Source organism: Vicugna pacos, chromosome 21 (assembly GCF_048564905.1).
Source record: "Vicugna pacos chromosome 21, VicPac4, whole genome shotgun sequence".
Lineage (NCBI taxonomy): Eukaryota > Metazoa > Chordata > Mammalia > Artiodactyla > Camelidae > Vicugna > Vicugna pacos.
In genome coordinates this window covers 24,473,702-24,530,238 of record NC_133007.1, presented here as the reverse complement: position 1 = coordinate 24,530,238, position 56,537 = coordinate 24,473,702, and the positions used below count along the sequence as shown (strand labels likewise).

The following is a 56,537-nucleotide window of genomic DNA, read 5'->3' as shown; positions in this document are numbered from 1 at the left end:
AGCACAGGGAATCATATCTAGTATCTTGTAATAATCTATAATGGAATATAATTTGTAAAAATACTGAGTCACTGTACTATACATGTGAAACTAACACAATCTTATAAATCGACTATACTTCAGTTAAAGTCTAAGGAGTGGATGAAGTGTTCAAAGAAGATTATGTGAAGTAAGAAAAGAGCAAAGGGCAAAGTTTTGGGGGAACACTAGCATTTAAGAGGTGGACAGAGGGCAAGCAAAAGAGATGGAGGAGTTGTCAGCACAGGAGAAAGACAGCCAGGACACAGTGGGTTGTGGAAGCCAAGCGAGGAGAGAGTTGCAAGGATATGTCAGATACAGCAAGGAAAAATGAGACCAAGATGATTGCTTGATCATTGAGAGATCACTGGAATCTTATTGAGAGCAGTTTCAGTCCCTGACCCCTCCCCAGGTCATTCTGTCCCCTTAAGAGGGGCTGCTGAGTGAACAACAGACTGAGCTGCAAATTTGGCTCTGGCCAGGCTGTGGTAGCATCTTCAGGCAGTTAGGAAAGCCCCCCTCAGGGATGGGCTCCATCTCTGGCACACAGCACCATGCCTTCAACACAGCAGGCATTCAGCAAAAGCTGCCCAGCAAATGCAGGTGAGCCCAGCTACTTCCTTATAATTTTGATTCTGACCATGGCCTCTCTACTTAAAAAGAGGCCTTTCCCCTGGGAAAATGAGGACATTTGCTTTCTGATGCAGGCCACCCTTGGTGAGTTAGGGCAGTAAGTGCCCATTGTCCTGGGGCCTGCTGTCTTCTCATTAAGCAGATCTTGAAGGCTGCAGTGGAGCTGGGAAAAGGAGTCCGGGGGCAGAGAGGCTCTTCTGATCTCCAGGCCTTTCCTGCCCATCAACCTTTCACCCTGTTCTCAAATATGAAACTACTACACAGTGTGTAAGAATGTGTCTCTGTTCATATAGGTATATGTGAAAGAGTTCACCTTCTGGGACAGCCCAAGCCTTGTTAAAGCTTGCAATCACAGTTAGTGGAAGGGACCAGAGTCAGAAAACCTGAGCTCTAACCCCAGCTACATGCCTGCTCTGTGACCTCAGGCAAGTCACACCTGTTCTCTGAGGTCCTTTCCTCTGTGAAATGAGGGAATGGGATAGATGATCTTTGAAGTTGTAACTAGTAATAAGCCCTTGATGGAGCATGACTGCAGGGGTGGGGAGGGGTGGGGCAGGAAAGACAATGGAATCCAGGTATCTGTGCCCAAGCAGCAGCCGAATTCAGCACTAAGATAGGGCAGCTGAGCTGTCAGTCAAAGAATTCCCTAGGAGTGGAGGGCAGTACCTGGTTGTCTGGTAACCCCAGGGGCTCAAGAGCTAAGAGCTAGCCAGAGGGACCATTCCAGAAAGCCAGCTACAGGGAACATCAAAGGAGGTAAGGCATCCTGCAGCTGGGGCACCAAGACCTGGTGCGGGTAGCCAGGAATGCCCCAGGTACAAGGGTCTTAAAGAGACAGGAGTCCTGGGTGTTTTAGGAGCAGGGGTGGGGGGTTCTTTAAAAAGAGAATGTATCACCTCTACCTACTTCCAAAAAAGGAAAAAAAAAAAAGAAGAAAAAAAAAAAGGGAAGAAAATTGGAGGGGCTGGGAATTTGGTTAATTCATTTCCTCCATCTTTTCCACCCCTTTTCCTGTCTCCTGGGAGGAGAGTTCAATGAAAAGGCTTTGCCTTTCTAGGGGGGAGATACTAATGGGAAACACATGCTCATGAGAGAAACGTATTTGGGTTTAAGATTCTCTGGAGACCAGAGCAGGATGTTGGGAAACTGGAACTAGCCAGCAGACAGAAAGCCAAGAAGGTAGGGGAAAAGGTTTCCCTTGAGATAAGGAGCAGGCAGTAAATGGAGAGACAGAAGCCTCGCTCCTAGAAGTTGGCTCCTTGCCAATTCAATGGCCTATTCAGCTTTGTGCCCCCCCCCATGCTTTGTATGGCTCCTAGCACATAGAAGGAGCTCACTGAATATACTGAACTGACCTGAATTATATCTTGAAACGAGACAGCAGGAGAACCTAGATTATGAGTGGATGGGTGTACATGGAGGCACATGGTGGAGGCGATGGTGGAGAGGCCCTGTATGTGCTCCATTCATTCATCCTTTCATTTATTCATTTAGTAAATATTATTGAGAATCTATGTTGCAGACCCTTAAATTGCTCCAAATCTAGTAGGAAGAAAGCTGTTACTCGCACTGAGTCTTAGAGGACTAAAAATTAATTGGGACGTTAGAGTGTGAGTTGATACGTTGTCCAGAGTGATCAGTGAAGCAAAGTGAAGGCAGAGAGAAATCCTTGCAACACCAAGGGTCAGAGGTGGAGGTAGAGCTGATCTGCACTAGATGAACAGCACTTTGGAGAAAGACAAGGGTGACATACTGACCCCTCTGCTTCCCCTTGTCAGCACTATGGCTTCCCTCAACACTGAGGATACCCTCCAAGAGCCCTCACCCTCAAGTTCTGAGAAGAAAAAGAAAAGAAAGTGGCCACAGCAAGAGGCCAGCATCCAAGACCTGACCTTGGCTGGCCACAGGGCCCTCCTGGCTGGCCAGAACCATGAGGCCTTGACTAGCTTCCAGAAAGCCTTCCTCCTGGCTTCTAAAGCACCACAAACCAGGGACAACCCCATTCTCTGGGCCTGTGCCTTCAATCTGGGGGCTGCTTATGTGGAGACTGGGGACCCAGCCAGAGGCCTTGAGCTGCTCCTACAGGCCCAACCTCAAAAGAAGGCCCAGGGCAGGTGTCATGGTGACCAGTGTTTCAATGTGGCTTTGGCCTACCAAGCCCTAGGCAACCTGCCTCAAGCTTTGGCCTGGTACCACAAGGCCCTGGGCCACTACCAGCCACTAGGCGACCAGGGGCAAGCCCATGCAAAAATGGGAGCCTGTTACCAGGCCCTGGGACAGCCTGAGCTAGCAGCCCACTGCCTGCAGGAAGCCAGCCAGGCCTATGCCCAAGCAGAGCAGCCCCGGGCTGCAGCCCTTGCACTGGGGGCTGCAGCGGGCTGTATGCTGAAGAGTGGGCAGCATGGGGTGGGTGAAGTGGTGCAGGTGCTGGAAGAGAGCCGGAGGCTTGCTGAGAGGAGCACTGAGCCGGGACTGCTAGGTGAGGAGGCCTTTGGGCACAAAGGTGTGGGATCTGGGGAGATTCAGACCCGGTGATACTCTGAGGAGCAGCGTGGAAGCATTTCTGAGGGCTGGGGGAACCCTGGGAGAGCAGGGAAGAGGCTGCACTAGTACAGCTTCAGCTGCCTCTGACCTGGCTACCAGTGACCTTGGCCACGCCCTCTAGGGCGACTCTATAATGACCTAGGCCTGGGCTACTCCCAGCTCCAGCTGTTCCCGCTAGCAGCAGAGGCCTTCCTGCAGGCCCTGCCCCTGTGCCGGGGGCCAGGAGAGGAGGCCACGGTGCTAAGAAACCTTGGGATGGCCCACAATGCCCTTGGCAACTATCAGAAAGCCCAGGAGTTTCACCAGAAGGCTGCTGACCTGCATGGTGGGTACCAGGGTCTGGGGAACGGGATTGGGACCAAAGGACTAAAAGGGGGTTCCAGCTGGGGCCCCAAGGCTGAAGAGTAGATGGATATTTAAGACTGATTATGGGGCTGAGAATTTCAGAATCAGAAAGGTGAGGACTAGGGGAACAGGAGATGAGATAACCAGACAGGACAGAGGGATGGGCCCAGAGGCTGAGGCCTGGGAAGGCAGCAATGGGCAGAAGGAAAAGCCCTGGCTGGGAGAGGAAGCTTGAATCAAGAGCAGCCCAGTGTGGAGTGACTGATGTTCAGCTTTTGCTTTCGAGCTTGTTTCCACACGTATGAAAAAACAGAGCTATTAATACCTGCCTTGCCTGCGTTTTTGCCTGCCTCAAACTAGCCAAGGGGGAGGCATTCAGGCCAAAACCTAGGGCAAAGAGGCTGTTTTGAGAGCTCAGGCCTCTGTGGGTGCATCTGGAGGTGTGCTAGGGTTGAGCACCTGGACTCCTGGCAACTCTCCCTTAATTGTTGGGGGTAGGGTCCTGATGCCCCAGCAGCTGAGGTCCTCTCAGGAGGGTGTGTACTCTTGTCACCAGGTGCTGTGGGGCAGCGGTGGGAGCAGGGCCGGAGCTTTGGCAGCCTGGCATTTGCACTGAGCCAGCTGGGGGACCACAAGGCCGCCAGGGACAACTACCTGCATGCTCTGCAGGCTGCACGGGACACTGGTGAGGGTGAGGCGGCTGGCAGGTGGCTTAGGGTGGGGAAAGGCTGAGGGTCCCCTTGGGGCTGGTGGGGAGGCAGATGAAAGGACTTGGGGGTGGGGAGGACCTCTGAAGGGGAGGGTCAGTGTAGGGAGCCAAGGGAGGACCTCTCAGGCTCTCTTCCCCAGGGGATATGAAGGGGCAGTGGCAGGCCTGTGAAGGTCTGGGAGCTGCTGCAGCCAGACTGGGGCAGCATGACCAGGCCTTGAAGTACTATGAGGAAGCACTGGCCTGGTGTCAGGTGAGACCCTCCATCCCAGAATCTAAAACTTCCCTGCTATCCCCTCCAGCTGCTATCCCTTCTCTGGCTGACATGCCTGCCTTTCCCCCACCATTTATTCACTCATCAAACAAGCATCAGGCACAGTGGGTGCTAGGTCCTGGGACTATTGAGACAGTCTATCTCTGTCTACAGTTCCGGGCAGGCAGCAGCAGGACCCTGGCAAAGGCACCCTGATGGGGTAGAAAAGAAGGGAGACAAAATCCCCCCTTCCCTCCCCCTTTCCTGTTTCTTTCTTCCCCAGTCCCCAGAGGATTGCAAAGCCCAGGCCTTCCCCATTACCCACCCTCTTCCCAGAAGGAGCCAGATTCTGTACGAGAGCGGCTGGTGGCCAAGCTGGCAGACGCCATGAGGACCCATTTGGCCCAGGGTGGACTGGTCCCAACTCACACTCTGGTGAGATGACACCTCAGACAAGGAGCTGGAGGGTGGGGAGAGGTTACCCAGAGCAAGGGGTGGTGTGATGAGCAGAGCTGATGTCCTCAGGGATGTTGCACTTGGCTGCTCATCTGTGGTCATCTGCCCCGGGGCCTGCATGTGGGAGATACATCACTTTCTGGAGGCCACCTGGGGGTGAGGATGTGGGCGAGATTGTGTAACGTCTCCTATATTAGGGCCGTGTAAAAGCCTTGGCCAAGTGGTAACTAGCACAGTGGGTGAAGGCCAAGGGGTGCCATCAAAGATACTGAACCATACTTGGGAGGAGTGGAAAATTTCAAGTCCTTGACTGCAGTTCCCAAAAGGGCCACAAGATGGGAGCAGTGCCCCAAGGAAGTTCCTCTCTCCCTCTCTATGGGGCATTCCTCTGGGTCCACACTGTGCCCCTCTTTTTCTGGCTCCCCCTCCCACCCAGGTTCTCTAAACTGGTCCATGTCTTTCCAAAACTGAAATTATACTTCAATATTTATTACGTTTGTTAACTAGGTTTTATGTCCTCTTATTTGAAAGGCTAGGACACCATATTTACAATTTGCAGGCAAAATGAATTTTCTGACTTTGCCCCTGGAGGCCTAGGGAATGATGACGTGGTAGACAAGTTGCTAGCAGAGACTGCAACAAAACAAAGGGCCTCACCCTGTAATTTCACCCTCAGACACGTGACATACCCAGGTTTGCCTCTAGTACTTCTGTCTTTCTGGGGCCACAGACTGACTTCCTTTTCCCCTTCATTCCCAGACCTCAGCTCGAAGCGGGTCCCAGGCTCCAGGTAGGGCCCGCCCAGTAGCAGGTACCCCAGCCAGGGTGGGAAGGGGCACAGAAATGCAGCACAGGTGAGTAGGGCAGGAGCCGAGCTTATAGCATGGATGGGGCCTCTGGAGGGTATGGGGAGGTGTTGCAGCCTGGCAGTGGGAGGGACCTGGGGAGGAGGGGACCTGGCCAGGGAACCACTCTGTCCCCTGTTCCCTGGCCCTACAGATCTTCAGGTGGATGGGAAGAAGAGTCAGAGGGCCATGAGGAGAAAGAGGAAGAGGAGATGGTTAATGTTCCCACATTATGGGCATCAAGACGAGAGTGTGAGTCTAAGTGGGCTGTTTCCAGCTGTGCATCTCCTTCACAAAGAACCCCAGGACCAGCCCCTCTCCCCTTTCTGCTTGTTTCTCAAGGCCCTGGCCAATTTCCCCTAAACCCTTCCCTAAATTGCCTCTTCCTCTCCACATCCGAGTCTCTCCTAACTTGTAGTACAGTGACCAACACATCCCGACACCCACCCTTCCTTGTTCTTCTGAAGATGTCTCTCTTCCACCATGATTCTTGGTACAGAGACTAGTGATGAACGTGTCCCTCTCCATTCCAGGTCCAGGTCCCAGGGCCCATCTCCCACTTGGAGAACAAGGTCCCCTCAGAATGGAGAACCCTGGCATTCTAGTACCCAATGGCCCCCAAGCCAATAGGTAGGTCTCTGGGGGAAGGGAGGAAGCCTAGAAAATGGATGACAGAAGTAGATGTGGCTTTGGATGATTTTAATGTACCATGATCAGTGTTAAAGTTGGTGGGACACATGGTCTGAAGCCTGGGGATACACTGCTTTGAGAGCCTCTGTCTTCACCCTTCAGCAGTGTGAACAACCTTCACCCAGCTCTGGAGGCCCATGGTGTCCCCTGTCTCCTGCACAGCCTGAGTGTCAGCCTCAGAGAAAGGGGGAGTCCTGCTAAATGGGGGAACAACATGAGGCTTAAGCCTCCTCCCTCCTGCCTTGGAGCCCACCAGCAGAGGTAAGGGCCAGAGAGGGTAACAGGAGCTGGAACTAGAGTAAGTTTCCTTCTGTTCTCTCCCCAGTCACTCCCACTGGGAAAGCCCCTCTCTGCCTCCTTCAGGTCCCCCAAACAGCCCAGGGAAACCCCCAGCAGAAACCATCAGAGGAGACACACCAAGTCGGGCTTCTGTATGATCATGTGACCTCACCCAACTGACCACAGCACGGCCTCTACAGTACCTCCCCAACATGCACACTCCAGGGGTTTCTGCGACTGGGCCCTGCCCACACATCCGCGGGGAGAACTGTATGGACAAGAACACATCAGCAAGTGGGCACCCACACAGTCTGGACAAGGGCTTCACAGACTCAGCACTGAGGCATCCTGTGCACTCATTGAGATTTTTCGACTCAATACACAAAAAACAGATGGTGAATCTCCCACCTTTTCTTTCTGGATTCAACCTCATGATTGCTAAAGAATCTCACCGGTTCTTAAAACTGCCATCTTGGGTCAAGAGGTTTCTGAGTCACTGACTTCATTTTCCCCTATGGAAAATAATGGGGATATAAAGTTAAAGAAGACACATCACTGACCGACGGACCCATTCTTCTACGCCCGTGAAACACGGAGATGCTGGACACAGGCCTCTTAGCTGTAGGAACACTGCTTCACCTAGCACATACTAGTTTACTGTTCTAAGTGCCTCATGAGTGCTTTCGTTAATCCTCAGAGCAGATGAATCCCCCTGTACAGATGAGAAGGTAGAAAGGTTAAGTGGTTTGCCTCCCAGGTCACACAACTAGTAAGTGAAGCTGTGATTCAAACATAGGGAGCAAGTGCCTTCCAGCATGCTATGCAGTTCTGCTCCCCCAGTTAAGCCACTGCTTACCAAGAGTTGGTTGTGTTTGATACCAAACGTGATTATTCCGGTTGTATTTGCTACCGTAATCTGTAATTTAAACAAAGTGAAGTGTGAAAACAGTTTCTATGAAAACTAAGTTGAATCCTTAAGGATGACATGATTCAGGTGAGTCACTTTAAAAACTGCTGATGAAAATGTGAACAGGGAGCCTATTACAAATTAGTGGGAAATCATTGGCACAACATTGTAAAATGACTATAACTCAATAAAAAATGTTTTTAAAAAGCCTGCAACAAAAATACCAAATTGGTAGGAAATCAAAAATCTAGATGAATTTTGCACTCAGATGGCTTCAAAATACCATTTTTTTGTTTCATCTTAAGGAAACAAACTGCAGGTGGTATCTGGTGACGTTTGATAGGAGAAAAATGGAGAACTGTAACTCCTCAAAGACACCCCCGCGCCCCCAGCCGAGAACACGGGGAGGGGCACCCCAGGGCGCTCAGACAGTAGTCGCCCTTGGAGGACCCCGGATCCACAAGTGAGTTCAAACAATGCACCAGCTCCCTCACCTCATGAGAATTTTGCTAGCACCGTTCATCAAAGGACCGCGGAGAGCTGAACAAATGTTATGGGCAGGGAAGTGCCACCAGCACGTCCTCAGAACACAGGTCTACAGACACAGGAAAACCAAGTTTAGAAGTTAGGGGGTTAGAACCAAGGTGCCCACTATCCTCTGAGAAGCGAGCCCAGTATCCCACCACCGCCCAGAGGTTCCCACCTACCCGGAGGCACCCAGCGAACATGGCCCAACCACCTTCAGAAAGCCCCCTCCCCACCTTCCGCTGGGATTGTGGCGCGGTGTCCTGGGGTTGGGGTTCGGGGTCGGGCCTCCCTGCCCAGCCAAGACGGTTCACACCTCCAGACGACCGTCCGGCCGCTGGACGCAGGCACTCTCTCCTCTCCATGCAGAGGCCGGGCCTCGGGCCTGGGTCGGTCTCCTCGTGGAGGCTGCTCGAACCATCCTCGCGGGCCCTCACACGGGCCCTGGAACCCAAAGCCCATCTTTCCCCGCTTTCCTGCGAGTCGAAGTTCCACTGAGAGCACGATGTGCGCTTGCCCCGCAAGACCCGGAAGATCTCGCCTGCGCCACCGGCCTCCCGGAACTCTACCTCGGACATCGCGACCGAATCCCTTCCCTTGCAAAGCGCTCCGGAGGGAAGACGATATAAAAGTGACTGCCAGGTGGCGCCCGACGACTGGCGCGAATGTCATCGGGACAGGTCCGGATCCCAGGAACACGACTTGGGCAGCCCAGAGCCACATGAGCGAGTTCCGGAGCTCCAGGGTGGACTTATTTTGCAGTCGCCACTGTAAAACTGAAACCATACAAGTACCCACAGAACAAGAGATGAGTGTTTTAATTCTATCATTTAGAGCAGAGGTCTTTCTCAAGCATAAAAACAAAGCCCCAAAGTCATAAAGGAAATAATTTATAACCTCAACCACATAAAAGTTTAAACAAAATCCGTCTCTGCTTAGAACACAACAAAGTTCAAAGACAAAAAAATGGGCGTGGGGGACATTGGTGCCAATGCACATGGAATGATAAGAATATTCATTTCAGCGTTACTTACCTATAATAAAAAATTGGGGGTGATTAATAGTCATTCACTAAATAAACTTCCAGTGCATCTGTAAAATACAACAGTATGAGAGAGTGTGTGTGTAATTGTGCCTGAAATGAGGTAAATGTTGATGGTGAACTCTTACATGAAATTTTTTTAAAAGGTGCAAAACTTAACTTTGATATATACATATACGAAAGTACATATATTTGTCCTTAAAAAGATACGTGGACAGGCAAAGGAATTAGAATTGCTACTACAATTTCAACAACCAAAAGAAATGTTGCCCCTAATCTAATGCTTATTTATAGAGCTGATAGAGACTGTGTGATGTTAGACACGTTGTTCAATGAAACACAGCAGAGATTCAAACAAATTTGCCCAAGCCCAACTGATTTTTGGCAAAAGTGCAAAAGCAATTCACTAGAGGAAAGACGGTTTCTCTATGAAATGGGAGTAGGGCAAACTGACATCCACAGCAAAACATGAAAATAAGAAAACAAACAAACAACATTTAGCCTAAACACCTAAACCTCATACCTCATATAAACATGAATTTGAAATGGATCACATACTTCAATGTAAAATGTAGCATTAGAACATATTCTAGGGGGAAAAATTCTCAGAGAAAAATTGGTGATCTAGGGTCAGGCACAGAGATTTTAAAACTTGACACCAGAAGTGTGATCCATAAGAAGAAATGGAGACACTGAAAGTCATCAAAATAAAAAACCTAGGCTGTCAGAATGGCCATCATTAAAAAGTCCACAAAAGATAAATGCTAGAGAGGGTGTGGAGAAAAGGGAACCCTCCTAACACTGCTGGTGGGAATGTAGTCTGGTGCAGCCATTATGGAAAACAGTATGGAGATTTCTCAAAAGACTAAGAATAGACTTACCATATGATCCAGCAACCCCACTCCTGGGCATGTATCTGGAGAAAACTCCAGTTCAAAAAGATACATACACCCCAATGCTCACAGCAGCACTATTTACAATAGCCAAGATATGGAAGGAACCTAAATGTCCACTGACAGATGACTGGATAAAGAAGTTATGGTGCATACATATACAGTGGAATACTACTCAGTGGTTAAAAAAAAGAACAAAAGAACAAAAGAATGCCATTTGCAGCAACATGAATGGACCTGGAGATTGTCATTCTAAGTGATGTAAACCAGAAAGAGAAAGAAAAATATCATATGATTTCACTCATATATGGAATCTTAAAAAAAAAAAAAGAAAAAGTTAAGAAAAAAGAGGACACTAATGAACTCATCTATAAAACAGAAAGAGACTTGCAGATACAGTATGGTTATGGTTATCAGCAAAAGGATGGGAAAGGATAAATTTGGGTGTTTGAGATTTGCAAATGTTAACCACTATGTATAAAAACAGATTTAAAAATCAAATTTCTACTGTATAGCACAGGGAACTATATTCAATATCTTATAATAACTTTTAACAAAAAGAATGTGAAAGAAATACATGTGTACATAAAACAAACAAACAAAAAAAGACGGGACCCTGGTCACACTTTGACAGATAGCAAATGAATGTATTTTTTGTTTTAAGTTGAAATAAAATAGTTCACTCCTGATCATGTCAGATAAGAGAACTTCTACTGTACTGTGAATTACTTCACAATGACATTTTGAGGATTCATTAAAATATTTGTAGAGGACCTACTGTGCTCCAGGCACAGAACTAGGTGCAGATGACGCAGCTGTTAATCTTCCTTATCTAAGTGGAGCTTCTTATCTTGTTGGGCCTTCAAGATGTCTTGATTAGGGTGCAGGTTCACCAACTGTAACAAAAGCCAATTTAACAGTGCCTTTAAACAGAGATTAAAGAAAGGGGAATGGATTTTGAGGGACAAGTAGCAGTGTCTGCCACACAAGAGTATTGCTACTGGGTCAGGCCAACCCAGTATCAATCGTCACTGGCTTTCCCATTTAATAGCTATATTATCTTAAGAAAACTACTTGACTTCCTCTCTGCTACTCAATTTCTCATCTATAACATGAGGATAAAAATGCATCATAGGAGCGACAGGACTAAAATAGATAATACATGTAAAGCATCTGGAACTCAGTAGGTGCTTAATCCACAAGCCCTTCTTAAACTGGTTTTCAAGGCATTTCCCAAATAAAACTCCAAAAGTCTGAAAGGCAGTAAAGTGGACTAGGTCTTGGGCACTGCCTTCCCAAGGACAGCCCTTATAAATTCCGGGTGTGTGTGGTGGGATATGTCTTGTGTTGTTATTTTATACTTACATCTCATCAGAATGAAGCCAGCAGTTGACAACCTTTTAATTACACAGTTCTGCATTTGGAGAGGCATTTCAGCATAGGATAAGGCTTAAGACTGCAGACTCTAGGTCAAGGTGCTCTGATCCCAGCTCCACTGACAGCTATCACTGTATCATTAGACATGTCATTCAACATCTTTCAGCCTCAGTTTTCTCATCTGTAAAGTGGGGATAATAAGTTTTTTGTGAGAATAAAATGATATGATTCATATCAGCATCTGGCACATATAAATAGTCCAAATGTGATCTAAGTTGAAGGAACATGCTTCACATTGTGTTTTAGAAATGAATCTTCAGAAGCACCAAATTTATTTTCTCAAATAAGTCTGAGGAGAGAGAGTCTTAACAAATACACAAAAGTGAAACTACTTATATGCCAGTTAAGTTATAAAATAAAGCTAATAAGGTCTTGGATAAGATTATCCAATTGTAATGTCAACTCTACATTTCAGTTTAGGTGAGTAAACTCAATTTCCAACCATAAACACGGTCTAACAAAAACAATTTTCCACCACAATCACAGTCTGATAAATTCAATTTCCCACAAGAAACATGTAAAACAAAGCTGAAGGCCAAGGGTACATCCCATAGGTGACAATAAACCTCTTATTAAAAAGGAGATTATCAGAGGAGTAGTAAAAAGCAGGAGGGGTTCTTGCCTTTCTTAGTGAACCAGCTAGGAATACAATTCATGATACAGAAAAAGAATAAAGTAGCATAAAAACAAGACCTTCATTCTACCTGAATGGTTATCTTTATCTTAGTGCCTTAATGGTAACTGGCTTGTTATTTCCCAAACTTCTCCCTTAACCATGTAGGAATGTGCTTGCATTCTTAACAACTCATGGCTGGGGGGAGGGTATAGCTCAAGTGGTAGAAAGCATGCTTAGCATGTATGAGGTCCTGGGTTTAATTCCCAGTACCCCCTCTAATAAATAAATCTAATTACCTCCCTCCATCAAAAACAAAACAAAACAAAACAACCTGATAGTAAAAACTCATGGCTAAAAAGTTGTCATCTTATCCATGCTTTTCTTGAAATATTATCTAGACCTGGAGTCTACGATTTCAACTATATTTTTAACCACAGCGTTATCTTGATAAAGAGGTATAATCTTTATATATGAGTAGGGAAGCACAGCGTGCTATCCTTGTAAACAGACAGAGGAAGCTCCTGTAGTGGGGAGGGGGGTTACTCAATTATACAAAATGTTTAGCAGTTTAAGTAATAACATTAACTTACTTTGTAGAGCCCTATGTACCAGGAGCTGTCGACGGCTTTCCATGGATTACCATCCCATGAAATATGTACTCGTATCCTCATTTTATAGACAGGAGACTGAAACCAGGAGTGTCCAAGTTCACTCAGCTAAGAAAGTGGTACGGCAGGAAACTGGGCTAACTGCTGTGCTATACAGCTTCACGAAAGCGCTACAAAAACATGTATTGTTATCAAAGGGCGGTTGGGAGCAAAGCATTTCGGGACATCTTGAAATGCGAGGGAATACGTAAACGTTCCCGCGAAGGGCGGGATCCACACTGTAAGGGAAGTCGCCGGACCGAGAAGGGGCCGGGGTAGGAGAGCGCGGAAGCCGCGGAGCAGCGCGCGCCGCGGACCGGGAGCCGCTTCCTGCAGGGGGTGCGCGCGGCCTGACCTCTCGGGGGCGGGGCGAGGTGCCGCGCATGCGCCGGGCAGGCAGGGGCGGGTCGGGGGGCGCGCGCCCAGCGAGCTGGATGTCCGGACTGCGGGCGCTGCTGGGGCTCGGGCTGCTGGTTGCGGGCTCGCGTCTGCCGCGCGCCAGAGTCCAGGCCGGCGCCTGTCGCGCGGGACCCACCTGGTGGGGGCCGCAGCGGCTGATCTCGGGTGACCGCAGGGACCCAGACGTCATGGCGAGTTCAGCGGTGAAGTACCTGAGGTAGGCGAGGTTCCGTGCGGGCACGCGGGGCGCGGGCCTTGGTGAAAGGCCCTCCCTTCCGGGGGCGGGGCCGAGCACCTGAGGGGCGGGGACTCAGGCTGTGCGTTTCCTCAGCCAGGAGGAGGCCCAGGCGGTGGACCAGGAGCTGTTTAATGAGTACCAGTTCAGCGTGGACCAACTTATGGAGCTGGCTGGGCTGAGCTGTGCCACAGCCATTGCCAAGGTCAGTGGCGCAACTCTCGACCTTTAGGTCGAGTCGGTGTGCAAGCTCCCTGGGCACAATGAAGTGGGAGGACGGCTGGGCCAAGCTTGGGCTGTCACTTGACCAAAGCCCCTCTGAATCCCCTTTGACTCTGCCTTCAGGCATATCCACCCACGTCCTTGTCCAGGAGCCCGCCTACTGTCCTCGTCATCTGTGGCCCCGGGAATAACGGAGGAGATGGACTGGTCTGTGCTCGACACCTCAAACTCTTTGTAAGTATGTAGGGGAGGGCTGTGGGGGAGAGCATAAGGTTTCTAGGATCTCGGCTTCAGTTACCCCTCTCCTTTCTTCGCAGGGCTACCAGCCAACCATCTATTACCCTAAAAGACCTAATAAGCCACTCTTCACTGCACTGGTGACCCAGTGCCAAAAAATGGACATCCCTTTCCTTGGTGAAATGCCTCCAGAGGTAGGTGGCTCCAGCTCAGTGCCCTCCTCCTCAGTAACTGCTGCCTGTGCTCTGCTCTTTACTCACTCTTCCAGCCTGAGCTCATCTACTTACCTTCCTCTCTCGAGGATTAACTCAGAGGGCAGGGGTAGTGCCTGACACAGAAGGTGCCAATAGTATGCTATTTGAATTGAAGTGGTGTAAGAACCTTCTCCATACGGTGTGCTCCATGCATTCCCAACACCACCTTCTCTAAAGCTTCATTTCCCCTTTCTCTCCCCTGGTCACTCCTTTCACTCTGTAGCCAGTCCCTCTTCCTCTAGCCTGCAGTAAACACATTATCTGTCCCTATTAGGAGCTGAAGTGACTGCCTAATCCTAAACCCTGTCTTCAATTTATGGATTTAGGAGTGGGAAACTTGAGAACTTTAAAAAATTTCTTAGCACATTTTACAGATGAAGAGACTGAGATGCAGAGAAGGGCTTTGTCCAGAGTCACAAAACCAGATCATGGCAGAGCCAAGAGCAGAACCAAGAGCAGTCTCAGGCTGTCTTACACTGTAGCCTCCTCAATGGTTGCAGGCACTCAGAATAGAAAATGTGACTGGACTCAGCTTGGCCTCAGTGACCAACTTGCACTTAACTCTAGGCAGCAGCATGCCATCTGAATGAGATAAATTTTGTGTCTATGGGAATGGTCTGTGGGTACAGAGGACAGCCATCTCCTGTTAAGGGTTCTTTGTGCACCTGCTGGCTCTGACATCCTTTCCTTTTCCTGCTCTACCACAGCCCATGCTGATTGATGAACTATATGAGCTGGTGGTGGATGCCATCTTTGGCTTCAGCTTCAAAGGTGATGTTCGCGAGCCATTCCACAGCATCCTGAGTGTCCTGCATGGACTCACTGTGCCCATTGCCAGCATCGACATTCCCTCAGGTGCTGGGTCCAAGGAGGCTGGGGGGATTGGGGCCCTGCCCTGTCTGGAGGTAGGTACTGAGGAGTCCTGGTTCTTGGCCCAAGGTTCAGACTGAGTCTAAAATAAGTTGAGTCTAGAGGTGCAGAGCACATCTTTATGGATCCCACAAGAGGGCTGGGGAGCAAAGAATTCAGGAGTGCCCTTTACATGTTAACTGCACGAGCCCAGAGCCCAGGAGTACACAGAGCTCCAAGGATGCAAATTCCTCAGGTGGGGACCCAGGGGTCTTCCCACACCTTTAGGACTAGGGTAGAGCACGGTGTGGAAGGGGACTGGACATTTGGTCTCTTCTGCTCTTCCTGAATACTACCTTCTTTTCAGGATGGGATGTGGAGAAGGGAAACTCTGGAGGCATCCAGCCAGACTTGCTCATCTCCTTGACAGCACCCAAAAAGTCTGCAACCCAGTTTACCGGTCGCTACCACTACCTGGGGGGTCGTTTTGTGCCACCTGCTCTAGAAAAGAAGTACCAGCTGAATCTGCCACCCTACCCTGACACTGAGTGTGTCTACCGTCTGCAGTGAGGGAAGGTGGGTGCGCATTCTTCCCAATAATGACTTAGTGCTTCTCTCCCAGAGAGCTCTTCTGGCAATAAAGGTTAAGAGATGACAGGAGTCAGAGAGCAACATTGGACATATATATGGTGCCACCTCTCTGGCGGAACGGACTGTGCAAGGGGGGTTGCTGTGACATTTGGGGGCAATGACAATTGACTTTCAGAAGCTGAAGAAGGCTCCCAAGTGAGGTGTGCTGTCTTTTACACACAATTCTTATTTGGGACATGGACACTGACAGGGAGTTGGGTGAGGTTCTCCTTCCACTTAGCAGCACAGCAAGACTACAGGAAATGAACAGAAGGAATTTCTTCAGAGGGCTCCAAGGAAACTAATTTGTATTCAAGACCTTCTCAGGCTGGGAATGGAGATGACAGTCAGGACCTATATATAGGCTGGAAGCCCAAACTGATGTTTATTCAGTCACTTGGTATATTTAGGAACTGGCAACCTATTGGCTGAATTTGCATGGGGTTTTTTTTAGCCTTCACAATATTTAAAAATCAGTACATTTCCCATAGGTCTTCATTTCCAACTTCTTTTAGGCAAGATGTCCCTTCAGAGGGTGTCTGCATTCCTGTTCCCACAGCCTTCAGCATCCTTGTCCCTTGGCTGCCTGGTTCCTGCAGGCGCTTGAGTTCACAATCTCTGGGTTAGAAGCCGGAAGGGGGACCAGGCCTGCTCCCTCAGGCACAGTACTATCCCTCTGCTCTCAGCAGACTGCTATTCCAGAGCAGTTTCCTCCTTCGGAGGGACTCCTTACTGAGGGGGTGCACAAGCCCTGCATCAACTCAGGTCTCTGAAACTTCAACAACTCCTCAAGAGGAATCAACCAAGCCCCACCTTGACCTAGCCTTCAGTCTCTCTTCTGTTTATTCTTTGTTGCTCTCCCGTCAGTGCTGACTCCAGGTCTTTCCTCCTCTGGCTGCTTCTGCCTCCTCTTCTTACCTCTGCCACTCGAGCCAGTGCGTGCTCTGCTCTCCGCTGCCCTAGTGCTGCCACCTTCCTCATCTCCTTCGTCCCTTACATCCAAGACATCCCCCTCCTCCTCTTGATGCCTCTGTCTTTTCTTCTTGCTTCTCCTGCTTTTCCCATCACTGCAGGATGTGCTTTCTGCTCCTCTGGTCCCACCATCTACAACAGCCTCCTCAGCTTCTTCATTCTCTATGTTCAGGTCTTCTTCCTCATGCTGCCGCCTCTTCCTGCTTCTGCTGCATGGGTCAGTGTATGCCCTACTCTCTACCTCCTCTGTACCATCGGTAGCCTCCTTACCTCCTTTATTATCTGAGACCCTCACCTCCTCTTCATGGTGCTGCCTCTTCTTCTTCTTCCTTTTCCTGAAGGACTGATCACTGTGTTCCCCAGGCCCACTTGTTCCTGTGGTCTCTTCTCCCTCGTTCTCTACAGCTGATCTCTCTCTCTCATCTGTGACCTCTTCCTCTTGATGCCGTTTTTTCTTCTTGCTTTTCCTGATGCTTTGGTCAGTGTGCTGTCGGTACTCTTCTGCATTCCCTTCAGTTGCTATAGCCTCTTCCTCCTCTTTCTGCTTCCTTTTCTTTTTCTTTTTTTTGGCGGGCTTGCTCTCAGATGGCAGCTGAGGTGTCCCAGGGTCTTGGCCTTTGAGGTGAGCCAGGAAGGCCTGCTCCTGGGCCTCTAACCGAGCAAGCTTAGCCTTCATTGTGATCCCAAGACGGGCAGCCCTGAAATAGATGGGGCCCAAGTCAGAGGGAGGGTATCAGGGAAAACAGGCCTAATCTTTGAGACTGCAGTGGAAAGTTGGTAAGGGAGGAGCTGCCTATCTTTGGGCAGCTTCAGAGATGGGCAGAGAGTAGGAATCATTTTCTCTGGGGTGAAGAAAGCCAAGAATTGGCACAGGCCATCCTCAAGGGTGGACTTGTGATGGGAAGAATAGAAGGGAGCCGAAGCTAACCACTACTTACTTGTGTGCTGTTCGCCCCTCACAGGCTTGGAGTAGCATCTCATCAGTCAGACTGTTGTGGGGAGGGGGGAAGAATCAGGAATTACAAACAGATCTGGTGGAAAGGCTGGACCTCTTCTTCCCTCCAAAACATTCCTTCAACACTGAGTTCCTATTCAGGACCTGGCAGTTTTCTATGTGGTGGATACAAAGAATAGTACAACACAGTTCCACCCTGAAGAAGTCCACAGTCAAGCACTACACTTGGTCCTTTCTTTTGAGATTTGAAGGCATCTCCTCCCACATGCCCCTAGCACTAAAAAGAAGTCTCACATCTTTGGAGGCTTGGGCACCTGGCTGTCGTCATCACTGCAGCTTTCCAAGTCCTTGTCTGGCTTCTCCCCACTTGAAGTCAGTGTGGCCGTCTAAAAGGAGGGATCATGGGGTGAACAAGGGCCACTGCCATCCCTTTTCCTTCCTGGGAAAGCTCCCCCCTGCCCCCCAGGAATAGCCATAGGCACAAATTTGTCAGCCCCCAACATCACTCCTAGCAGACCCACAGAGAGGTGCACCCAACTGCACACTTCAACTTGGGCAGGAGGTGGGCTGCAGTTGGGGGTGGGTGGGGTGGGTCAGTCCGAGCCTCCCTGACTCACAGCCAGCTAGTGGGCAGAACAAGAAGGGAAGAAGAAGTGCTTTGGGTCTTCAGGTCTCCACAGTGGGACAAGTGCCCCCTATCCCATGGTCATCCCATGGTCCTGGAACTGACAATAAAGATGGTACTTTTCATGCCCCCCTGCCCGCATACCTATGCACAGTACTTTATTTGAACAGATTAAGAACCTACTATAAACTAAGAGGTTGGGGATATAGAGTGGAATAAGAATGAGATAGGTCTAGCCCAGATGAAATCTGCATGGTTGAGGGGGAAAGGAATATGGTGGAACACAGGCAAATATGATGAAAGGTGTTGTCTGTGGTAGAGGAGGGGCACCCTATCAGGCTTCAGGGTTGGAGGAATCGTTTCTACAAGTAGCTGAGCTCTGGAAGACAAAAAGTCAGCAGGTAAAGGGGCAAAGGGATCAGAATGTCCCAGGCAGAGGGAATAGCATGTGCAAAAACCTGAAGGTGAAAGAACATGGTACCTTCAAAAGATTCAGATTCCATCTGGCTGAAGTGTAGAGATCCTAAGAGAAGTGGCGAGAGAGAGGCAAGGGAAGAAGGCAGGGAAAAGGCATGAAGGGCCATGTGAGCCAGTCTGACACATCTGGACTAGGTCAAGGAGAAGCCAGTGACTCATTGTAATTTGTGTTTGAGAGAGAAAGCTCTGGACGCTTTGTGGAGGATGAACTGATTGGGGTAGGGAGTGAGACTAGAGTTAGTCTAGTTATGAGGCTGTGAAAGAAATTAGGTAGGAGATGATGATGGTCTGAACCGGGATAGAAGATAGCCACAGAGACAAGGAGAAAGGGGAAGATTTGCTGGATAACACGTAGAGCCCCCTAGCATATAACAGATGATCATTAAATGTTAGCTCCTTCTATTGGCATGCTGGAAAAGGGGAGTCTGAAGACCTGGGTTCTAGTCCTGTCTGCCACTCCTAGCCACTCTTCAGTGAGCCACTTTACCCCCTTTTGGCCACATCTGCAAAACAAGGACAATGGGTCAGATAATCTCTCAGGTCTCCTCTGGCTTCTAAGTCCTTTGAATTAAACAACCCCTCCCTGCCCTGCTCTGGTAGCTCCTGACTGTGCCCTGCCTCCCAGTCCTTGTTGCTGCCCCCTCAACAGATGGTAGGGATCCATGCAACCTGAAGATTTCTTGCTGAGGGTCTGGGCAGTCTAGGTAAGCAACAGCAAGGTTGGTCACAGGATGCCGATATATTAGGACAGTCCTGAGGACAGGTAGGGCACACAAGGCAACCGTTCAGGCCCCAGGGGAGACCAGGGAGGGAAAAAAGGATGGGCCCTCCCACCCCCAGCCTCTAATACCTTCACAAACTTCTGATACAGCATGTTGGGCTTGGGATGATTACGATGAGTGGTCTCCTTAGAAAGGCGCCTGATCTGTACTCCATCCTGCGGGGAAGTATCCATGAGTGGGCGACATGCTGTGTCTCCCTCACCCACATGTGTCCCAGGCCCTCATGTTTCACGTGACCATCTATTAGAGCTCATACCTGCCTAGTTTCCACTACTAAGCTGGCTGCAGTCTTGTTGAAGAGCTCATTCCACCAGTGGTTTGTGAACTCCTTGGCAGGGTCGTGTCCCACCTGCCAGAGGAAGAAGTATGAACTCAGGACCTGTAATTCCCCGCCCTCCCCCCATCCTCAAGGCCGCCCCTGTCCATCCACAATGCCCAGTCTTACCCCGTAAGTGTCCTGCTTCAGCGTTACCCTGAGGGCCTGGGTGATGCCGTTCTCCTTCCGGCCCAGGCCTTTGCCTGCAGAAGACAGTGAATGATTCGGCTTATCCCAATGCCTGCCCCAAGCCCTTATGAGGCGCCCCCAGCACACGGCACTCCTTGCCATTCTGCACACCTGGCATCGGGCACACCCCGTCCGTCTCAGAAGTTCTCCTAGTTCCACCCTTTCCAGCACCTCTCCATGTGGTCCTCCTGTCTGAGCCTGAACTATCTTTTCCTTCATAATTCTTTCAGGACAGAGGTCATGTCTCTCTGCCTCTTCCAGTCCTCCCAACACTTCCTACTCACTATCCGTCATATTCCTTCCATTCTTCCCTTTTCTGGAAAGTCTGATTTTCCTCCTCCAATTGAACAGACTACTTAGGGGTAATCCAGGATGATGCCTCTCCCTGGGCAGAGGGCAGCGAGGGAGCTGGGGGATGTGGAAGGGGCCCTGTGGGGATCACCTTGAGTCCATCCATGCTTTAGCAGCTGCTCCTCAGCAAACTTCATCCCACGACTCTTGACCTCTGGAGTGACACTCATGGTGAGAAAAGAGTCACTGTCCTCAGGCTTTCACCAGAGAAGAGATCACTGTCATTCCTTTAAGAGGAAAAGAGAAAGTGCCCAAATCATCCATCAAACCCACCCTGACTGCTCTTGTAAGAATTCTTTCCTTAAGTTGGAACAGAGACAGAGGAAGGAGGCCTGGTCCTTGGGGGAGCTCCCTGACTGACCACAAAGAGATCAACATCAACACGTTGAGAGTCAAGGAAGACTCAGATTGATAATAACATCTGTTTATGGAGATGCCACATGTCATGTTATCACAGGCCAGGCTGTGCTAAAGCTTTCCATGGATCATTTCCTGTAATCTTCCCAGCTAAGGAAGATTTCCTGAACTTTACATTCAGGAAAGTATTATTATCCCTATTTTACAAATGAGGAAACTAAAGACTCAAGAGTTTAGGTAACTTGCTCAGGGTCACACAGCTGATGCATGTGGAACTCAAACCCAGGCGGCTTGTCTGCAGAGGTCCCACTCTTAAATTCTCACCACCTAATAACATCTCCCAATTTATTACCATGAAAAACAATGCAGTGAGGTGCTTATTAACCTGAGTTATAATAGTACTTAGCAGAGCCATACCCTATACCTGTGGCCAGCATTTTCACTGTCCTCTTGGTGTGAGGCTACACACCTCTTCCTTTCAGTCTTGTTGGAGCACCCCTTTTTTGGACTGTCCAGTTTAGGAAGGGTGCTCTTCTTGAATATTTGATGCATAATGGGGGATTACACATATTGTTTTATCATCTCATTTAATCCTGACAGTCCTGCAAACTAGGCATTATCCTTATTTTACAAAAGAGGAAAACAAAGTCAGGTTTCTTGCTTGGGGTTACACAGCTAGTAAGAGATGAAGCTGGAATATGAGCCCAGATTGCCTGACTCCAAAGTGTCCCTCTTTCTATCATATTACCAAGTACAATAATCCCTCAGTATCTGCAGGGTTTTGGTTCCAGGACCTGCCATGGAAACCAAAATCCATGGATGCTCAAGTCCCACAGTCAGCCTTCCACATCACTGGATTCAACCAACCACAGGTGTAGTACTGTAGTATTTATTGAAAAAAAAAACAAACCTGCATGTAAGTGGACTTGTGCAGTTCAAACTTGTGTTGTTCAAGGGTCGACTGTACTTCCATTTCTTTACAGTCACTCAAGTGTTCCTCTTTTTGGACTCCACAATGGCATTATCCAACTTATATACCAACTTTGCCTCTGAACTGGTTAAGATGGCTTATTACACAAGACATTCAAAACTATCACTGCTGACTTGAGTCACGAAAATTAACTTGTATTAAGATCATTTATCACAGGCATTGCAGACCATTTTCAAAGCTGATTAATGGCACTATTGGAGTAATCCTCTAGCCTTCCAAAGTAACAACTCTGAAGGGTAAAGCTTTTATTTGTGTTTAAGAAGGTCTAGTAAGTATGCTGGTTTAAAAAAAAAATCAGACACATCATTACATCACCCCTCCTAAACATTACATATTAGGGTTAAGAACAATGACCAGTCTGTTTAGGTATAGAGTAGCAAATTCAGAGAAAAAAAAAGTAGCAAATTCGGGATGACTCACATTTCTGTTCACATTTCTACTGTGAAGGATGATTACCTGAAAATCTAATTGAGACCTTGAGAGTCCCAACAAAAAAGCACTGAATGAAGAAATGGCCCCATCTTGCCTGATACTGCAAGATTAGTAAAATTCAAACACTGAGGCCTTTAAAGCCACCTCAAATCTGCCTCTTCTGAAGTTATCTCTCGTCTATCAGCCCACAGATTTCAATAATATTAACAACAACAACAACACTTATGCATTTACTCAGTGCCAGCCTGTTGCTACTTGCTTCACACACAATGTCTCATTTAATCCTCCCAACAACCCCATTAAAGATTTTTACTGTAACTTACAAATGAAGAAATGGCACTGAGAGGTTTAGTTACTTGTCCAAATTAAATAGCTGGCAGTGGATCCAGGACCTCAGGCATTCCAGAACTGATGTTCTTAACCACTATGCTCCTCAGTCTTTTATAGCTACTTGTGCTTTATGCTGTAAGACTTACGGTGGCCTGTCCCTTGTTTCAGTAATTCGTAACTATACGCCCTGGAAGTCACAAACGGGCTTTATTTCCCAACCCCAGTACACTTAATGCAGCTCCAAGACTCGAGAGTGCGTTATTCGGTGAACTGAATGATATACGTGGGTGGGGATTGCTTTAACGGACTTACAATGAATAACTGTGGACAGAAGCAACTAGGTCCCAGGCTGCGAGTACACTTTCGGGAACTGTCTTCTCTCCAGTCGACCTGAGTTTTCTGGAAGCTTTCTGGAGAAGGGATCCAGGGCCATAATTCTTACAGCGGTCCCAAAGAGCCGGGTTCCCTTTCCCTAGATCTCCTTCCTGAGGTCTAAACTCCAACCCTCCTGCCAGTTTCACTTGGGTAAAACTACTCTCCTGCTCTCACATTTGCTCCTGAGCCCAGGCTCCGACAGCCACCATTTGGAGAACTGCAACCCCTTACCTTCATTGCAAGGTCCTCAACATGTGGCAGATGTGACTTGTGCGCCGCCATTTCCCCGGAAGTGCCATCTCGGTCCTTCTAGGCTGTCGAAACCATAGAGACGCACTCCGGACTCAGAGCGTCAGTCCTCCCAGGAGGAACTGTTTTGGATAGGCTCACTTGCCTGTTTGTTTGCCATAGAAACTCGGGTTCAGAGCGTGCCCATTTCAGAAGCTTTTGGAAGTATTCTACTAACTGCCTGCAGGCCCTGAGCGGCCGCGGGACTTCAGCCCTAACCCACACTCTCTGGATGCCGAGAACAGCTTTGGGTCCGACACAGACTAGTCTTGGGTACATATACGAGGAAGGGAAACTTTAGGGGAAAGCATCGAGAGAGGCCTGAGAGATTCATGGAGGCAGAGATGGAGACAGCATTTCTGAAGTGACGTGGGGATGAATACTCAGCCTGCAGAGACAGTTATTTATAAAACTCGAGAGGTTTCAGTAGGTTCATCAAACACCTTTTGACTCACTACAGTGTGCCAGGACCTGCCCCTTTGGTACTGGTGATAACAAAGGTTTGTAAGACATGAGACCTGACTTCAGGGAGCAGGTGGTTTAGCCAGGGAAGGTTGGGACTGGAGAGAGGGTCGGGATCCCGGAACGCAAGACAGGCTGAAGAGTTTGGACTTGCCTTGTTAAGTATGAGGATCTATTGAGCAGGGGAGGGGAAGAAGATACTGCAAGGAAATCAGCAAGAGAGGTTGCATACGCTTCCATCCCCACAAAAGGTTCTTAGGGTTCACTGAGCCACCCGAGAACTAACCTGAAAAAGGTATCCTTCTGCTTCCCTTTATGAATATCTACCGTAACTTAGCGCCCCCAGGAATTTCAAAGAGAAAAACTGCCATTTCACAGTAAAGCTTTGTCACAACTGCTTGATAAGTCATACTCCCTCATCTCCATAAGATTTTGATGCGATAGCACCAAAAGGAATAAAACACTTAGGAATTTAACAAAACATAACAAAAGAAGTGCAAGAGTTGTACACTGAAAATTACAAAATGTCATTGAAACTAAAGAAGACCCACATAAATGGAAAGGTACCTATGTTTATGGATGGGAAGCCTTAATATTGTTAAGATCACAATATTCTCCAAATTGATCTACAGATTCAATGCAATCTCTGTCAAACTCCTAGCTGGCTTTTTTGCATAAGTTGACAAGCTGATTTGGAAATTCAAATTGGAAATGCAAAGGGTTCTTTTTCTTGAAAAAGAACAAAGTTGAAGGACAAACACTTCCCAATTTCTAAACTTACTACAAAGCTACAGTAATCAAGATTGTGGTTCTGGATCAACAGAATAGAAATAAGAGTCCAGAAACAAACCCACACATTTACGGGTAATTAATTTTCAACAAAAATGCCAAGACAATTCAATAAGGAGAGTGTATTGTTTTCAATAAATGGTGTTAAGACAACTGGATAGCCACATGGCAAAAGAATAAAGTGGGACCCCTACCTCGTCTCATATGCAAAAAATTAACTCAAAATGAATCCAAAACCTATAAGAGTGAAACTTCTAAAACTCAAAAGAAATTATAGATGGAAATTTTCATAACCTTGGATTAAACAATAGTGAGACAGGCTAGGACTTGAAGCCTGGGACCCTGGGCTGTAATAATTACACTGGGACACAACAACAGAATGCAAAGAAACTATAAAGAACTAAAAATAACTGTGCGCCTGGAGTTATGAACAATAAGCTACAAAAAGACCAAAAACCCAACTGCCACTTCTGAGGTGTCTGGGAGCAAAAGCAGGATACTGGGAGCAGAAGCAAGATACTGCGCATGATCCCTGCACACAGCACCACCAAGGGGGTGGGCCAACCACCTAAGCCACCCCTCCAGCTCAACCCCTAGACCTGCCCCTACCCTCACTCCATTTAAGGGACCAGCTCACCCTCCCCTCCTCAGGCAGTGAGCATAGGAACCCATTACTTGTTTCTGCTCCATCATGCTGCAGCAATAAAGCCTTTCCTGAATTTCTCGTCTGGTCTGTTATCAATTTCTATTGATTAAGGAGGCCAAGAACCCTGGTTGGTAACAAAAGTTTCTTAGATATGAGTCCAAATGTGCAAGCAACCAAAGAAAAAAACAGTTAAGTTGGACTTCATCAAAATTAAAACTTTTGTACTCCAAAGCACACTATCAAGAAAGTAAAAAGTCAATCTACAGAATGGAAGAAAATACTTGCAAATCATATGTCTGATAAGGTTCCAATATCCAAAAATAAAGAATACTTACAACTCAACAATAAAAAGACAACACAATTTAAAAATGGGTAAAAGATTTAGATAGATATTTCTCCAAAGAAGATATACAAGTGACTAATAAGCACATGAAAAGTTGCCCAACATCATTAGTCATCAGGAAAATGCAGATGAAAACCAGAGTGTGATATCATTTCACACCTCCTAGGATAACTATAATTTTTAAAATGAGCAATAACAAGTGTTGGTGAGGATGTAGAGAAATTGGAACCCTCATACATTGCTGGCAGGAAGGTAAAATAATGCAGCTGTCTTGGAAAACAGTTTGAAAGTTCCTCAAAAAGTTAAAAATAGAGTTATTGTTAAAAATAGTATTATAGCAATCCCACTCCTACATATATACCCTAAAGAACTGGAAACATGTCTATACAAAAACTTGTACACAGATGTTCATAGAAGCATTATTTGTAGTAATAGCTAAAAAGTGGAAACAATCCACATGTCCATCAATTGATAAATGAATAAACGAAACATGGCAGATCCACAATGAAATGTTATTCAGTCATCAAAAGGAATGAGGGATTGATACAAGCAGCAACTTGAATTTACATGCAATGTGCAGAGCAGGCAAATCCACTGACATAGGTCAACTGGGAAGAAGGAAATGGAGAGTGACTACTGATGAGTACAGGGTTTCTTTTTGGGTTGATGACACGTTCTGGAATCAGTGGTGATGGATAAACTCATGAACATACTAAAAACCACTGAACTGTACACTTTGAAAGAGTGAATTTTATGATATGTGAATTATATCTCAAAAAAAAATCCACAGTCACACTAAAAATACAAGGGAAAAACAGTAACCTGTTATAGGCAGTCATTCCAAGGTGACGGGATTACAAAAAGGTGCTTCTCCTTCTTTATATCTTTTCTCTGAATTTCCGGTTTTCTACAATTAACATATTTTATTAAAAAAAAACTAAAAAAAAAAAGGCAGGGGAGGGAATAGCTCAATGTTAGAGCACATGCTTAGCATGCATAAGGTCCTGGGCTCAATCCCCAGTACCTCCTCTAAAAATAAATGAATAAATAAGCCTAATTACCTCCACCCCCAAGAAAAAAAACTAAAAAACAAAACTTTTTTTCATTAGGAAAAATAACTTTAAACCAGCAAATGGATACTAATCAAAGTTCCTCAATGCTGAGGGACTTGGTGCGGAAATGAGGAGAAATATGACTGACAACAGGGAGGCCTTCAGGAGGAAGTGAGTGTGGCCCTGAAAGTACCAACTCTTGAATTCCTTCCTAAATTTAATTAATTCTGAAAAATTAAGGTCTTGGGTTATGTTGCTATACTCACATATTTCTATAGCACAATGTTATAAAAATCATACTATGCTCACAAATCCCTGTGGTGCGTACACTTGTATGACACTTCCCCTCCACCTCTTCTCAGTTTTGTGGGGGTTTTTTTCTGCTACTGAAATCCGAGCCTGGGGGAAGAGAAAATAGCTTGTGGTTGCAACTACATTGTGGGATTTAAAAACGCTGATATCACAAATACTGCCAATGTTTACCTAATGTTATTTACTTTTCTTTCTGTTGAGAGAAAAAAAAGGTGCACCTACAGCTCTTAGGGTTATCTTTAGACTGATATTATTTCCTAGTCCTCAGACCTAGGCAGTTTCTAATTTTCCTGCTTCAGTAACAATTGAGTTCATAACAGCAAAATATTACAATCCCTTGTATAAAGTTCCTTACTATTTAAAAATAGTGGTTTTCATTTAAAACAATGGTTTACAGTTTAAAATGTCATTTTCACAAACAGCATCATATTTAATTCTCACCCTAGTCCCATGATGCATGTAATCATCCCAATTTGTAAGTGAGTAACGTGAGGGCCAGCTGGCACAGAAAAAGGAAATGGAATGAAAAGACTGTGGTCTCAGCCACAGACAGCTGTTTACTGATGCAATCTAGTGTAGGGTCTGCTTTACATTTATTTCCCTTTGAAGCACCATTGCCATCTGCCCGTGGGTACCATGCTTCTGGGTCAAGACCTGTCTCTGAGCCCTGCGTCACTGTCACTCTAGTTCTTGTCTCTGTCTTTCCCTGACCTCAGTATCTCCTTATGTGAACGGGCTTGAACACCTCAGGGTGTGAACATGCTGGTTGTGGTGGTGGCATGGGGAGAGTGGATCGGGGGGACGGCGTGTAATGGGCCCTCTTTCCTCTGTAGGGCTTGCTGCCACTTCTGAGTTGTGCCAGAGGAGTGAAGTTTTCAAGGTAGCCCACACATCCATTTGGGTTGCTTTTTATATTTTTAAACATGAAATATTTTCAGAAAAATCAGCAAAAATGCTATGGAAAAGTGCTCAATGGGACAGAATAAAAGACACCAACATGAGTGGAAGTAGAAGTGGGAAAAAGGACCATGCTGGAAATAAAAACAGCAAGGAATCCCACCCCCTTCTTTCTCTTGGCACTGCTGACACAAATATGAAGAAAATTGCTTTGAGAAATTGGGACACTCTCCCTCTGAACTGGAGCTTAGTTAAGCCTTGTCAGAGCCAGAAGTCTGAGGGCGCTCTGAGCCTGAAGACGACCCCAGATTTCTGCTGTAGCCTTTCCATGCCTGAGCATGCTCCGCCTCAGACAAGTGGTGACCACCCAACAGTGCACAGGACTGTGTCCGGAGCCCTGCTCTCTGCTCTGCCCCGCAGTGCAGGTAATGCAGCCTTCTCGCGCCACCTGCTGGCTATCTTTTTTATTGCACATTTAATCACGACAAAATTCATACACATAGTACAAAATGCCTTGAAAGTTTGATGGGACAGACAACAAAACGTTGAAATTTATTTTCTCCATGTGGTAGGATTTAGGGGGGCTTTCCGTTTTTAAATGTTTTTACGTTTGTTAAATTGTCTAAAATGAAGTGCATCGTTGTGTGATCAGTTTTTAAGAAAGCAATAAAATTTGCCTTCCAATTTGCAAAAATTATTATTCTACAACTCATTCTGGCTTCATTTTTACACTTAAGTCTTTGAGCTTCTTGGAATTTATTTCGTTTAAGGAATGCGTTATGGATCAGATTTTTTTTCCCAAGATGGGTAACTGGTTGTCCCAACCTCTAGCAATGATAGGCATCTTATCAAATAAATTATGCTACAGTCACCCACTGGAATATTATGCACACACATAAAAGAATGAAGAAGCTTTATGTCATGTGCTAATAACAGATGTTCATAACACATTATTAGATTAAAAAAAGCAAAGTAGGGAACAGTTTGTATAATATGAACTCAAGTAGTTTAAAAAAAGAATATATGCATAATGTGTGTCTCTACTTATCTGCATTCTTGTAGATTCTTAAAAACTTTCTGGACATAAACAAAAGAGGCTTACCAATGGTTTAATTGTTCCAGAAAGAAGTGAGAAGAAGGAAGGCAGGAAAGGGGGCTGGCAGGATTTTACTTTTCCTTTATCCCTTTGTTAGTGGTTTAATTTTTTCATTATGTCCCTGTATTAATTTTGTTATGTTTTATAATAAATGAAAATAAATGGGACATTGACTTGTATGTGTGTGTGGTTTTTATGTCCTTAAAAATCAGATGATCCCTTAGAATCAATCAGTCAGTATCTGTGTTTTGATTGCTTCTGCTCCCTTTGACACTTCGGCTCACCAATAGTAAGGGGCTAAGATGTACTGAGTGCATTTTATGAGTCAGGCACTGTTCTAATTATTGATGTTGTTATCCTCATTTTCAGACAAAAACACTGAAAGAGAAGGTAAGTTGCCTAATTTCATCTAGTGAATAGGTTGTCTGAAGTTTATCTCCAGACACTCAAATTCCAGAGCCTGTGGAACTTAACCATTATGCCCTGTCTTTTGGTTAAGCTTACAGAAACTGGGGGGAAAAAAACCCTCAGTTTTTTTTAACATTTTTTATTGATTTATAATCATTTTACAATGTTGTGTCAAATTCCAGTGTTCAGCACAATTTTTCAGTCATTCATGGACATATACACACTCATTGTCACATTTTTTTCTCTGTGATTTATCATAACATTTTGTGTATATTTCCCTGTGCTATATATACAGTGTAATCTTGTTTATCTATTCTACAATTTTGAAATCCCAGTCTATCCCTTCCCACCCTCTACCCCCTGGTAACCACAAGTCTGTATTCTCTGTCCATGAGTCTTTAGATTCCACATATGAGCGAGCTCATATGGTATTTTTCTTTCTCTTTCTGGCTTACTTCACTTAGAATGACATTCTCTAGGAGCATCCATGTTGCTGCAAATGGCGTTATGTTGTCAGTTTTTATGGCTGAGTAGTATTCCATTGTATAAATATACCACATCTTCTTTATCCAGTCACCTATTGATGGATATTTAGGCTGTTTCCATGTTTTGGCTATTGTAAATAGTGCTGCTATGAACATTGGAGTGCAGGTGCCATCCTGAAGTAGATTTCCTTCTGGATACAAGCCCAGGAGTGAGATTCCTGGAAAAAACCCTCAGTTTTATTTGTTCATTCAGTAAATATTTTCTGAATGGCCTAGTATATGCCAGGTGAGAAAACTGTTCAGCTGTTTCTTGGGAGGCTTCCTGGAGGAAGCACAAGGGACACACTATAGTCTGTGATGTTGCTAATGGAACTGAGTTGCTCTAACAGTGGTGGCCCACCGGAGCAGCAGCCAGCCTAGCCGTAACTACTAGACGGCACTGTGGACTCTTGCTGAGAATGGCCACTTCCTCCAGTGCCCTTGCTGGTCCTCTGCAGGCTGGAGATTCCAGGTGTCCTCCCCTCAAGCGAGTTCAGTCTCGCAGGGAACTCACGTGCTAGTTCTACCAGTGGATCTGCTATTTGATGGAAACAGAAAGCACTAGTGTGTTGACTTCAATATAGGGAAGTTGAGGAGTGAAAAGACACAATTGTCAAAGTTATTTGTTACTCATGTCAAAGATTTCTTTAACTCATTAATGAGGGAACTAGGAAGAAGACAACAGAACTGCTTTGAAGAGCATTTGAGAAACAGGGATTTATACAGTCAATAAAAAAAGGACTGCCGAAATAAGATTGCTAATTTAGATGTAGATTGGTCAACTTTCTAGGACAATAAAACCAGAACACCTTTGTGGTTGACTTCGCTGTTGGGCAATAAACCCTATCATTTTATCAACCTCTGCAAGTTAACCACTAACCATACAGGACTATAAATGTTCCACCTGTGTCATTGTTGATTATTTATCAGACATTCTGGAGCAATAGAGTTAAATTCTCCAGGAGAGTCAACTGAGTGTCACGCAAGCTTGCAGACAATGCTCTACAGTGATACCAACAACAAGAACAAAACCCAAGCCATCTTCATTTTGCCTTTTCTAAGTTTGGAGGAATTGTTCTTTCACAGAAGGGTGGAATTCATCTACCTTTGGAGATGAGCCACCTGGGTTACTTACTAGCAATTTACTAACTTTCTCTAGACATTGGTTTCCTTGCCCATAAGATGGGAATGATAATACTGTGAGAGTATTCACGTCTCCCATGTGAAAGAATGTAGAACTATAAGTTGGGGCTCAGTTTTTCCAGTTACTCACATTCTGGTCTGAGAATGGTTGATTACTACTTGCAAATCTTCTTACTTCTGGGCTTAAGTCTGACCAGTGTGAGACTAGGAGTGAGAGTCTGTGTGAAGTAAAGTCAGATGCAACACAAATTGGCTAGAAGGAGAACAGAAGCAGGGATTTGAGAGAGCAGATCTTGAGACCTGGGAGAATGAGAAGGGCTGATAAAATGAGAACTCAGGATTTTAAGGTATTTGCAGAAGCGGCTGAACAAAAATACAATTTAAATGGTCTCCTTGAAAATAGTCATGAACTGACGTGACAAACAGAATTGATAGGTAACACGATCAGGTAATATGTCAAATATAATTGTTAAATCTTAGTAACCATGAAAATAGCTTCTAGACGGTTGTTGTTTTCTGTTCTCTGCGCTTTCTACCATTTTACTTCGCCCCCATCTACCTTGGACATAGAACAGGTGTTATCCCTCAGGACAGAGACGGTTGACAAACCTGAATATCTGCCAGGTTAAGATGAGGACAAGACACCCCCCTCCCACTCCTTCAGGACCTTTCAGAGCCAGAAAGAAGCTGCCCATGGAGCCAGCCAGCTCCTCCCTCTGGACAACTTCTCCTCTAGTTTCTAGGTTCTGATCAGTAAGGCCCACCTCTCAAAAGCCCCACATCAAGGGGCTGGTGTGACCCCCAGGGAACTGAGTTCTGTCCAGGACTTCCGAGCTAGGCAGGGCAGCCCGAGATCCGGCACAGTCAGGGCTCCACATGGCATCTGAGGCGTGGTGGTGGCATCCTCCCATTCTTCACAGAGATGGAAATAGAGCGATTGAGATGAAAATATAGAGAGGGACACCCTCACTGTTTAGAGAGAAACCCCAGCCCCATGAGGGGCCCCGTCTTTTCTTAGAGAATGTGGCTAGTGTGAGGAGGAATGGGTCTAATGAGGCTCAGCTCTTTCCCACCTTGTTCTCTCCTTCTTTAACCTTTTTCCCAGTTGAACGAACCATTATAACAATGAACCTCATTCACAGCGTGCTTTTCACTTGGTAGAGGTCTGCTCCATCACCCTCACACCAGCCCATCCCATTGGGTAGGTGTGGTTCCCATTTGATAATTAGAAAGTCTGAAGTTCCAGGAGGTTGGTATAGAGCCTCATATGAAGTCAATATCTGATAAGTGGTCCCGTGTTCCTCCCTGTAGCCTCCGTGTCCTCATGCCCCCTCCACCCAAGGGCATGACCCCATCTTCTTCTTTCCCACTCTTGACTCTACCCAGTACAAAAGCTGTTTGGGTGTCCTGAGTGGAAAATATGCCTTTCCACAAGGCTGATATCCCCAGGCTCACCTCCCACATCATCCTACGGTGCAGCCAGGATCCAGCCCCACAAGAGGTCTGAGCCAGGGCCAGAGAAAAGAGAGCGGCCTGGGGGCTCCCAGGGAGGAGGAGAAAAGTGAGAACCAGAAGCGAAGGAGTGTGAGGCTGCCCTGCAGCATCTACAGAAGACTCGGCTGCAGGGAGGCAGCTGTGAGTGCACGTGAATTTCATTGGAAGGAGAGGGAAGCCCCGCCAGGCACACCTAGCCTCGCCCTGCTTTGCCAACTCCTCCAGTCCTTCATGCAACAATCCCAGTAGTAAACTGGGACCACGCTTGCCATCACCAAGGGGCCAGAAAATTGGTCAGCTAAATGTGCCTGGAGGGTGGAAGCTGAGTCTGGGGTGTCAGGGAAAGAGGTGGCAGGACCTCATGCTTGTCCAAGATGGTTCCACCTCCCTCTCCCTGGTCAGTCGGCAGCAGGAGTGGCAAAGGCCTCTCCTCAGAAGATACAGTTCGGTGAAAAGACCCCAACTCAAGCCTGAGCCGTCTTACCCCATTCCTACCTCGCAGTGTCTCCTGGGGAGAACTGAGAATGAACGTGACCTGGAGCAAACTAAACACAGTTGGATTATTCACACTGTATTTATTCCTGCTCTGTTCCTTTCTCATTCCATCCTCAAAGGGTTCTATCAAATAGTTCCAGGCCTTCCTCCCTGCCAAACTCAATCTTTTACGGATTTACATATCAGAGACTTCCAAACCACAGTTTAAAGAAAGGAGCCGCGAAGGGTGAGCCTGGGAACGGGGGCACTACTGTCATCCTGGAGCCTTTATATGCTGGGTCTCTGCGGGAGGTTGTTTGTTTGCGTTGGGCAGAAGCCAATCAGATGCTCGGGATCAGGGTGTCCTAGCAGAGGAGACAGGCAGCTATTTGTCTGTTCTCGTTTGTCCCTCACTCTGGGAGGAAGAGGGAAGGGCTTAGGAAGGGACGGAGCGGAATGAAAAAGACAGTCAATCCAATGCCTGAAGGGCATGATCGGGGTGGGCTCCCTGCTATCAAACAAGGCCCCAGTAAAGACCCTGGGCTCTGCTGACTCAGAGAGCCAGGAGAGGACTGGAAGAGGGATTAGTGGGCAAAGCAGAACATTCTAGCAAAACATTCGATAACTGCATTCTGTGTGGTCTTGGGCAAGTTGATTTCCCTCCCTTCTGCTCTTTGTCTGGTAAATGAGGAGGCTAAGTGTCCTGAGGTCTCCTCCAGTTCTGAAAGTGTATGATTTAGTGACTTGAAGCTACTGATGGTGGGTTGATCAGCCAAGAGAAAAGAGGCTAAGAGGTCCTCTGAAGCTTGAAACGTTTCTAACTGGCTATTTACGGAGGGGGTCCTCCTTCTGCATGGAAGGCATACAAAAAAGAAAGAGGCTTATTCTGGCTGTAGGAAATGTTGTATATCTTGATCTATGGTAGTTACATGGTGTGTACACATATCAAAATTTATTAAGCTGTATACTTAAGACCTGCCCTTTGTTGTATGTAAATTATACCTCAATAGAAAGGTTTAAAAAATAAGCTTAAACTCCAGCAGTTTAGACTTCAAAAAGAATGTCCTAATAAAATGGACTTTAGAGAAGTGAATTTCCGGCTGGGGATGGTAAGCATCTCCCTTCTCTTGAGAACTTTAAGATTATCCATCTGCTGGAGGAGGTGGGGAACTAGGGAACAAACAAGATGACCTCTCTCGGAGAGCTTTCGAAAGTCCTTCCATCCTCAGAAATTCCTATGTCCTTCCCAGAGACACAAAAAATTCTCCTTGCTGTCTACTTTGCACCTCTCCTATTGCAATTCTAACCTCTCATTCTGACCTCCATGGAGCCCAACCATCCCCTGGCCTTATACAAAAATCTCTTTAGAGCCTGAAGCTTAAATATTGAGAGGGACCCTATTTCAACTTTCTCACCAACCTTCTCTCTCCATTTCCCCATTTTCTTTTCCTTGGGGATGTCAGTTCCTGTTCTGAGCCCGCCCTCACCCAGGCCCTTTTTCCGGTGGTGTGTGCCAGCCGGTCCTGCATCCCACATCCCCAGCTGTTGACATTTCGTTGCCATTACCCACAGGATAAAGAAAGGGCCCCTGTTATTCAACAATAGGGGAAAAGAGGGAGACAATGGGAAATTGTGCTTCCGATGGGGTGGGGACAGAGAAGGAAAGGACAGACAGACGACAGACAGGGAGGCTGGACAGAAGGGATCAGGTTTCTTAAAGCAGCTGGAGGTCCTGAAAGTCTGATTCTCACCTTGAGAGTCCCCTCCCACAGGCAATGCGCACCCAGGCACTGGAGGGCAGAGGTGAGGACTATGTTGGGGTGGGTGGTGCTGCGTAGAGGAGGCCTGTAGGGAAAAATGGAGGCAGCTGGAGTTTGACATAGGGATCTTTGAGCCTCATTTGTTGTTCATCCCCATACCTATAGGTCCAACATCCTCATACCCACCAGTCAGTCCACCCCTTCTCTGGTCCAAGAGCATCTAGAAGATACAAGGCACTCCATTCTCTGAAATATTCCAAGTAATCATTCCTGTGTTGCCTCCTTTACTCCATCCGTCTTCATGGATCCCCATGCCTCTTCCAAAGCCCTGTCTTCCCCTGGGCCCAGGACAGTGAGTGCCACAGATAGAGTGCCCAGTCACAAAGCTGGACTCCGGTCACTTAGCCTGGCTTAGTGGAGTGATGGGTGGGGCAGTTCTTGGCACTTTGGCTTCTTTGAACTCAGGGCAGAAGCCTTTCCTCAAAGATGCAAAAGGAGAGACTACACTGACCAGGGGCCCCAAGTCCTGGGGCTCTGAGACACTTGGACCTCCCAGGGGACCAGGCAACTCCTTCATCTGGAACCTCTTCCTCCAGCAGGACAAAACGCTGCCAATCACTGCTCCCTCCAACTCTGAAGAGACTCGCGTCTAACAGGTCAGTGTCAAAATATCTTGCAGCATATTATTGATCAGAATCCTCATAAAGTAATTAGCAGTGAAATAATTTTATATTATACCTAAAATAGTCCCATAAAAATTATGAATATGTATATTAAATAAAACATCATAAGTTGGTGGTGGTAGGTAGGCACTGGAGCCCTGGGCTGCTCTCTCATGCTCTGTAAGGGGTATGAAGAAGATATATGTGCACCTGCTTTGAGATACAGAAATATAGATCAGTGATGAAGAGCTTGAGCCTCATGTCAAATCGATTCAAGTCCCACCAAAACCCTCCTTTTACTAACTGCATAACCTCACTCAAGTTTCCTGAAATGTGTGCACCTTTAAGCGTCTATAAAATGAGATTCATCATCATTCCTACCTCATAGGATTGCTAAGGGGAATAAATACTAAAGTGGACATGTAAAGTGCTTAGAGCAGTTTCAGGCGCGCTAGACGTGTGAGTGGTGGCTATTGTTACTATTGGTCCCTCAATCAATCTGAGCTCCCGCTGTCACTGTGCTTACCAGGTACTCCTGTGCAGACGTGGTTCTCTCACTCATGTCTCTGTCCCAAAGGCTTTCCTTTATAACAATCAGGCAGTTCTTTCTGCGCCTAACCTCTCTGTCCCCTGCTGCACGCTCGGCTCTGTCCATCTGCAGGAAGATGGAGCTCAGCAAATAGCTTTCTGACTCCTCTTCAGTATTTCCTTCCTCCTCCTGTTTCCTGCTCTTCTTCCCAGAAGTCCTTAATGTGAGCTCATTCACTAACACACACATTTATTTAGCACCTGCTGTGTGCCAGAAACTATTCTGGGAGATGCAGATAACAACATATACACAACACTTACTAAATATCAGGCCCTATTTCAGCATTTTACATATATTATTTCATCTAATTCTCACCACTACTCAGTGAGGTAGGTAGGTGTGCTATTATTGGCCACATTTTACTGATGAAGACATTAAAGGCAGAGAGAGGTTAAGCAACTTGTTCAAAGTCATGTAACGAGGAAGTGGAGGAATCAGATTTTCAAAATGAGTAAAGCTAGGTTAAGGAGTCCTCAATCCAATTTAAACAAAATGGCCAAGGTGATAAAGAATAGATACAATAAAGAATGGGGGAGGGAATCAATTTCTGAAATAGATTATCGTGTTTGAAGTCATTTTTATAACTTTATAATTCTATAATTTGTAACTTTGTAATTACTGGAAATCTCATGGATATAGTCTACACATGCATATGTATTACTTTCAAATTCACACTGTAATTTAGCTGCTGACAGAAGTACTTCTAAGAGAAAAAAGTCCTCAGTCCAGTGAAGTAGGGGAACCAGAGGAGTAGCTCACAGTGCACTACAGCATGTTGAACTGAGGGGCAAGAAAAGTTTTCCCAGAGGAGGTGAGGCTCAAACTGATTGCCTGAAAGAAGGTGAGAGAGTGAACTTGGACTGTGTTGGAGCCAGAACATGTCTGGAGCACAGTGCAGAGGGCACAGCTGGTGAGGGGCAGGGAGGAGGGGGCGATGCTGGAGGTGCAGGGAGAGGCTGGATAACAGAGAGCCTTGGAAGCCAGGTTAGGAGACTGGATTTGATCTCCAGGGCGACAGGGAGACACTGTTTTAAGCAGGAGAGTGACAAGACCACATTTACGCTGGCTTCAGATGGAATGGGTGTTGGGAGAGGATGGAGACCAGAGCTGGCAATCTGGAAGGCAAGACGTGGGAAGCAGATAGGTAGAGGAGGTGCTAAATCAGGACCTGCAGACTGAAGGAATGTGAGAGAGGGAGATGGGTACAGGAGGCCTGGGTGGAGTGAAATTTGTTACTAATCCCTCCCCCCATCTCTTTCCTTTTACCACCAACTTCTGCCCCCATGGCTTCCAGCTGGGCAGTCCCCTCTGAGGAATCCCTGATGGGAGTTCATCTCTTACCCTGCCCCACCCTCCACTCTTAGTCCTAAGGGATGCCCACCCTTTGTGCCCTGCAGACTGCGCTGGTCTGACTCCCCATCATGCAAGGCCACCTTAGTCTCCCCACACTCTGCTGCTTCCTTCTCCCTTGGGCCTTCACCACTTTCCACAAAGCCCTGGGGGACCCAGGTAAGACCTTAGTTTGGCCCAGAATCTGGGGAACAGTGGTGGGGAAAGTGGAAAGGGCAGCTGTTGGAGGTACTCAGGGACTGAGAGTCATTGCTGAGTGGGCAGTGGAGGAGAGGGTTGGGGGAGTCTGGGGAGCAGAGGTCTGGATAGGCACTTGGGGCAGTGGGGGTCAGGGGGTTCCTGCCACTGTGGCCCCCTCTGCTCAGCACCCCACCCTGGCCCCCACTACCTCCTGCCCCCCATCCACGAGGTCATTCACTCTCGTCGTGGGGCCACGACCACGCTGCCCTGCGTCCTGGGCGCCCCGCCTCCCAGCTACAAGGTACGCTGGAGCAAAGTGGAGCCAGGGGAGCTCCGGGAAACGCCGATCCTCATCACCAACGGACTGCACGCCCGGGGCTACGGGCCCCTGGGGGAGCGTGCCAGGATGCGGAAGGGGCATCGGCTAGACGCCTCCTTGGTTATTGCGGGCGTGCGCCTGGAGGACGAGGGCCGGTACCGCTGTGAGCTCATCAATGGCATCGAGGACGAGAGCGTAGCGCTGACATTGCGCCTGGAGGGTGAGACCCCTTGGTTGCCGAGCCCGCTTCTCTCCTGCGGGGTTTCGGCCGTTTCATTTCGGGTCTCCCAGGGTTCCTCCCCAGCATCTCCCCCGCCCGCTCCCGGGGTACCTCCAGTCATCTCTTCTGGGCTGTGCCACCCTTCCTTCCCCCTGTCCTTCTGCCGGCCCTCCCCAGGCTGTCCGCCACTCCCCAGGTGTGGTGTTTCCGTACCAGCCCAGCCGGGGCCGGTACCAGTTCAATTACTACGAGGCGAAGCAGGCGTGCGAGCAGCAGGACGGACGCCTGGCCACCTACGCTCAGCTGTACCAGGGTGAGCCGCAGAGCCCGGGCACCGCCCAGGCGCCCTCCGGGCTGTCACATGGAGCTCCTTGGAGGCAAACTCCTGGTCGGACTCCCTCCTGTGAAGCCTCTAATCCCCCAACCATCTCCTGCCAGCGTGGACCGAGGGTCTGGACTGGTGTAACGCGGGCTGGCTGCTCGAGGGCTCTGTGCGCTACCCTGTGCTCACTGCGCGCGCTCCTTGCGGTGGGAGAGGTCGGCCGGGGATCCGCAGCTACGGGCCCCGCGACCTGAAGCGCGACCGCTACGATGCTTTCTGCTTTACTTCAGCACTGGCAGGTGAGGGGAGGGGCCCGCCACCTAGGGCACCGGAGGGGGCGGGACCTGACTCTAGACAGAGGAGGTCCCGGCCTGTCAATGAGGCGGGGCGGGGCGAGCGGTCCAGGACCCCGCCTGAAAAATGGGGAGGGCTTTGAAGAATGGGGCGGGGAAAGTAGAAGGCCGGTGGCTTGAGATCCCAGCCCGCTACGTAGTCTCTTCAAGACCTCCCCCCTCCATCGCTCTGCCCACCCAGTCTCCAGCCCTCCTCCCGCAACCCCACCTGCACCCGCAGCCTCCCTACTCCCGCTCCTCCTACCCCGGCTCCTCCTACCCAAATTCGGACCCATTCCTCCACACCTGCCCCCCGACCCTGCTCCCTGGGGGTCTGAATCCCGTCGCACCCCCAGCTGGCCCTGCTCTCGGTCCGTCAGTGACCCTCTCCTGTCCCCAGGCCAAGTGTTCTTCGTGCCTGGACGGCTGACTCTGTCTGAAGCCCATGCGGCGTGCCGGCGGCGCGGGGCCACGGTGGCCAAGGTCGGGCACCTCTACGCCGCCTGGAAGTTCTCGGGGTTGGACCAATGCGATGGAGGCTGGCTGGCGGATGGCAGTGTGCGCTTCCCCATCACCACACCGCGGCCGCGCTGCGGGGGCCTTCCGGATCCCGGAGTGCGCAGCTTCGGCTTCCCTAGACCCCAGCAGGCGGCCTACGGGACCTACTGCTACTCGGAATAGGGGGGCCCACCGCACCCCCTCCAGGGAGCGCGGGAGGGACAAAGCCTAAGAGTCGTGGCAGGGGTCTTTCTCTGCCTCTTTCCCGCGAGCCTCCCCTTCCGTCAGACGTAGAGCGGCCCCTCCTGACCTGTCTTCCCAGCCGGGCGCTGCGGGCCAAGGATCCCGGCTGGCCGGGCGTCGGGGAGAGGGGGTGGTGGCGCCCCTGGTGGCGGAGCGCCGCTACAACCCTCGGACCTGCAGCGGTTCGCGTGCCCCTAGCCGACCTCGCAGCCCCTGCTAGGCAGCAGGAGGGGCGTCCTGGGGGCATTCACTGACTTCTGTATACAGCAATAAAATAACTTTAGGACATTTTGTGTTGGGCGAAGCTGTAAGCGCGGCGAGGTGTCGGGGGTTGAGGGGGATAACCTTGCACCCAGCGTGCTGACGGCGCGCCTAGGAAGACAGACTAAGAGGAAGCGCCACTGCTCCTGAGGAGTGAGCCTGCAAGAAAGGGATTTCAAGGAGCGGGCAACAAAAGGCTGCAGGAGAGTTGGAGACACCGCCCACTGTGAGAACCCTGGGTGGTGGTCTGCCAGGCACCACGCGGGGGAGCCACACACTCACCTAAGACTGCTCTAGCTCATCTGCCAGGAGCGCTCCAAACCCCCAGGCTTAGCCCCTGGGCACCACGAAACAAATATAAGGTGGATCTAAACATACTTCAAAATGTGTTTGTCTCCTGCCAGTCTCCGAGAAGGGTTTGCAGGATTACTACTAAAGGTAGGAAATTCATACAGCTTTTTACAACTGACAGGAAATTAACCCCTCGTAAGGAGGAGGAAGCAAACCCCAACACAATAAGGTCCTCGCTGGGCTGATACTTCAGAGTGATTGCTCATTCGATTAAGCGTTTACCACCACCATGGCCTCAGGGCAAAAGGGGCAACTGGACCCGGAACATTCTTAACATCTGGCTGAAAGAAACATGCTAGTAACTCTAAACAACTCAAACTTCATTAATTTATTTTCCTTAGTGTATACTATATTATATATCCTATTTATTTATTTAGTCATTTATTACTGTTCAAGCAATCTAACTGCACCACAAAAATCCTGGGCTAGAGAATAGTAGTGACTGGAACAAAGAGTATGAACTTTCTAATCGTGCTTGATACATGTTGTAAAATTGCTTTCCAACAGGTTTCTTGCAATTATTGTTAAAGAAAATTTATCCCATGGGGCTTTATGTAAGGGACAGAGGATGACTGAATGAAAAGCATCATCAATAACTCTCATATAGCAAATGAAATATTTGTGCCAGTTCCTAAGCTTTGGTTTTCTCATCCTGGTCATGTGATAAGTGTATCTGCCTCCCAAGTTTGTTGTGGGCAGTAATTGCAGCAGAGACAATGCCTGGACTGGCTAGTACATGCCTGGTACACATAAGAGGCACTCCATAACTGGTGCTTATAATCATCAATAAGTAATAAGGATAATAACAGAAGAACAATAATAATTATCATTCAGGTTGTTATCAGCTAGCCTATAGAATTGGTTGCTATATGGCACTGATTAGCCAGGGTAAACTAAATTATGCTGTGATAAAAAGCAATCTCATTGGCTTAAATCCCTAATCTCTATCTCTCAACTCAATGAGCCCTAATCTCAATGGCTTAAAACACTAAAGGTTTATTTCTCACTCAGGTTACATGTGCATCATGGTTAACAAGGGGGCTCTTCTCATTTTAGTTATTCAGGGACCCAGGTTGATGGAGCAGCCACCATCTCAAATGCCATCAATCACCATGCCAAAGGAAAAAATAAAAAGAGCTCTGAAGGTCTTATACAAGCAATTAATAGCTACAATCTCCAGGGACACCTGTCTTGTCTGTTCACAACTCATTCTCCAGAACTAATCACAGGCCCCACTCAACCACAAGGGGGCAGGAAAGAGCAATCCTGCTTTGGCCTGGAGGTAGAACTGAAAATACTTGGTGAACAGCACCAGCACTGATACCTACCACCAGCAAGGAGGGCAGCCTACGTTCTGGGACATATTGGTAGTCACCCACTCCTCTACACTTCTGGGTTTTCTAAGTTCTGATGTATTATGGAGTCAGAACCCCCGAAAGCCAAAATCCTGGGCCTTGTAGCTCAGCCTGTAAGAAGATGGCTTTTCTTCAGTACGATGCCTTCAGCCTTTGTCAAGAGGCCACATGAGAAATGGTCGTGGGAGGAGCTTTTCACTTGCTGCAAAGCTCTGTTTCTTTGCCCATAAAAACACGTGACCACCAATTCTTATTACTACTCTTCATATTGCTGTTACTATTTTTTTTGTTATAGAGAATTTCAAGCGTACACAAAACTAGAGAGAACTGAACAGCAAACCACTTCATCATCCAGTTTGACAATTTCAAAATTCTGTCATTCTTGTTTCAAGAATCCCCTCATTTGCATTTGCTTTTGCTGGAGTATTTTAAAGCAAATCTCAAACACCCTATCATTTCACCTGTAAATACTCAGGATGTATTTCTAATATATAGTGACTTTAAAATAACCATAATTCTACTATCACACTCCCCAACAAAATTGAATTAATGTTATCTGATATTCAGTTCATGATTAATTTCTCCTGAATATCTAAAAAATATAACTTTATAGTCTGGGCCCAAACCAGAATCCAACTAAGGTCTACAAATTGCATTTGATTATATTTTTGGTTGTGTCTTTTAAGCCATAATACTTCTTTCTCCTTCATTTTATCTATGCCAGTTTGTTTGTTTGCTTACGAAATGGATCATTTTCTTATCAGGTTTCCCACATTCTGGAGTGTATCCTCAAAATGTCACTTAATATTGTCCTGTCCCCTGTAATTATATTTAGAAGTTTGATTAGATGTACATACACTTTTCTCCCCAGGAATATTTCATAAGTGATACTGTACATACAACAGGAGGCACATGGTGTCTGGTTGCTGGACTAAAATAGTGATGCTAAGTTTGATCAGTAAATTCAGGTAGTGTAAGTCTGATCCATTCATGATAAAGTTCTTCATTGTGTTAGTTTCCTACGGCTACTATGGCAAAGTACCACAAACTTGGTGGCTTAAGACAACAGAAATTTATCCTTTTACAGTTCTGGAGGCCAGAAATTCAAACTCAAGGTGTTGGCAGTCTCATGCTTCCTCTGGAGGCTCCGAGACTTCTTTCTTGCCTCTCATACCTTCTGGTGGCTGGTGGCGTTCCTGGGCTCCTTTGGCTGCATCGTGGCAATTTCTGCCTCCTTCTCTTCCTGTGCCTGTGTCTCCTCTTCTGTCTCACAAGGGCACTTGTCATTGGATTTGCCTCACCTGCCTAATCCCGAATGATCTCATCTCAAAACCATTAACTGAATTTAGGGAGTGAATTCATGTAATAAATTACATCTGCAAAGACCCTTTCCCAAACAAGTTAACTTTTGCAGGTTTCAGGGATTAGGACGTGGATATATCTTTTTGTGGCCACTATTCAACTCCCTATACTCATCAACTTTTTCTCTAATAGCTACTGATGATCATTATTTAGATCGGTTCTTTCACTAGAAGTGCAAGATAGAGATGTTCTAATTTGGTCGGTCCTCCTTCATTTATTAGCTGCGAATTGTCTATAAAGAAAAATTTCCCTTATCAACTACTTTGTCACTCGAACATAGAACCCATTCAGGAAGGTAAGATTCATGTTTGATTCTCTCCCATTTATTTTAAATAGGCACTATGGAGTGAGTGTTTGTGTCCCCTCCCATCAAAATTTATATGTTAAAACCCTGATCCCTAATGTGTTGGTATTTGGAGACGGGGCCTTTGGGAGGTAATTAGGTCATGAGGGTAGAGCCCTCGTGGTGAGGTTAGTGCCTTTATAAGAAGACACTTGGGAGAGCTTGCTTCCTCTCTCTGCTCTCCACCACAGGAGGATACAATGAAAAGACGATCATCTGTGAATCAGGAAGTGTGCCGTCCCCAGACACCAGATCTGCTGGCCTCCAGTACCGTAAGAAATAAATGTTTGTTGTTTGAGCCACCCAGTCAATGGTAATTCGTTATAGCAGCCAGAGATGACTATGACAATAGGCTTCCCTAAAAGCAGACATGAGGCAAGAGTTTGAGTACAAGGAGTTTACCTTGGAGGTCATGCTAAGAGGCAGTGGTCGAGGAGTGGAGAAGTGAGACAGGAAAGGGAAGGGAGAGAAGCTGATGAAAGGTTGTGACAGAGCAGGTGAACCAACTGGGGCTCAGTTCTGCAGGGGAATTCTGGAAGGCAGTGTAGAACCTGTCTCAGGAAATCCCACCATAGGGACAAAGAGGCCAGAGTATTACTGATCAACTTCCTGTCTGAAAGGTGAGGGCTGCTCCTGGGAGCGCTAACCCTGTAGCATCCCTAGCAGAAACATGCTCCCACCATCAGGAAAAAAAAGTCCCCAGGGAGAGTCACAGATGCTCTCTGAGAAGCCTTCTCCTTGCAGAGGTGAATGCGAAGGATACTGGCCACAGCTACCCCTTTGGCACTGCTCAGACCCATTTGTGCCTCCATGATAAGTTCACTTTGTTCCCTCACTGAGTCTTCAAGGTGGTGGCCAATCACAATTGCTAATAATTGCTAATTATTTAAAAAGGAAGTCTTATCGCAGGAGGGTTAGTGGGACAAACTCAAGTCACGGTTGCTGCAGTTGGTTCCAAGGCTTTAATCAATATTTAACATCTCCCTCCTCTACAACTTATTCCATTGGTCTGTGAGGCTTTCACAGTGGAAAAACCCAACCTTTCATCTCTTCATCCCTCAGTCTTTCATTACCGTGCCCTTGACAGGGAAACATTGACATAACTGCCTGGTCATTGGATAATCAAGATCAAATGTCTTTGCCAATATAATTCTTTTCTTTGCCTGTGTACTGCTCAGTTGGCAGGAGGTGCCCAAAATGACCCAGAAGCTGCTGTAGCCTTAGGTTTAGTGGTACCCCTACTGTGACCCCTGGTGGAAGCATCTCCCACCCTGGGAACGAGGGCTTCTAACCCTGCTGAGCCTTAATTTATAGGGACAGAGTCATAAATTCCCCCAGTGTGTCACTGGGACAGATGGTGAGAGGGATGTTTCTACTTCCATTCCCTGGTTCCTGAACCCATCATTTTGAGCACCATGAAATGGCCATTGGTTCAAAATATATATACTACATTTTGAAAACAGTACCTTAATCCAGAGGATGTTTTCCCCAAGCTTGTATTAGATGTGCTGTAAAAAGGCCATATTAGGTATAATTATACAATGGAATAATACTCAGCCTTAAAAAGGAATAAAATAATGCCATTTGCAGCAAAATGGATGGACTTGGAGATTGTCATTCTAAGTGAAGTAAACCAGGAAGAGAAAGAAAAATACCATATGATATCACTTATATGTGGAATCTAAAAAAAAAGACACAAATGAATTTATTTATGAAACAGAGACTCACAGATATAGAAAACAAACTTATGGTTACCAGGAGGGAAAAGGGGTGGGAAGGGATAAATTGGGAGTTGGAGATTTTTAGATACTAACTACTATATATAAAATAGATATTCACCAAGTTTCTTCTGTATAGCACAGGGAACTATATTCAATATTTTTCAGTAACCTATAATGCAAAAGAATATGAAAAGGAATATATGTATGTATATGTATCACTGAAACATTATGCTGTACACCAGAAATTGACACAACATTGTAAACTGAGTATACTTCAATTTAAAAAAAAGGCCATACTAATGTACTATCAGGCTGGCAATTTCAAGGTGATATGGTGTATTATAGGGCCAATGGATCCTGTGGTCACATGTCCATTGTCACACTTCCTTTACTGTAAAATGGATTCCTTTGGTTAGAGGTGATATATATGGGATCTCATAAAGAAAAATCATTTCCTTTATTTCCTTGGCTACTGATATTGGTGATGGCCAAGGCACTTGGGCAGGGAAGGCAAATCCATATACAGAATATGCATTAATCCCAGTAAGGAATTATTAATCCCTACTGCAGACTGAAAGAGGTACATTGTAATCAACATGCTTTCCAGTGGCTGGTTGGTCTCTTTGAGGGATGGTGCCATGTTGAGTTTTCAGCATCTGTCTCTGCTGCTGACAGACCAAACATCCAGCAGTGGCAGTAGCTAGATCAGCCTTGGTGAGAGGGAGCCCATGCTGGTGAGCCCTGACATAGTCTCCATATTTACTGTCACAACTACTCCATTCATGGGCCCATTGTGCAGCCCTGGCATGGCAGAGGACAAAGACTGGCTGTTATCCACTGGAGTCCTTCTGTCCCCTTAGCCATTCGATGTCTCCTCTGCAGTGAATGCTCTTCAATGATACTGCCATAGACACAATGCCCACTCCTGTAAGTCCATCCATATAGCTCTTCCCTAGACTTCCTTATCTCCAATCTTCCAGTCTTGCCCTTTCATGGCCTGACCTACCAGCCAAACCGTTTACCACTGCTCAAGAGTCCACGTATATACTTCGCTCCAGTCACCTCTCTCCTTGCAAAGTAGATGACCAGTGTATTGCTTGAAATCTCCTGTTTGGAGGACTTTCTTTCACCATGTCTTTTAGGGCCACCCCTGAGTGGGGCTGGAGTGTGGTAACAGCCCATGTTTAGCTCACATCAATCTATCAAAGTGATCCACTCATGGACCAGGTGTGGGCTTTTTTTATTCTCTGAATTCTGATCACAGACCAGCCCAACAAGGCTACAGAGTGAGCTGGGAGAAATGGGACGGTGCAGCAGAGATAGCGATGTGGGAGTCAGGGCTTCCTGCCCATGTAGCTTCCTCGTGCCCTCTGAATGCACTCAGACCTCATCACAAATGTACATTTTGGATTGCTGCTATGCCCACCCATGTGTGCTTGTGACTTGGTGGGTCTCAGAATTTCTAGATCTTAATAGGAAAGGGAAACAGGGAAAGGAGGGAATCCAACAAGTAATTAAGTAAATAATCCAAATAATTGAGCAGCTGATGACTATGGACAGCTGGAGCTCCAAGGTGCTGGGGGCTGGGGGAGGCTGTGGGGAACTTCCCTCCCACTGTTCCCACCTGAGAGGTGAGGGGCTGGGGTTTTAGTCTGTCAGCTTGCCCTCTGTCACTGGTTGAGGGCTGTTGCCAGGGCCATTCTGACTTGCCAGGCATTTAGGCCAAGCGTACCCCAACATCGAAAATAATCCCCAAGCCTTTGGCTTGTTGAGGTGACTGCTAAGGGCAGATGGATGGAGGCACCAACAGGATCTGCTATATCCCATTAACTTTCAAAATCGTGAGTTGATGCCTAACAACATCTGGAGGTGACCAGTGATTTTATTTTTTAGTATCATGAACTCATGGACTTCTTAATCCATTCGACCTGTTTCAATCTCTTCAGTCATTACTCAGCTTAGCACTGACATTGTCTTGTCTTTGGCCAGTGGGAGTCTTTTCAAGTTGGCTACTGGGTACTTTTGACATGAGACTGACCTGAGTCTCATAACTTCCTTGTTCTCAAGTATGACAAGTTATCCTTCCCCAGACCTGGAATTTCTCCGAAGGTTCCTTTTAGTGAAAAGTACTATTTAGACACCATGATCTGGACACAAGGGGTATTCACTGTTACTGCTCTGTCACTGATTCTAAGCCTCTTCAGTAGACAGAAGATAAATATGCAAAGGATGAAGTCACACTGCTATTTTCAATCCAGATTTAAGATTAGCAATTTTTGCTTAACTTTACTTTTCTTACACTGAAAACCTTAGTTCTTAACACCATTACTATAATTACTTATTTACTTTTCACCATAAATAGCACTTTTCAAAATAATGCCAGCATTAAGATTTGTCCATGGTTCTCTTTGTCCTTAGGGATCTATAGTCAAAATGCTGAGTTTCATAATCACTTAAAAGAAAATTCTTCTATGTGGCTTTGCCTCCAACTTCGTATATAATTAGGTGCATTTGTTTCAGTCTGTTTTAAATGTTTAGGGATTGCATCACTTTCCCTCTGTTTAATCTAAAATTAATTCTTTCTAATTTAATTTGGTGCTTTAATTAAATAAAACATTTATGTGATTCCAAGATCAAAACCATAAAATAAGATGTTATTACCATTTTACAAGTGAAGAAACTGAGGCTCAGAAAGATTAGTACCTTCCCCAGTATCAAAGAAAAGTGAGCAGTCTTTCCCCTCAGGGGACAGGGAGAGGGGCTGCGGGGAGCCTGCAGATGGAACTGACTTTTTCTCAAGAAGTAGATTTGCATGTACTCAGGGTTAAGCCTGCCAGTTCCTTCAGCTGTTCTTTGAGAAACAGGCTGATGATCTCCTCTGTACACATGAATTTGCAGCCCTCAAAGCCAGGGTCTGTTAGCTCAGGGGGGACAGCTGGCTCCAGCTCACACAGCAGAGGCTCTCCCACAATGCTGTTCAGCCTGTAGGTCCTCTCGGCACCCTACTTCCCCTCCCACCCACCCCACCCCCTGCCCGTGGTCAGCTGCAGGAGCCCTGAGTTACACCCAGCCCTTCCTGGGCCCTCCCTCGCCTGGGCTGGGGTCCCGTGCTTCCTGGCCCCTTTCAGAAGCTATCAAAGCCTCTATTCTCCAAACACAGCTGTGCCAGCGTTCAGTGCCGTGTCCATCCCCCTCTTCAGCCCCACTCCCATGTCCCTTCAGCATAGGATCCAGGTGCCTGTGTGATGTGCAGCGCCTCAGAAAAAAACCAAGCTGCTTGGGCCCCTACCCCTCAGTCTAGGAAAGTGGGGGCAGGTGTTCAAGAGGCTGGAGGGACAGACTCTCCCTGTGGTTGGGAATATAGTGAGGAAGACCCAGGGCTAACACTGGAGCTGGGGGGAGGTTGGGATGCTAGAACTTGGAGGGGAGATTCTGTTTCCTGAACTAGGGTCATGGCCTCAGCTTTGTCCTGGATGGGAGGCTTAGCAGGGTGAGGGCAAGAGATTTACTGTTCTCATCCAGAGAGATTGGAAAAATCCCCAGGGCCCAGGAGGCTGGGAGACGGGCCAGCTGATTGCATGTAGAAGAGGAGAGCTGCCACCACTCCCTCCTTCTCTCTTTCTTCTCCTCACCTCCCCCATTTTCTCTCCCCTGAGAGAGATAGCTGGGGGCCCTGGCAAGAACATTGGCCTGGGAGGCTGGAGATTTAGGTTTCGGGTCACGGTCAGTCAGTCAGTTTCATGCTATGTGACCCTAGACAGTCACATCATCACTTTGGGCCTCAGTTTCCTCACCCAGAAGATACCTAAAGATACCTGAGACATTCTCCTCCTATTAGTGGGACAGGAAGTTAGTTCTACTTGAAATCTGACTTTCACTCTTCCTGCTTCCATTGATCCTGTTTGCTTCCAGCCAGTCCATGAGTTCCCTTTCTGAGTCCTAGAGGGGAAGGTCTTGGTTCTCACCTCTTCTCAAAAAGCAGATAGAAATGGGCCAGGGTTGTCATATGGCCATGGGTCAAGATGCAAATATAGAAAGTTCCTGATCAGAAATTTCCAGGTCAAAGTGCAGGTCAGACTTCAGTATGCATTTTTCAGCTGGAAATGTTGGGAAGTCTTGAGGAAGTGCTCATTTTCTCCCCTGGGAAATCCTAGGGAAAGGACTCCTCTCTCAAATAGTGAGCCCTCTATCCAGTTCACAGAGGAGTGGCCCACTGACCTCCTGGCCAGGAGATCTGGTACAAATTACTCTGTGTATGTGTGTGTATGACTAGTAAAGGAAAAGAATCAGATTTTGCTGAGCCCAAGCCATGGGCCAGGGCTTAGCCAGCCCAAGTGCAGCAGATGCTACCCAGAGCAGCAGATAGCACTCAGCCCATTGTACAGAAGAAGAAATTGTTGTAGTGAAACAAAGGTCTTCCCAAAGTTTTGGGAAATGCAAATGGCAGAACAGGAGCTTGACCTCAGTGCCCGTGACTCCAGAGTCCTGGCTCTCTTCAAGATCCTCACAGCAGCAGCTGACTGTTCTCTCACCAGATCTGGTTTCCCATCAGGGGTCTGCTTCTTGGAACAGACTGTCTGGTACCAGTCCTTCTCCAGACCCAGGTGCTGCCAGCCTCCGTCAAGGATGGACTCCCCCAGAGCACCAAAATATGTACCCACATTTCTACTTATGAAGGGAGGTGGTGAGGAAGGTCACTTTCTCTGTCTTCTTTGGTCACAGCCAGGTTTCCCTGAGGCAAGAATTGTGGTTACATGTGAGCCACCACTAGGATTGAATTTCAGCCACTTGGTTGCCTGGCTCTGCTTTGCTGGGCTCAAGCCCTAACCAGCCCAGATGGAGAAGAGCCTCTGTGGGGATTAGGCTGGATACATGCCCCCACGCTGAGACTGTCTCTCAGCTCAGGGATGCCAGGTCCTAGGGCTACCGAGGTGCTGCCCAGATCTGTCCCCAAGGGCCTTCTCAGATCCCTCCCCCCTCCACCAGAGGACTTGGGACAGCATTCCCAAGTATTAAAATAGTGCCTGGTCCACAGTGGACATGGAGTATTCCAGAATTTCCACACAGTGGGGACTTAGGTGAGTCTAGATGAAAGGTCAAGGACCTGCCCTGAGGCTGCATTTGTATCACAGGCACCCCACTTTACTTGGGTTATTTTGGAGGTGCTGCTAGAGATTGTGGGAATCAAAGCCTCTGACAAGCTATCCTCGATGCCATCACTGGCATTCAGGGGAGAGAATCCAGGTGTCTGTCTGTCCTACCCACAGTCAGTGCAGAGGACTTTGCCTGGAATCCCAGGAGGGAGGAGGGAGAGAGGAGGAGGGAGGGGGAGAGAGAGTCTGGGAAAGAAGAGGGAAGTGGAGGCCCTGGAGCTGCGAGGGGGGGGTGTCATTGGTATTCTGGGCGCTGAGGAGTCCCCAGCGGCTGGGCAGCACTCACGGACCACCCCCTGGCACCAGGCTGCACATTCATCAGCGAGCTCTGGCCAGTGGGCCCTCTGGGCTCCCAGCAACGCCTGCACTTTGCACATTGGTTTGCATGAGCAGTAATGTTCATTCACGGTGCCACTTCCCACCCCTACCCCCATGTCTAGAGTTCCTGACTTGCTTTGCTTAACTCATGAATCTGCTCTCTAACCTCCATCCCTCCAGCTGCAAAGTCAGCTCCTCCTCTGTGCAGGGAGTAGGAGCACCACAGGAGACAAAATCCAATCAGAGCTTCCTCCAGGGAGGAGGCTAAGTTCATTTGCACCTCATCCTGCCTCCAAATAAGAGATTCCCTCCCCCGTTTTTATGTATGTGTGGTATCTCTCCAGGAGCAAAGCCTCCTTCCCATTCTCCCTCCACCCTTTTCCCCACTAAGTCTGAGTCCCTCCTCCTCTCCCTTGACTAAGGGGAAGTCCCTCCGACTATCTAACTTTCATCCCTCCAGCTACAACATCATCCTCTAGCTCGGCGAGCTCTCCCTGCCCGCTCCTCTGCCCTCCCTCCCTTCTCCAAGTCTTCGGCTTCTCATCCCCAGGACGATGTCCTACTTCGCTTGTCCTTGCTCTCACGGCTGCCGCCGCCGGGAACCGACGCAGAAGAGGCGGCAGGTCCCGTGATCTTCCAGAGCCCCCCGCGTTCCCAACCCGGGGGCGGGGGCGGCCCCTAGGAAGGGCGGGGCGGGGGCGGGGGGGAAAGAAAGGGGGTTTTGTGCAGCGCCCGGCGGCCCGGCGCCCTCTTCCGAGCGTCCTGCGGGCCCAGCCTCTCCTTGCGCCCGCGCAGTCCCCGCCGCAGTCTCGGCTGCAGCTGCAGGACCCAGCAGTGGACCCGGAGGAGACCCCCGGAGGCGGCAAACTTCGCAGTGCTGAGCCCCCATTCTGGTCCTCGGCAGCCCGCGGGTAGGTGAGTGTGAGCACAGCCCGGCCGCCCCCTGGGAAGGGGAGAAAAGGGAGCGCCTCCCACCACGCAGCCCTTGCCCCCCGTGGCTCTGGCGCACCCAACTCGCCGACCCCTGACACCTCCGGGAGGTCCGCTGTCGGCCACCCCGGAGCGCCCACGGCCCTGCTGCCATGTCCAGCTCTGCCGCCCAGCTCTGCTGCTGGCACCCCCATTGCTGCTTGCAGTTTGACCCTCAGCCCCTTTGAGTCCGCGGGATGATGGGAACGCCCCTCTTGGTCCTCACATCTTCGCTGCTGCGCCCTTCAGTCCCAGCACCGCTGCCGAGATTTCCGGTCTTGCCTTGGGCAGGGCGGTAGCAGTTCGAGGTTCAGGCCCCGGCTCTGTACCTATTCTGCGGGCAGCACCACGAGAGGAGCTGCGGTGAGCAACCCTTCTTCTGGGGGGTACCTCCCTGTAGCCCGCAGGACAACCGATAGGATCCGCTGTAGAAGAGGTCTCCGCGTGCCGGCTGGAGCTAGAATGCCAGCTCTGCCCCTTACTTGCTGTGTGACCTTGAGCAAGTTAGTTGACATCCCTGAATCTCAAGTTCCTCATCAGTGTAATGTATAAACAGTGTTTTTCTCAAAGTTGAGGTTATACATAGGAAGCATGTAGTAAGAAGCCTGGCTCAGGTAGATGGTCAGTAACTGTTAGCTGGAATTTCAGTCATCACTTCCGCTTTCCTTCCTGGCACTGCTGTTGAGCTAGGGAACCCCCTCACTCACCCCAGGTACTTCCATATCCGCTTCCTATCAGAATAGCTCTGTCCACTTGGTTCTAACAGGACCAAGATTTGCCACCAGTTTTGTGAGCACCATTAATATCTGCATTACTTCTATTCCAGATAATACTAGTAAGATCAAGGGACACTGTCACCCACAGACCCACCCCCAGTAATGCTGGTGCTTGTGTTGTCACGGTTAACTTTGCTGTTGATAACAGCACCGTCCACATTTCAGATTTTATACGAGGAGGAGCTGTAACAGCTCAGCTGGCAATGTTGCTAATCTAGTTGTGCTTCCAATAAATAGGACTATTTATACAATTACTGCAATTACTCCTTCAGGCCTGCTAAGGCCTTACTGACATTGTGGAGGTTCATGTTGCCCCTCACACAGCTGCTAAGGGAATAGTTAAGAGCTCCCCTCCTGCGGTAACTGAAGCTCTGGCCTCCTGTGTATCCCTGCTAACCCTGCTGAGTGCTGGAGCTCAGCTCCTGTGGGCAGAACCTGGACTGCCAGCTGGTGGGCATTCAGCATAGAGGTGGTGGGTGGTGGGTGTGTTTGCATGTGTGTATGTATGTGTACGCGTGCATTCTCTCTCTCTCTCTCTCTCTCTCTCTCTCTCTCTCGCTCTCGCTCTCGCTCTCGCTCTCACACACACACACACACACACAGAGCCTGGTCTTGATTCTCTGTGGATTGCATTCATGAAGTCTGTGAGGGAGATGGATGTCCATGGTCAGACAGGAATGATAATGGGAAGTTTCCTGAATAGCTGGGGAAACTCAAGACAAAGGCTGAAGTCCAGATGCTAGACCAGAGGGATGGTGTGGCATTAGGAGAAGGGACAGGAAGACTGCTGAGCTCTTGAGATTAGAGATGGAGTGTCCTGCTCCGGAGGATGAGAAGATGAGGAGAGGTGGGTGGGTGTGTAGGATGGAGAAGGCCAAGACCTGAACCCCTGGGTCTGAGTCTGGTGCGAGGGGAGGGAATGCTTAAGTTTTCCCAGGACTGCGAGCTATGCCAGGAAGGGGCTTGAGGCCAAGCTTAGTGAGATTGGTGGGGGCATGGAGGGTGTGCAGAGCTCTCTGTGAGAACCATACAGTCAGGGCCACGCTCTTGACCTCTCTGGCTCCCAGTCCTGGAGGTAGGGGTGAGATACCCTCCACGGTCCAGGGCAGCCGGGTCCTCATTAGACCAGACTTTCTCCCTTCATTCCCCCACCTACATAACAAAGGTGAAAGGGGGAACTAGGGTGATGGTCCCAGAGTGGCTCCAGCTATATGGGTTTCTGGGCCGCCCGTCAGAAAGCTGAGGGCCAGGCCTGTGTGCAGCTCCAGCTCCAGCCCAGAGAGAGGGGAGGGAGGGTGCCAGAAAGGGGCCTGGCTCAGGACCTGGCACAGCTCAAATGCATGGCAAACAGTCTCCCAAGCACCCGGCAGGCACTGGCTGTTTATGCCAAATGGTTCCCCCTCCAGCCTCAGAAAGCAGTTCTCTCAAGTGCCCCCATGCCCAGAGCTGGTCTCAGTACCATCTGATCTGGCCCCATCAGGAATCTCCTCCCTCTCAAAGGTCAGAGAGAGGCCCTGGGCATCTGGCTTTTGCCACTCTTCCCCTAATTCTGACCCTGAGGAAAGATGCCCTGCCATAGTAGGGAAAATGGAGGTTACAGTGGTGCAGAGCACCCTGGGAGGATCTAAGAAGGAAATTTCCCATCAGCTCAGGCTCAGGAAAGGGTGGACATGTATGAAGGCAGAGCCTGAGAAGTCAGGGAAGATGGAGGGGGAACAATAGGCCTGAAAATGAGAATGAGTAGCCAGCGGGAATAAGCCTAATCTCTAGGAAGTCTTGCCTTCAGTCTAACCTTCATCTCTCCTGCTGCACCATTGGCCTATTCCATGGCAGACTTGGATCTCCATACTCTTCTGAGTCTAGCCTAACCCTTAAAGATGACATTGGCTCTGCAGCCTTCCCTCGTGGAGGCATATTGACCTAGTGCCTGACTCAGGGTCAAAGCCCATTTCTCAATGTCCCACCCTCGTCCCTCCATTATGAGCGTGTAAGTGTTTTGGGATCCTCAGAGGAATATTCTGAGTTCTCAGAGCTTCTGATAGCCAAGGGCATGAGGGAGATGATCCCTCTCATTTATTCTCACTTCCCCCACCTTAGCCCACTACCCTGTCCAGGGCTAGGGTGGGGGAAGGGAGAGGCTGGAGGAAGGCCAGACTGGCAGAGACAGGGGCTTTGTCCCAGCTGTTTCTGAGCCAGGAGATCCGGTGGGAAAGACCGTGCCAGGCAGAAAGGAAAGGCTGGGAGGAAGAAGGGAGAAGGCAGCCAAGGAAGGGGGGTGGAGGATGCTGGGGAGTAAAGAGAAGAGTTTCCTTGTAAGTAATAGTGGAGTGGGGGGAGGCTGAGGAGGGGTTGGACTGGAGAGAAGCTGTGTAATGCCTGGGTTTAGTCTAGGAAACCTTCCTGGAGGAGGCTAAGTGGGTATGATACTCAGGGAGGAAGGGACAGGAAGGAAGAAAGTTTGGAGGGACAGTGTGAGAGGAGGAGAGTTCAAAGGAGTCTGGCACTGGGAGAGGCAGAGGGGACTTAGAGTTATGCTTAGAGCATAATAGCACCCATCATTCATGCTATAGGCTACAAGCATTTACTGAGCTCCTACTGTGTTCAGGATGCTGTACATTTGTATAGGATTTTTTTTTCTCTTAGGATAAAAGCACTCTCAAAGCACACAGCCCCATCACAATGTGTGAGGTGGTAGTAATGGTGCATAGTTACAAGTAAGAAAACAAAGGCCTAAAGAGAGTAAGGAACTTGCCTAAAGTTACACAGTGAGTTGATGAGGACCCAGGTCTTGGCTGTGAATAAAAACCCCTTAACAGGGAGACAGAGATCAGAAATATTGTTCATGGTGTGGTGGGGGCAGTGGGCTTCAAGGCCAGGACATGTGTGAGTCCATGTGGTTGTGGTATGAGAAGAAGAGAAGTCCATTCTGATGTCTGACCCCATCTTTCCTCCTCAAGTCCCTCCATCACCTTGCATCATGTCCCCGCTCTTCCTGCCCCTGCTGGCCGCTCTGGCTCTGGCCCAGGTCCCTGCAGCCTTGGCTGATGCTCTGGAAGGGGACAGCTCAGGTAAGCAACCCCACTCCAGGTCACTGTCTCTGTCTCCTGCATCTCCCCCATGGTAGGAAGCAGCTTCTTTGGCCCTAGCCAACCTCTGCTACCCTCCAGGAATCCAGGGAGGAGATAGAATTGGGAGCGCTGCGGGGAGAGGTCTGGGCAGGGACACTTGAAAATAAGGGATGAGTTGTGGGCCCTGGTAGGGTGGTGGAAAGTTGGGAGTAGGGCCAGGGAGTGGCACTAGCATAGTTGCTAGGCTGCTAGTCTCCAGGGTGGAGGATGGGGGACCCTTGGGGCAGAATTCATCCTTGGGGCAGGATGAATGGGGCTGGGAGGTAGAACAGAGGTGAAGTTGGAAGAAATCCTGAGGGTGACTCTGAAGGGGACAGATAGGGAAACTTTGAGGACAAGACTGGAGGACCTAGGAGGTGAGGTTAGAAGACCCTGGGTGAGACCCAGGAATCCTGGCGTGATACTGGGATACTCTGGGGATGAAAATGACTGGGAGACTTTGTCGGTGGTTCTGGAGACGGTGAGGGGTGGGCCTGGGGGACCTAAAGGTGGGCTTGCGGGATTCAGAGGGCTGGAGCCCAGGTTCCTGGGGGCGGGGTTTCAAAAACACAAGGGCGAGGCCTGGGAATCTGGGGGCGGGGCGGGGCGGGGCGGGGCGGGAAGGATCCCAGAGTGGGGCTTGGAAACTCTAGGGTGGGTTCCGGCGGATCCACAGCATGAAGTTCCAACGGGTGCCCCCACCCCACCCCCTCCCCTCAGAGGACCGCGCCTTCAGCGTGCGCATCGCGGGCGACGCGCCGCTGCAGGGCGTTCTGGGCGGCGCCCTCACCATCCCGTGCCACGTTCACTACCTGCGGCCGCCGCCGAGCCGCCGGGCGGCGCTGGGCTCCCCGCGGGTCAAGTGGACCTTCCTGTCCGGCGGCCGGGAGGCCGAGGTGCTGGTGGCGCGGGGTCTGCGCGTCAAGGTGAGCGAGGCCTACCGGTTCCGCGTGGCACTGCCTGCCTACCCGGCGTCACTCACCGATGTCTCCCTGGCGCTGAGCGAGCTGCGGCCCAACGACTCAGGAATCTACCGCTGCGAGGTCCAGCACGGCATAGATGACAGCAGCGACGCTGTGGAGGTCAAGGTCAAAGGTTAGAGGGCGGGACGGAGAGAAGTTCCCGGAGAGAGGGAGGGAGGACTCCAGCCCTCAGGGAGCCTACAGTTTAAGGAGGTAGCAAACACCTAGAAGGCACAGACTGAGTTGGAAAGGGAGTGAGTAGATACAGGCCTTGGTTACCTCCTCTCTCTTCAGGTGGAGGAAGTTCTACTCACAGTCTAACTTAAGCCCCTCATGCTGTAGAGTGAGCACAATTTGGACTTTACCCTTTGTGTACAGGGGAGTGACAAGGAGGGTGAAGGGAGGTCAGTGTGCTGGGTGATCATGCCTCAGGATCTTCTCTGCCCCTCAGGGGTCGTCTTTCTCTACCGGGAGGGCTCTGCCCGCTACGCTTTCTCCTTTGCTGGGGCCCAGGAGGCCTGTGCCCGCATCGGAGCCCGCATTGCCACCCCGGAACAGCTCTACGCCGCCTACCTTGGGGGATATGAACAGTGCGATGCTGGCTGGTTGTCTGACCAGACCGTGAGGTGGGCTGGGGCT

At 48.4% G+C, this 56,537-nt stretch overlaps 5 protein-coding genes across 6 annotated transcripts in view; 4 read left to right on the top strand and 1 right to left on the bottom strand.

Annotated features, from left to right (window-relative positions):
* Positions 1 to 2,433: 2,433 nt before the first annotated feature.
* TTC24 (tetratricopeptide repeat domain 24) lies at positions 2,434 to 6,938 on the top strand. The gene is made up of 9 exons (XM_072945930.1): positions 2,434 to 3,130; positions 3,317 to 3,520; positions 4,097 to 4,225; positions 4,390 to 4,502; positions 4,839 to 4,937; positions 5,718 to 5,812; positions 5,958 to 6,055; positions 6,337 to 6,433; positions 6,857 to 6,938. The coding sequence occupies exons 1-9, from the start codon at positions 2,434 to 2,436 to the stop codon at positions 6,936 to 6,938; spliced, it is 1,614 nt and encodes a 537-aa protein (XP_072802031.1).
* Positions 6,939 to 13,206: 6,268 nt separating this feature from the next.
* Positions 13,207 to 15,695, top strand: NAXE (NAD(P)HX epimerase). The gene is made up of 6 exons (XM_072946359.1): positions 13,207 to 13,455; positions 13,570 to 13,678; positions 13,819 to 13,929; positions 14,013 to 14,126; positions 14,894 to 15,041; positions 15,403 to 15,695. The coding sequence occupies exons 1-6, from the start codon at positions 13,223 to 13,225 to the stop codon at positions 15,603 to 15,605; spliced, it is 918 nt and encodes a 305-aa protein (XP_072802460.1). The 5' UTR covers positions 13,207 to 13,222; the 3' UTR covers positions 15,606 to 15,695.
* A 331-nt stretch (positions 15,696 to 16,026) lies between these two features.
* GPATCH4 (G-patch domain containing 4) lies at positions 16,027 to 23,115 on the bottom strand. Of its 2 annotated transcripts, XM_072946358.1 has the most exons (9): positions 23,049 to 23,078; positions 22,755 to 22,852; positions 20,424 to 20,559; positions 19,922 to 19,995; positions 19,733 to 19,825; positions 19,545 to 19,631; positions 17,887 to 17,978; positions 17,576 to 17,626; positions 16,027 to 17,335 (listed from the first exon to the last, which is right to left on the bottom strand). In XM_072946358.1, the coding sequence occupies exons 3-9, from the start codon at positions 20,500 to 20,502 to the stop codon at positions 16,492 to 16,494; spliced, it is 1,320 nt and encodes a 439-aa protein (XP_072802459.1). In that variant the 5' UTR covers positions 20,503 to 20,559; positions 22,755 to 22,852; positions 23,049 to 23,078; the 3' UTR covers positions 16,027 to 16,491. The 2 variants fall into 2 exon arrangements, with proteins under 2 accessions (XP_072802459.1, XP_006214662.3); XM_006214600.4 differs by lacking the exon at positions 22,755 to 22,852 and having other exon boundaries at positions 23,049 to 23,115.
* Positions 23,116 to 37,177: 14,062 nt separating this feature from the next.
* On the top strand, positions 37,178 to 39,511 carry HAPLN2 (hyaluronan and proteoglycan link protein 2). The gene is made up of 5 exons (XM_072945898.1): positions 37,178 to 37,265; positions 37,472 to 37,825; positions 38,022 to 38,138; positions 38,264 to 38,446; positions 38,880 to 39,511. Exons 1-5 carry the CDS (start codon positions 37,178 to 37,180, stop codon positions 39,158 to 39,160), a joined length of 1,023 nt encoding a protein of 340 aa, XP_072801999.1. The 3' UTR covers positions 39,161 to 39,511.
* A 15,295-nt stretch (positions 39,512 to 54,806) lies between these two features.
* Positions 54,807 to 56,537, top strand: part of BCAN (brevican) — a 13,182-nt gene continuing 11,451 nt past the window's right edge. Inside the window, exons 1-3 of the mRNA XM_072945897.1 lie at positions 54,807 to 54,897; positions 55,657 to 56,031; positions 56,350 to 56,524. Coding sequence (XP_072801998.1) covers positions 54,807 to 54,897; positions 55,657 to 56,031; positions 56,350 to 56,524 — 641 coding nt within the window. The remainder of the gene's footprint in view (positions 54,898 to 55,656; positions 56,032 to 56,349; positions 56,525 to 56,537) is intronic.

What these genes read in the sequence shown, in the direction of transcription:
- TTC24 (XM_072945930.1), top strand. Translation starts at nt 2,434, where the DNA reads ATGGCTTCCCTCAACACTGAGGATACCCTCCAAGAGCCCTCACCCTCA. An exon ending in GCAGGCTGCACGGGACACTG is followed by an intron (nt 4,226 to 4,389) that starts GTGAGGGTGAGG and finishes TCTCTTCCCCAG; the next exon opens with GGGATATGAAGGGGCAGTGG. An exon ending in AATGGCCCCCAAGCCAATAG is followed by an intron (nt 6,434 to 6,856) that starts GTAGGTCTCTGG and finishes TGCCTCCTTCAG; the next exon opens with GTCCCCCAAACAGCCCAGGG.
- NAXE (XM_072946359.1), top strand. Translation starts at nt 13,223, where the DNA reads ATGCGCCGGGCAGGCAGGGGCGGGTCGGGGGGCGCGCGCCCAGCGAGC. An exon ending in CTCGACACCTCAAACTCTTT is followed by an intron (nt 13,930 to 14,012) that starts GTAAGTATGTAG and finishes CTTTCTTCGCAG; the next exon opens with GGCTACCAGCCAACCATCTA. An exon ending in CAGCATCGACATTCCCTCAG is followed by an intron (nt 15,042 to 15,402) that starts GTGCTGGGTCCA and finishes CCTTCTTTTCAG; the next exon opens with GATGGGATGTGGAGAAGGGA.
- GPATCH4 (XM_006214600.4), bottom strand. Translation starts at nt 20,502, where the DNA reads ATGAGTGTCACTCCAGAGGTCAAGAGTCGTGGGATGAAGTTTGCTGAG. An exon ending in TGTATCAGAAGTTTGTGAAG is followed by an intron (nt 17,979 to 19,544) that starts GTATTAGAGGCT and finishes CCCTCCTTTTAG; the next exon opens with ACGGCCACACTGACTTCAAG. An exon ending in GAGGGGCGAACAGCACACAA is followed by an intron (nt 17,336 to 17,575) that starts GTAAGTAGTGGT and finishes CATCTATTTCAG; the next exon opens with GGCTGCCCGTCTTGGGATCA.
- HAPLN2 (XM_072945898.1), top strand. Translation starts at nt 37,178, where the DNA reads ATGCAAGGCCACCTTAGTCTCCCCACACTCTGCTGCTTCCTTCTCCCT. An exon ending in GCTGACATTGCGCCTGGAGG is followed by an intron (nt 37,826 to 38,021) that starts GTGAGACCCCTT and finishes GCCACTCCCCAG; the next exon opens with GTGTGGTGTTTCCGTACCAG. An exon ending in CTTTACTTCAGCACTGGCAG is followed by an intron (nt 38,447 to 38,879) that starts GTGAGGGGAGGG and finishes TCCTGTCCCCAG; the next exon opens with GCCAAGTGTTCTTCGTGCCT.